The sequence below is a fragment of the Lathyrus oleraceus genome, chromosome 7 (genome assembly GCF_024323335.1).
Source record: "Lathyrus oleraceus cultivar Zhongwan6 chromosome 7, CAAS_Psat_ZW6_1.0, whole genome shotgun sequence".
Classification (NCBI taxonomy): domain Eukaryota; kingdom Viridiplantae; phylum Streptophyta; class Magnoliopsida; order Fabales; family Fabaceae; genus Lathyrus; species Lathyrus oleraceus.
Genome location: NC_066585.1, coordinates 258,789,650 through 258,861,738, shown reverse-complemented (window position 1 = coordinate 258,861,738; position 72,089 = coordinate 258,789,650). Strand labels below are relative to the sequence as shown.

Sequence of the window (72,089 nt, the reverse complement as noted above, 5' to 3'; positions counted from 1 at the left end):
TAATTCTGAACTAGCGCCTACTCGGCTACAGTTGCAGAATATGACTATGGGATCTAAAGAAAGTTTCAAAGAATATGCTCAAAAGTGGAGAGATTTGGCTGGCAGAGTCAAACCCCCTATGACTGATCGAGAATTAGTGGACATGTTCATGAGCACACTGACTGGCCCATTCTACAGCCATCTATTGAGGAGTTCCTCATTGGGTTTCACTGAACTTATATTGACAGGTGAACATGTTGAAAGCGGCATTCGAAGTGGAAAGATACAGGCGACTATCTTTGATCCTCCGGAGACTCCTAATGGCATCACTGCCCCTCTGCCTAATCATGACGAGACTGTCAATGCTGTGGAAGATACTGATAACGATTATGACTTGGATAGCTGGATTTTCCCAACAATTGGTGACAGACTCGACAATTGGCAGGCTGAAGACACTATCCCGATTTCCTTTAGTCAGGAGTAATTGTTATTGCTATTTTAGTGTTTTAAAGCATTGTGTCTATACCCGGGGCACAATAGCTAATTTTTCAAGGGTTTTGTCATTTTCATAAGCATATTCATATTCAATAAATCAATGGACTTTTTGCATTCAAATATTGCGCTCTTTATCTTTCCTGTCATTTTTAAAACAAGCTATGTTTTCTTGCACACACTCACGTAACAATTTGCCGATCCATATCCACTCTGGATCCTGTTGGTAATGACTCTGCTACTGTCCATTATGACTTTGAAAATCCGATCTACCAAGCCGAGGATGGAAGTGAGGAAGATTGTGAAGTCTCTGGAGAACTTGCCAGACTGGTACTACAAGAAGAAAAGACCATACAGCCGCATGAGGAATCAATTGAAATTGTAAATCTGGGTACTGAAATAGACAAGAAAGAAGTCAGAGGTTTCTTGGGACACTCGAATTACATTGCCCGATTCATTCCACACTTGACTGCTACCTGCAAACCCATCTTCAAATTACTAAAAAGGAAAAATCAAGAGATGGTATGGAATGATGAATAACAAAATCAGGAAATATCTCCAAGAACCTCCAGTTCCGATGCCACCAGTTGAAGGAAGACCTTTAATCACGTATTAGACCGTGTTAGAAAATTCAATAGGGTGTGCTGGGGCAACATGACGAGTCTGGTCGAAAAGAGCATGCCATATACTGCCTTAGCAAAAGGTACCGACTGTGAAACAAGATACTCACAGCTCGAGAAAGCTTGCTGCGCTTTGGCTTGGACTGCTCGCCGACTAAGACAGTCTATGTTGAATCATACCACTTTATTGACTTCTAAGATGGATTCTATCAAATATCTATTTGAGAAACCTGCTGTCTCCTGAAAGAGTTATCACTGACAATGGTACTAATCTGAACAACAAGATGATTACTGAACTCTGCACGCAGTTCAAAATAAAGCATCATAATTCTTCTCCGTACCGGCCAAAGATGAATGGCGCCGTGGAGGCTGCTAATGAGAACATTAAGAAGATCATACAAAAGATGACAGTAACGTACAAAGACTGGCACGAGATGTTACCATTTGCTCTCCATGGTTATCGCACTTCAGTACGCACTTCGACGGGGGCAACTCCTTTCTCTTTAGTCTACGGAACGGAGGCCGTTTTACCAGTGGAAGTTCAGATTCCCTCTCTAAGAATCATGAAAGAGGCGGGCTTAGATGAAGATGAATGGATTCAGACTCGACTCGATCAGATAAATTTGATTGATGAAAAGAGACTTGCGGCTGTTTGTCATGGGCAGATATATCAGAAGCGCATGACCCAGGCATTTAACAAAAGAGTCAAGAGACAGGTGTATCAAATTGGTGACTTGGTGATCAAGCGTATCATTCTACCCCAAGGTGATCCCAGAGGCAAATGGACTCCCACATACGAAGGGCCATTTGTAGTTAAGAAGGTATTCTCTGGTGGAGCCATGATACTTGCTACAATGGATGGCAGAGACTTCCCGCATCCCGTGAACGCGGACCTAGTTAAAAAATACTACGCATAAAAGAGACCCGCTAGGTCGACGTACCTAGGCAAAAGTAAGGGCATCCCGGCGAACCAAAAGGGTTCGGGCAAAAATTAGGGATAAACATATAAAATGTACACCCGGCAAGTCGAAAACCTGAAAAGGCGGCTTGGGCAAAAAAGGGTATCCTGGTGGACTGAAAACCTGAAAAGGCGGTCCAGGCAAAAATTAGGGATTAAAGCGCATGACTATGTCCCGTTCTCAGTCAACTTTCAACCAAGTTCCAGGGACTGAACGAGCCAATCACTTCTATCCGACAGCAGGGGATGAGATGCTTGAAGACATAATGGCAGTAGTAGACTTAAAATCAATAGGACTTTTTCTGCATAGCTGTCTCTTTGTTTTTGACAATTTCCTCTTACTAGGATTTCTGTCTCCTTGTACTCAAATTGCCTATTTATAGGCCCTCTTTCAAAATCAATACAATTTCATTTCCAAAAAGATGCTTTTGTTTTACCTTTTCTGTTTTGTTTGCGTAAACGTCCATTGATTTACTTTGAATTGATTTATGCACTTGAATATGATCAATGTTTACCAAAAATGCATGCCTAGAATAGTAATAGCAATTACTACACGACTTCAGGATCGAGGAGAAGGTCTAATCACGCTTCCCAATGAATCTGTTGCTAATTCGATTCCCCGGCTAAGCCAGTTATTCCCCAGAAGAAATGGGCATCACTAGACGAATTGGTCATCTCTTCTATCCCCAGCCAGGCTCTGTCGAATGTTTCTACCATCAGACAGAAATCAAATCCCCCAGCTGAGACAGGGTCATCAATACAAATATCTCCGACCCGAAGACTAAGATTTGTTTCCCCAGTAGAGTCCCCTGGAAGAACGTTTCAGACACATAGTGCATTCATTACATCATTTCACATCACATACCTACATACCATTTTCGTTCCGCATCATATACATTACATCATTTCATAACATATACATGTATACAATGCTCTCATTTATTCCCGACGCATAATTCACTCATTACATCATTTCACAGCATACGCATGCATACAACATTTGCATCTCATGCATCATGACATGGCATGAAGCTAACTTTATTTTTCAGGTCAATTATCCTCCTGACATAGTCAAAACAAAGGTCCATTCAGACGGACATCCTTATCAATTACATTCAGGATTCAACTACACCTCCCAGATATACGCCCGGACATTTATCGCCAATGCAACAAATATTATCAGATACAGCCTAACGTACGGTTCATTCTGATTCAGTCCAACATATGACTCTTTCAACTCAGATACGGTCTAACGTACGATCCATTCTGACTCTCAGCAACTCCAATACGGTCTAACGTACGACCCATTTGGACCTCTAGCTCAGATACGATCTAACGTACGATCCATTCTGATCTTCAACAACTCAAGTATGGTTTAATGTACGACCAAGTTAAACCTTCATCTTCTCAGGTGCTACCTTCGGACAGGTACATTCCTGAATGGTAGTCTAGTATACGGCTACTCCCTTTCTCAGGTGCTACCTTCGGACAGGTACATTCCTGAATGGTAGTCTAGTATACGGCTACTCCCTTTCTCAGGTGCTACCTTCGGACAGGTACATTCCTGAATGGTAGTCGAGTATACGGCTACTCCCTTTCTCAGGTGCTACCTTCGGACAGGTACATTCCTGAATGGTAGTCTAGTATACGGCTACTCCCTTTCTCAGGTGCTACCTTCGGACAGGTACATTCCTGAATGGTAGTCTAGTATACGGCTACTCCCTTTCTCAGGTGCTACCTTCGGACAGGTACCTTCCTGAATGGTAGTCTAGTATACGGCTACTCCCTTTCTCAGGTGCTACCTTCGGACAGGTACATTCCTGAATGGTAGTCGAGTATACGGCTACTCCCTTTCTCAGGTGCTACCTTCGGACAGGTACATTCCTGAATGGTAGTCTAGTATACGGCTACTCCCTTTCTCAGGTGCTACCTTCGGACAGGTACATTCCTGAATGTAGTCTAGTATACGGCTACTCCCTTTCTCAGGTGCTACCTTCGGACAGGTACATTCCTGAATGGTAGTCTAGTATACGGCTACTCCCTTTCTCAGGTGCTACCTTCGGACAGGTACATTCCTGAATGTAGTCTAGTATACGGCTACTCCCTTTCTCAGGTGCTACCTTCGGACAGGTACATTCCTGAATGTAGTCTAGTATACGGCTACTCCCTTTCTCAGGTGCTACCTTCGGACAGGTACATTCCTGAATGGTAGTCTAGTATACGGCTACTCCCTTTCTCAGGTGCTACCTTCGGACAGGTACATTCCTGAATGGTAGTCTAGTATACGGCTACTCCCTTTCTCAGGTGCTACCTTCGGACAGGTACATTCCTGAATGGTAGTCTAGTATACGGCTACTCCCTTTCTCAGGTGCTACCTTCGGACAGGTACATTCCTGAATGGTAGTCTAGTATACGGCTACTCCCTTTCTCAGGTGCTACCTTCGGACAGGTACATTCCTGAATGTAGTCTAGTATACGGCTACTCCCTTTCTCAGGTGCTACCTTCGGACAGGTACATTCCTGAATGTAGTCTAGTATACGGCTACTCCCTTTCTCAGGTGCTACCTTCGGACAGGTACATTCCTGAATGGTAGTCTAGTATACGGCTACTCCCTTTCTCAGGTGCTACCTTCGGACAGGTACATTCCTGAATGGTAGTCTAGTATACGGCTACTCCCTTTCTCAGGTGCTACCTTCGGACAGGTACATTCCTGAATGTAGTCTAGTACACGGCTACTCCCTTTCTCAGGTGCTACCTTCGGACAGGTACATTCCTGAATGTAGTCTAGTATACGGCTACTCCCTTTCTCAGGTGCTACCTTCGGACAGGTACATTCCTGAATGGTAGTCTAGTATACGGCTACTCCCTTTCTCAGGTGCTACCTTCGGACAGGTACATTCCTGAATGGTAGTCGAGTATACGGCTACTCCCTTTCTCAGGTGCTACCTTCGGACAGGTACATTCCTGAATGGTAGTCGAGTATACGGCTACTCCCTTTCTCAGGTGCTACCTTCGGACAGGTACATTCCTGAATGGTAGTCTAGTATACGGCTACTCCCTTTCTCAGGTGCTACCTTCGGACAGGTACATTCCTGAATGGTAGTCTAGTATACGGCTACTCCCTTTCTCAGGTGCTACCTTCGGACAGGTACATTCCTGAATGGTAGTCTAGTATACGGCTACTCCCTTTCTCAGGTGCTACCTTCGGACAGGTACATTCCTGAATGGTAGTCTAGTATACGGCTACTCCCTTTCTCAGGTGCTACCTTCGGACAGGTACATTCCTGAATGGTAGTCGAGTATACGGCTACTCCCTTTCTCAGGTGCTACCTTCGGACAGGTACATTCCTGAATGGTAGTCTAGTATACGGCTACTCCCTTTCTCAGGTGCTACCTTCGGACAGGTACATTCCTGAATGGTAGTCTAGTATACGGCTACTCCCTTTCTCAGGTGCTACCTTCGGACAGGTACATTCCTGAATGGTGGTCTGGCATACGACTACTCCCTTTTCAGCAGATTCAGCCTAACGGACGGCCCATTCTGCAACTCAGAGACGATCTAGCATACGATCCATTCTGATCTTTCATCCCCATCAAAGTCATCCGCCTAACAAACAACCCACTCTGGTATCCAGACACGGTCTAACATACGATCCATGCTGATCCCATATCCCCAGCAGTATATAGCATACTCTGACTCCCCAGCGAAGTCGACGGCATAATGGATGACTCACCATACGGTCGGAGGTATGACCCGATGTGGCACCCATGTCTCTAGATATCGTCTAACGTACGACACCATCTGGAAATCTCCTCGGCAAGTTTCTTGGATGGCATCTTTAAGCCCATCTCCGTCAAGACTGATGGACAAGCGCAAATTTTCGGGGCATTCTAGTGTTCAATAATCTTTCACCTCCAGACCACGAACGGCACATACCATTCTACTCTCTCGGTTCAAGAGTATTGAACAGGGGCAGCTGTCATACCCCAAAATTTGCCCATCGACACTACAAAGCATTTCCAAGACCCTCTGACTTGTTCTGCAAGGCACTGATATAAAATGGACAAAAGCCCACTCACAACAGGCCCAATCCACAAGTGGCCCAAAATAGCTTGCTCGCTAGGCGAGCAATTTCTTCGCCTAGCGAATATCTCAGCATGCCACTCGCCCAGCGAAGCGTTGGATCCAGGAAAAAGCCCAGACCTAGTTTGCTCGCTAGGCGAGAAATTCCTTCGCCTAGCGAAGCTTGCGAGAATTTGAATTTTTGGACCTCATTTTAAGCCCACTAGGTCACCACTACCACTACTATAAATACCTGCTCCTCTGCCACGAAAAAACACACACACAGACACACAGAACCCAGAGGCGGACGAAAAACGGAGAACCAACACGGAAAAGCAGAGAAAGACGGACGGAAACCCTAGCACGGGAACTTTGACGGCCACGTATCCGCACCGGAGTTACCACTGCCCAACGCAACCCGACACCAGCAAGGATCCGTCAATTCAGCATCATCCCTAGGTTGCTAACAGGTTTGTGTATCATTACCGTTTTATGTCTTCATTCCATAAGCTCTAAATGCATAACACCGCATGATATATTGAATTTTTGGATACGAGTTCATACTTTGCATGCAAGCTTAAATGTGTCTGAACATCATGAATCTTGGACCCTGTTATTGCTGTAATTGAATGTGATAAGATATGTAATATGCTGGAGTCATGCTGTTCTGAAATTCCAAACCCGTGGTCGCTCGCTAGCTCATCGCTAGGCGAGTCTGCAGCGAGCCTTCGCTGAGCCTTCGCTAGGCGAGGCAGCAGCGAACGGGACAGTGGCTGCTTTGTCCCTTTGCTGTTCCATTTTATGTGTATTTCATTATTGTTGCATCATTTGGCCTGAACTCTAACTGTTATTTTATGGCATTTTATGGTATTAATTAAATCATATTTTATCCTTATGCTCTAACCCGTGCGTTGAATGATGTAAAAGCTTCCATATCCCCAATGAAGTGGCCGGCTAGGTACCCTTACGTGCGAGAGACTTTCGTGGAGATGGAGTCCAAATTACTTCACTTTAATGTGAAGATTCATATTGATTACCAATTAATTTTAATGTGTCGATTTTTAATGTATTGATTGATTTTAATGTGTTGGTTTTAATTGGTTTTAATGTGGAAATTCGCCATAATTACCTAATGAACTTAAAACATGGACTTTAAATTAATGATATCGGACCTCTCTCTATTACCCCACGATTACAATATTACGGTCATGTCCCGCGAATATGGGGATATCCTTAGCAAAGACCCTTCGGTAAAATCATCATAGTCCCTCGGATGTTGCCTTCAAAAATACGATGCTGTTCCTCGATGACCCTTCGGTGTAGCCTACGGTTAAATGATGATAGTCCCTTCGAATGCTAAGGTATCCTCACAACTGTTGCCTTCAATGACCTATCGATGACCCTTCTACATCCCAAGGGAAAACTACTTACTTCTCAATAGTAAGGACAGTTTTACCCTCATAAGGATAGGAAACGCCCGGAAAGACCTCGGACAGGTATAACCTTAATTGCTCATTCATAACAAAAATGCTTTTCACACCTCACACCTTTCAAACATCTTTTAGAAAATCACCACTTAGCATACATCCGTACTAGGATCATTGCCAAGTTATATTTTTCTAAACTATTTTCGAAAAACTAAACGAGATAACCACTTTGTATACATTCATGCAAGAATCATTACAAAGTTAAATTCTCATTTTCAAAACATTTTTCACACATTTCTCAACCACCTTTTTCAAACTAGAAAACATAAATGATTGAGCAATTAAGAGCCCATGGATAACCATGGATACAAAGGGTGCTAATACCTTCCCTTTGTATAAAGTACCTCCCGAACCTAAGAACTTAAAATTTAGGTCTTTCCTGTTCTTTTCCGCCTTTCCTTATGGGATAAAAGAAAAGTCGGTGGCGACTCTTGCTAACCGCGACATTGCGATTACAAATCCAATAAAGTCCAGTTCACCGTATGACATTAATGCAGAAGGTATGGGAAATGTCAGAGTGACTCTGAACAATGGGAAAACAGCATTGATTCAGAACGTGTGGTATGTACCTGGCATCAGAAGCAATCTGATGAGTGTGGGACAATTAATTGAGAAAGGTTTCTCAGTTACCATGAAGGACAATCTTCTGAAGCTGTACGACTGTAATCAGAAGTTGATTATGGAGTCAGAACAGGGAAGGAATAGAACATTCAAGGTGAATGTCAGAACTGCAGACTCAGAATGTCTTAGTGCAACAAGTGCTGAGAAGGAGAGTGAGCTGTGGCACAGAAGATTTGGTCATTTGAATTTCAGAAGCTTAAAACATCTGAATTCAAAGAAGTTGGTACATGGAATTCCTGCAATTAAGAAGCCTGAAAAGTCATGCAAAGTTTGTATGGAAGGAAAACAACCACGATTGCCATTTGCGTCAGAAACTGCTCCAAGAGCAAAACATGCCTTGGGAGTTGTACATTCTGATGTGTGTGGTCCATTTCCAGTAGCATCGATGGGAGGGAATAAATACTTTGTGTTATTTGTTGATGAATTCACAAGAATGACATGGGTATCCCTTATTAAGTTTAAACACGAGGTGTTTGATGAATTCAAGAAGTTCAGAATGAAGGCTGAGAATCAGAGTGGTCAGAAGTTGAAGATTCTTAGAACTGACGGTGGAGGTGAGTATAACTCCAAAGAATTCCAGAAATTCTGTGAGGAGAATGGAATTGAGCATGAGGTTACTGCTCCTTATACCCCTCAACACAATGGTCTTGCTGAAAGAAGAAACCGCACTTTGCTTGATATGGTGAGAAGCATGCTAAAGGAGAAGAAACTTCCTCAGAAGCTCTGGGGAGAAGCTGTTGCCACCGCAACGTATGTACTCAACCGATGTCCTACGAAGAAGTTGAAGGAAATAGTTCCAATACAGAAGTGGACTGGAGATAAGCAAAGTGTTAGTCATCTGAAGGTGTTTGGTTCTGTTTGCTATAAACATGTTCCAGAAGCCAGAAGACAGAAGCTGGATGATAGAAGCAAAGTGATGATTCTGATAGGGTACCACAGTACAGGTGCATACAAGCTCTATTGTCCAGAAACCAATAAAATTGAATTCAGCAGAGATGTGATTGTGAAGGAATCAGAAGTTTGGAATTGGGATAAGTCTCAATCTGATTCTGATGTTAGAACTTCTGAAGAAAGGTCAGAGTTCAGAATTTCTGAGGTTGGAGTAAATTCTGACGTTGATTCTGACTCTGATAGTGATCCAGAATCTGATGTTCCAGACTCTAATGTTGCAGACTCTGATGTTGCAGACTCTGATGTTTCAGACTCTGATGATCCTGACTCTGATGACCCAGACTCTGATGGTAATCCAGATTCTGGTGGCAATTCAGACTTTGGAAATATGCCAGAACCTTCAGATGGTCAAAGTTCTGGAGGAAGTCAACCATCTGAAGGTAGAAACTCTGAAGTTGAAGACTCTGAACAAGTTCAGAGACCACAAAGAGTCAGAAACATCCCCAGAAGATATGCAGAATTTGACATGCTGCAAGACACTGAAGTAGACTCTGAAGGAGAAGTTATTCAGTGTGTCATGTTAGTAGACTCTGAACCCATAAGTACAAAAGAGGCTCTTAAGCAGAAGCTCTGGCTGAAGGCCATGAAAGAAGAACTTGATGCTATAGAGAGAAACAAGACTGGAAGTTCTGAACAAGAGATAGCCAAGTTCAAGAAAGTTCTGATGAATGAATTCGAAATGACTGATCTAGGCAAAATGACATACTTTCTAGGGATGGAGTTCAGATACTCTGAGAAAGGTATTATTTTGCATCAGCTCAAGTATGAATTAGAACTTCTGAAGAGATTTGATCTGAAGAATTGTAAGATTGCTGTTACTGCATGCCAAGCTGTGTGGATTCTGAATCTATTGCAGGATCTGAAGATTAAAGTAAACAAACCTCTGAAGCTGATGATTGACAACAAGTCTGCAAACAATCTTGCCAGAAACCCAGTGTTGCATGGGAGAAGCAAGCACATTGAGACCAAGTATCATTTTCTGAGACATCAAGTTCAGAGGGGAGTGTTAGAAGTTGTACACTGCAGCACTCAGAAGCAGTTGGCAGATGTTCTGACGAAAGCTATCAAGACTGATCAATTTCTCAGATTAAGGGATGGAATTGGTGTTACAAGTTTTGATGGAATATGAATTAAGGGATGGTATTAGATTTAATTATTAGATTTAATTCATATTTAAGTTTGTTAGATATTAGATTTAAATATTAGATTTGATTCATATTTAAGTTTGTTAGATATTAGATTTAAATATTAGATTTGATTCATATTTAAGTTTGTTAGAGGCTTATAAATAGGGTGTCAATCATTGTAACTTTTAATCCTTTTTGTAGCCATCATTCTCTGAATAAGAATATTTCCATTCATCATATATTCTACCTTTGCACCAACAATATGATGATGGATCATCATATATCTACAAATACAAACAATAAAATAAATTATATGAGAACATATTAAAACATGAAGTGATGTGATTTACATATTAAGCATTTAAATCTTTTGTTATTACCTCATGTAATCCTTGAAATATACTTGTATGGATAATGTCAAACACATTTTTTATTACATAATAACCACAAGCCCAACTATTGTCTTGTTGATATGCCTGCAAATTAAATAAATAAATAAAATATATAATCATATATATAATTCATATGAAATATCAATAAATTTAAGACAATTAACCTACCTTGATAGATATAAGATTATGTTTTTTTATTAATAATATAGTCTCTGAGGATGTTATAACCTCTCACAGCCCTAATTAAAAAAATATATTTAACAAAAATCTAATTATATTTAGTAAACATATAAAGCTAAACATTAGAGACATCTTAACAAAATTTTGAAAGAGACATTTTACCTTAAAAGCGTGTCATTAAAAGAATTGTTTGGTTGATTTCCAAGCAAACAAAACCAATAAACAATATTATTATCCGGACAAATTACAAATAATTGTTAGTGATTGTTGTGATTTTACAAACAGTTGTGTTAGAAGCACATATAAACAGAAATATAACATGCAAACAATTTGACAATCTAATTAGTAATATACACTTACACATTCAAACGTGGTCCTAAAAAACACTTTTTAGAATGATTATACATCTTATTTTGCATGAATAGCTTCATCACTATGACCTCCATATTTATTATTAAATATTCAAAAAGGATCAAAGAAACCAAATTTCTCACTAGAGAAATTGAAGATACACCAGCGATACATATATCTAAGTTGAAATAAATATAAATATAAATTTATCAATATAGAAAAATGTATTATATATATATATATATATATATATATATATATATATATATATATATATATATATATATATATATATATATATATATATATATATATATATATATATATATATATATATATATATATATATATATATATATATATACTTGCACCATTAGTTGCCCATAATCAAATCATTAAGGTCATTTATATCAACGTAAGGACAAAATATGCATGGAAAGCCATTAGTTGCCCATAATCAAATCATTAAGGTCATTTATATCAACATAAAAGTATGGTTCAAGTTTGTTGTGATCCAAATTTAATATATGAAATTCGAAATTAAAAAAAAAGTTTTAATTAAACCATAAAAAGATAATTTTAGATAAATTTATTAAAAATAAATGTAAAATAATATTTAAAAATTTAAATAACTTTTCTGCCTAATAAATAAGTTGAAAGTTTAGAAATTAACGAGTATAGAGTATAGATACAAATAAAAATGATAATTTATTAGTAGAAATTGAAGATAACAATAAAAATCTAAATGGTAGCTCATTGGTAAGAATTGTATTATTAATAAGAATTTTAAATAGTATTGATAGAATAATATTATCTTCTTATTGATTGAATAATAATTAAAGTTATTATATAACAATTAAAGTTGATTAAATTTTATTTATCAGCAACAATTTTTCAAAAAATAATTTTGCATCTTAAAAATTTATAACAAATTGATAATGATAACTTTTATAGAAAATTGATTAAATTTTTCATGTTAAAGTTGATTAAATTTTATAACAAATTGATAATGATAACGTTTTTGGTACGTTTGATAATTTTAATTTAATAAATAATTTTGCATGTAAAAAATTTATTTCAAACAAATTTATGGAACTTATTTCTATACCATTTTTGTAAAAATTTTATTAATAATTTTATTTCAAACAAATTAATGGAACTTATTTCTATAAAGTTTGTTTCAATCGTTTGATATGTTTTTTTATTATTAATAACTTCAATTTTTTTACAATAATATGACAAATTTATGAAACTTATTTCTATATAATTTTTGTAAACTTTTTGCATAACCATGTTTAAAAGCTCAACATGAACCAAACGAGGGATTTCGTAAACTTTTTATCTATACAATTTATTGCTACAAATATGAAATGATTGAAAAAAAGTTATATTTGACCGAATAAAAAAAAAAATTATTAAATATCATATGTCAATTCAAAAAGGAGGTATACCTCGCGTGTTAGTTTAAATTGATAATTCATTTCCCGGTTTCGTTAGAATACTACAGACGTTAGATATATGACAATCAAAATGAAGTTGCATTACAAAAACAAATCAAAATAAAATAATTATCACAATCCATGACAAATAGATTTCATATTAGTAACACATATTATGATGAAATCAATTATCAAATAACATATTCAATATCAAATAATAGAGTTATAATTTTGAATCAAAGTCATATGAAATTTTATTTTCAAAGAACACAAATTAAACAAAACTAACTAAATTAGAGTGAGGGTGTAAGAAAAATAATTATAAGTCAAGTGGAAGTGGAAGGGAACACCGATTCTAATTCGATTGAAACCTAAAAGAAAGGAACTACGTTTGTGATTATTCAAAATTGATTTAGAGAAAGTTTTTTATTCTGGATATTTTTTGAGAGAATTTTTCAAGTTTGATTGATTGAGAGAAGAATTGAGAGAAAAGATGCGATAGTCGTGAAATCCTAATATATTTTACAAGTGTAGGTTTTACGAGCGGATTTTTCAAAATTTTAGTGACAATTTTAATTATTTATTTATTGTGTATATAATTTTAATTATTTATTTATTATGTATATAAATTTTCCAAATCAAATTAAGTACGGACTTAAATTTTAGTATCACATTTAATATTTCTAAAAATAGGTATGAATTTATATATATATATATATATATATATGCGAGCTTTTTATCATCTTATTATTTTATACTTATTTTTCTTAAAAGCATGTATCTTACATTAAAATATTTATTTGTAATAAAAGTAACGTATAACGTATATTAGACACTAGATTTTTTTTAAATAGAGTATTAATGATTAACATTAAAATTAAAATTAAAATTAAAATTTTAATTATAAAATTGTCATTCTTTATAAACATTATATTTTTTTAATAAAAGAGATATTATATCAATAATTCTAATGTAATTTCTACAAATGAAATATGCACATTAAGAGTGTTCTTGTTAAGACATAGGGAATAGACGGTATGTTATGAACAAGGACCCATGTTTTATGGTTATCAAGGGATGAGGGAATTCTTTTGGCCTTGGGCTATAACCAAAACATTTGGTATTTATGGTCCGAATGTTGAATGAAAAAAAAATGAAATTTTCTTAAAATAATAATTAGAGAGTGCACTTATGCTTATAATTAATGTTTTAAAATTTGAACTATTTTTGTCGGTCGGACCGAAGACTGTGAACCAGAGAGTAATGTGGTTTGGTCTAGTCATTGAGTCATACTTACGATTGATCTGATGAAAATTCGTGTAATCCATTCACAGGTGAAATATCTGAGAGATTGATCTTTTTATATTTATTTTTTAATTTAATTACAATTTTGATTCTTCTATTTTTATTTTTCTTAAGTTTTAATGCCCTTATATTAAAATAAATTCTATTTTATTATCAAAAGTTTAAAAAAAAACGATATTTTCGCTTTTTATAAATTATGTTACAAAAGAAAAATAAAATTATATTTATAGATTAACAAATGTTTTGAAAAAAAAATTATGTAACAATAGAAAAATGAAATTATATTTCATTTTATTTTCGGTATGAATAATTATATTTCATATTATTTTTAGTATGAATAAAATGTTAATGTTATATAAGAAAGATGAAATTAAATTTTTATATTATTTTCAATATAAATCTTATTATTATTTTTAAGTAAAATTCATATTATTTTTATTTATAAATTTTTATTTTTTACTCTATCTTTTATTTTTAATTATTTATATAGAGTATAATATATAATATTTGTTTATATTCTATATTAGTTTATTAGTTTATGATAGTTTTATATCATATAATTAATATAATTTTTTTTGTTAATTTATAAGTATCAATAAACTGTTAGGTTTGGAAGTTAGAATTTTATTTAAAATTGTTATTCAACTTATTTATATTAATAAATTTATAGATTTTTTCATATATTTTATAATTATGAAATTTGAGTTTAATTGGAATACACTGACCGTCTAAAACCATTTTACACTGTTATCCAATTAAAACTATTTATTTTGGCATCTAAGCATGTAACTAAAAATAAAAATTAAAAATTAATTAAATCATAATAACAACAACTTCTTCACGTTTCTCTTTTTCTCTTTCTTCTTCCAAATTCCTCTCACCCTCTTTGTTTTCAATTTCAGTTGCATTCATTATTCTTCCTCACCTCCTTGCATTGCTTTTCATAGTCAAAAGCAACACCTTGTATGTACATTGAAAAGCAATATTGCAGGAAGTATAGAAATATATCAAAATTACTTATCCAAAAAATTAACTTCAATAACACCTCTTATTGTGCCAAATCATCCAAACAAATTACAAATAATTGTCAGTGATTGTTGTGATTTTACAAACAGTTATATTAGAAGCACATATATAAACAAAAATATAACATGCCAACAATTTGACAATTTAATTAGTAATATGCATTTACACATTCAAACGTGGTCCTAAAAACATTTTTTAGGCATCTTATTTAAGCATATAAGTTGTATATTCTTATTAGTTCAAATTTACGTTAATGATATTATATTTGGATTCATTGATGAATTTCTTTGCAAGAAGTTTTCTAGTATCATAGGGAGTTCAAAATGTCTCTAATGGGAGAGGTAACCTACTTCCTAGTATTGCAAAAAAATAAAGCAAAATATGGAAGCACATTCAAAAGTCAAACGAAATATTATTTGGAGTTTCTAAAGAAGTTTGATATGCAAAAATCAAGAAGCATCTCAACCCCCGTGACATAGAGATCGACAATATCAAATAGAGGTATAATAGAATCTTTAGTCTATTTAACCACGAGCATGCCATATATTATATTTAGTGTGTGTATGTGTGCTAGGTTTTAGGCGTCATCTAGGGAATTCCATTTTAAGATGGTAAAAACAGTTTTGAGGTATTGTAATGAAACCTCGCATCACAAACTTTGATTTTTCAATGGTGGCGAATGTTGCTTAGTAGATTTTTTCAATTCTGATTTTACTAGCTGTAAATCAGATAAGAAAAGCACTAGTAATACTGTTGAGGATGATTACGTAGTCGCTGATAATTATTGTGCAAAAGTCATATGGATAAAACATCAATTATTGGATTACGATTTAAATTCCACCTTTTTCCGGATCTTTTATGTCACATCTTCATCCCTATTAGTCCAAAACCTCTTATTGTCTTGAATTGCATTTGAATACGATGTTGATTCACAACAGAGTCAAATCCCCTAGAAACCTATTTTTCATTGAATCTGATTGAATAGGAGACGAGGACAATTTTGGAGATTTCAACATGTAGAATTTCATATATTTTCCTAAGAAATCATGTGCAAGAAAAATGACAATATTTTTATTATAAAAATGAGTTGTCATTTTTAAGAGATGTTTATTTAGAAAAACAATTTTGAAATAATTTTTAACTGTATCGATTTAATATAATTGTAAATTTCTTAAAATATAATATAGTAAGTTAGGGTGGAAATCGAACTCTCGAGTATATTATTTTACTCTTAAATTTTTTCATTCTTTTCACTAAATCATCTTTATATTATATTGAAAAAATAAATTATTAGTTGAAATCCAGTGTTTGTAATTAGGAATATTCAAAATAACTACCAAACTGAAATATATTGAAAATAACCAAATCTATTTAGAGTTTTCAAACCATAAATCTATAAGTGTATTAAAAGAGTTGATTTGAGGATGTATAAGACAGATTATCACACATGACTTTAAATTTATTAAGGTTTAATTATAATTAAATAAGTTCTCAAAATATATTTGTCAAGAGGTTAAATCATAAATATATATGACTTCTATTTATTTTATCATAATTAAAATATAGTATCTATAAAACCACTAACCATAGATATAACCATAACCACAAATATAAGTAACCTAACCTAACCATTCTATTTGTTATTCGCCATTCTATTGGTTATTCCTTACATGACACGGATATGCTAAATTTGTTAACAACATGATAAATATTTGTGATTTTTTTTAAATAATCAACATTTTCAAAAATAATTCCAAAATAACAAGTTTTTCAAAAAAAAAATCCAAAATAACCACATTTAAAAGAGAATGTGTCAGATGAACCGACACATCCGTTATGGATTAAGAGGAGACGCCTAAGGCATTGGCGCCTGCATTGGAAGACTCATGAGGAGGCGCCAATGCCCTTGGCGCCTGCATTGAGCCTCATGAGGAGGCGTCAATGCCTCTGGCACCTGTATGTGTTGCCATGCATGCAACCAATCACAACAAATATAGGTTGCAAACCTAGTAAGACTCCATCATCTATAAATAGGCTTCAAATCACAACATCAAATCATCTCCAACACTAATCATCTATACTTTTTCTTTACCACACTCTTTCTCTGTCACACTCAAGCTCTGCAACACTCAAGCTCCACAACATCAAATTATGTCTCTATTGACTATGGATGATGAACACAGAGGAACACTCGAGAATATCTCGACATTTGTATGTTATCACTCTCTTTTTACTTATTCCATTTTTAAGTCGTATACCTTTGTTATCTATGTTTGTATTATATATTACTTCTTTTTATTGTATTTCTTACTTATGTGTTATTAGGACCCAAAGCGTTTTCGATGCCGTTTACATGAATATGTACCCCACGATCCTTTGATAGAACCACATATTAGAGAATGTGGATTTGGAAATCTCCTCAACATTGTCTCGTACTCGGCGGACTGCAAGTTCATTTTTGCTTTGTTGGAGAGGTGGAGATTCGAGACCTACACATTTCACCTTCTTATCAGTGAGTGTACTGTCACACTTGAGGATGTATACATGTTGTTGGGTCTCTGTATAGATGGTAAGGCCGTGAATGGTAGAGTAAACCAGGACAACTCTATCTGCAACGAATTATTGGGTACCCCTTTGTGTGACGACCAAACTGAGGGAGAGTCATTCGGTCAAGCAAGGGGGCAAGTTATAAATTTAAAATACCTTAAACAATATTATGCGAGTATACTATTGTCCGAAGAATCAACCGAGTACGAGAAAATAATTAAAGCTTGATTTTATATTATGATTTTATTTAGTAATTTTTTATTTCCAGAAAGTACAGGTAATTCAGTAAATATTATGTATTTACCGTTGTTACGCAACATTAATAAGGTAAGCACATATAATTGGGTTCGGCTGTGTTGGCCCATCTATATAGTGCAATGTGTAAAACTGCAAAAAAGAATACTTGTGCGTTTTTTTCATGTGCGTATTTGCTACAAGCATGGGGTTGTTCAAGAATTCTGTCACTCGTCCCGATAAACGAGAACGCATTCATGTTCCCGTTTGCGACAAAGTAAGTGTAACACTTTACCATTTAATTAATTATATTTTATATTACAATTAATTGTAAATAATATTTTTCAATTTTTTTTATCTAAGGTGGTCAGTAAGGGGGATGAACTACAATAGGTGTCCAAAACACACTATAGTAGTCTATCGCAATCTATTGGACCACATTGGACCAGACGATGTAATACTCCTACACAACTATATTTTAATTTAAAAATACTTATCAAATTATTTATCATCTAATCGTTTCGTATTGTTTTACAATTTATTTGGAGGCCATATGTGGGTTTTGATCATGATGTGAACCATGACGATGTTGCAGTTTGGACAACAAAGACACCAATTATCCAGCTCACTATTGTGGAAATGCACCAGAGTGACCGGGTCAAACTGCAGTTCGGCATGCAACAACAGATTCCAGAACCTCCCACGTGTTTGGGGAATTATCATCAAAAAAGAGTTGATGCCCAATGAGATTATTCCGACTGGAGAGACTTTGTAAAAGAGATGTTTCGTCAATTGAGGAATCGAGGACAACACATCTTAAACGAACTAGTCATCCATGGTGCAAGACCAACTCAACAATATATGTCACGATTTAGATCGGTAACAACTCAACAATCTGTGTCTGAGCCGCGGTATTTGATGGATCCACGCCAACAAGCTTCGTCATCATACGCCCAACAACAAGTCCCCGCCCAACACCAATGTCAAACCACCCAAACCCAACAACCAACCTCACAACATCAACTTACCACATACACATAACAACCAAACACCCAACTTCGCAACCCATTCATACCATCCACCCAACAACCAAACACCCAACATCGCAATCCATTCATGCCACTCGCCCAACCACAAAACCAAGAATCAAACCCTACCCACCAACAACCATACGCTTCAACCACAATCGTGTATAGCCCAGATGATTCATATGGGTCACTTCATCGTAGCCCCCCACCAATGACCACTCAAACACACAATCATTGTTTAACTATAGTACGCCCCAGGAACCATTGCTTCCTTTCCAAAATGATTTAATGTCCCAATTTTGTCAACTATACCGTCCACAATCCACCCAACCCCGTCAACTTAACTACGATAACATGTGCACCAAACTCCATTACGGAAGCGTTGTTGACCAGAGTCCCACCGGATATTGGGAATAAATGATGACACATATGTCCAATACCGCTGGAACTTCCGTCGGACCTTCACACCAGTCATCATTCGATCAGGTCAGCACACAAAGACCCCAAACACCTCAGGAAAATCGTGGGAGACCTCGGAGACAAACTAACGCACCTAGATGTGGAACAAGGGGGCGTTTTGATCGGGTCAGTCATTAAATTTTGTCAATCCCATGTAATATTTATTATATCATGAATAAAAAAAACTTACATTATTTTTTATTATTTGATAAATAAAAAAATTAAAATAAAATAAAATAAAAATAAAATAAAATTACAACGGTGTATTGGCGCATACACCACATGCATCATGCAGGCACCAAAGGCGTTGACGCCTCCTTATGAGGTCCAATATAGGCGCCAAGGGCATTGACACCTCCTCATGAGGCTTCCAATCCAAGCGTAAATGCCTTAGGCGCCTCCTCTTATCTATACCGGATGCGCCGGTTCATCTGACGCATCCTCTTTTAAATGTGGTTATTTTGAAAATGTTTTTGAAAATTTTATTATTTTAAAACTATTTTTGAAAATATTGATTATTTAAAAAAAACAATATTTGTTGTTGAAAATTATGTCAACTAGGTGTAATAATTTTGACAATAACTATGTAAAACTAACAATTGAATTGAATATTTATATGATAAAGTCAGAAGATAATTAACAAACAACGTAAAGTATACTACTAATAATTAATATCAATGTGAATACTTAGTCAAAAAATAAATATCAATGTGAACACAAAAATTTAAAAAGGTTCGCATTTATCGTATGTTGTCTTCTTAACTAAACTTCTAAGGTAAATACTTTCCTTTATGTTTCTTTTATCAACTACTCTTCTAATAGTAGTAATCAATGGTTTTAAATTGTAATAGACTCAACCTTGTAAGCAAGATTTTCTTGTGCTAATAAGTTGAACAACCATTAGTTTGAGAAGCAGTGACCAACCCTAGCTTTTACTAATCTAATAAACAAAAATATTTTGATTTAACGAAATAAGTCCTTATGTGGCAAACCTATGCATAAATATATATTAAACAGTTAAATACCAAATCTAAAGGAAATCAAATTCCACAAGTAATTGTTGTTGGGAAGTTTTCCTATTACACGAAAGCCTTTTAGAAAAATGGATTGTTACTGGTTAGTTAGTTAATTAAAATGAAAAAATATATTTATTTTATTATTAAACATGAAAAACCAAAACAAGTTGGCTTGTAAATGTTGATCATGAGGTAATGTTGAAAGAAAATCTCCGGCAAGGTTTACCATACTTTTAACCCCCAAATTGACTATTGCATCAATGATGTCACTAAATTATCAAGTTTTGAGACATCATAATAAATCACTATTTAATGGGTCTAGAAGAAAAAGAAGGCAGTGTTCTTTAGAGAAGTGCTTCAACCCTCTATGAAATCTATTTTTTATACAATGAAATGCCAAATAATTAGGAGTTGGGCATTAAACTGTGTTTATTGTCCATGTAAAATATATACATCTAGTTGATTTGAGTCAGGTATTGATTAAAATAGATAGAAATTTGATTAAAAAAATCAAAATCATATATGATATTCGTCAAAAATGTAAATTATTGAGCATGGTTCATGGACATAAAAGAGGAGAGGGGAGCTTAGCTAGCATATAGATGACCTCCGAAATACTGTTAGGCATGTTCTTATAATCTATTATAAATCTATTATTGAACTTTGTAGATAAAAATATACGTTGAAAATGAAATTTTCATTGATTTTAAATGAAAAAATGTGAGAGAGTGACTAAAACTGTTTGAATTTAAAATAGGGGGACAAAATTGTTTGAATTTAAAATAGAGGGACTAATTTTATGAATCGGAGAAAATAGGGGAACCAAAACTGTAATTTAACTTATTATATATAAAAATTCTAACATTGAAACTATAATTCATTCAACCACTAATACAAAACTATAATCGCTTTGTAATTGCAAATGTATACACTTTTTCAAAAACAAGGTTTCTATTTTCTATTTTCTCTTATGTTATTAGTTGTTGTTCCAACCGTTGTATCATATGACAATTAACTATTGTGGAAAACTTGAAGTTGTGAGGCTTAATGAAACGAGAAATTTCAAATTATTGCTACGGAGTGTTAATGATATGCTAGCTTAGCAAAGTTCACATAAGACATTTTGTGAAGTGAAATCGACAAATAAGGTGAACGTCCATTAGTCAGAGTTGTAAGAGAAATATTGTTCATTTTGATTGGCTGCATTTTGTAAAATATTATGGAGTGTACAAGATATTTTTGTGAAGAAAGGGACACGTGTGGGACACGATGTTCTATCATGTGTGCAACATCGGACTCTTGTTAGCAAGTCATGATTGTTGTTGTTTTGAGCGTAATTTCTAATTGGTTTTCAATTAGATTTGTTACTGTCTTTTAACAATGCATTAATTAGATTTATTTGACAGATTAAAATGATCAAATCAAATGGGTTATAGATTTAAATTTGAATTCAAACAAATCAAATCTTTTTGGAGGTTTTTGAAAAACAAATAAAAACTGAATCCTCTACAAATCTGAACGTGATTAAATCTGCTCCCCACATTACTACATAAAACCCCTCTCACAACCGTTGGTAAAGGGATACCATCACGGTTGACAAATCGTTGTAAGGTTGGGTATGATTGTAAGTGTTTAATTTACAACAACGACTTATTATCCGTTTTAGTAAATAGGTATAACACGCTACATATAACAATGATTGTTATAAAAAACCATTGTAAAATAATTTATACGTCCTTGGTTCGATACTCAGCAACGTCATTTTTTATGTTTATTATTCTGGATAGTGTTATGCTTATAACAACGATTTTATTAAACAATGGTTGTGAAATTTTAGTTTTTTTAATATATATATATATATATATATATATATATATATATATATATATATATATATATATATATATATATATATATATATATATATATATATATATATATATATATATATATATATATATATATATATATATATTTCATTTTACTGAATTCCCAATTTTTTAATCTGAATTTTTCTGAATTGTATCATACTAGAAACAACAACATATTCATTTGTGAATTGATTAGACCAAAAATTATATTACATCAAAGAAAAAGTTTCATTAAGAAACAAAAAATTCATATTACATCAAAACCAAAATGGCACAAAACAACATACAATTTACACATCATTACATCAAATAATAGTATCTTGGTGTCTTGACTTTAAACACCTATAATTTCATATAATAATACTTGTTAGTAAATAACCTTAGAAATGATAACTTACAATAAATTATGAATGAAGAATAAAAAATACTTGTTAATTTTCCGATTTGCCTTCTTGATGGTCATTTCGAATAGCATGCACACCATCTCTATAAATTTCTTCATATGAAGCAGGTACTTGTGTTGTATAAAAAGGAATGGAAGAAATATCAAAAAATTTATCGCTATAAGAAATGTATTTTCCTTGGAGAACAATTAAAAATCTAGTCGATAAGTCCAAAGGGTCTGTCACATAAAAAACTTATTTTGCTTGAGAAGCCATGATGAATTGTTCGGTCATGTAAGTTGTCTTGCCAAGGTCAACCCACGTGAATCCTAACTCATCAGATTGCACACCATTGCTATTGGAAACCCACATGCATTTAAATAAGGATAGTTTGAAAATAACATAATCAATCTCCAAAATCTCTTCAATGACACAAAGAATGTGTTGCGTGCCAAAATATGATTCTTATATTTCAAACTAGAGAAATACATGGATTCGGCCTCAACCATAATTTTAATATTTTGCATTGTACTACAATCATATATTTCTTTTGTATAAAAGGAAAAATTAGAAATAACGTATGCAGTCCAAGTTATCAAATTAATTTTGGTATGTGCGACAACCATTTAATTATCTCGGATGCATTATCATCATTAAAAATCCTCTTATTAAACCAACTTATGAATTTCTTGTTATGCTCTGTCAACAACCATTTTTTATTTCTTCGGGGATATTTTTTCTTTATAATTGTTTTGTGAATATCTACGTAAGGTTCAACTTCACTAATATTATTCAATATATATAAGTGTGCTTCAAGAACTACATCTCGAGCCATTGACTTAACATTTAAACCTTGAGTACCTCTACCTATGAACTTGTCAGCATGACGAGACTTTGGAATTCCTATAGACTCTGTTTTTGTCAAATAGTTTGAACAAATCTTAACAGATTCTTCTACGATGTACCTTTCAATGATCGGGGATTTCGGTTGGTGATGATTATTTGTATACCCTTTAAAGATCTTCATGTATCTCTCTATTGGATACATCCACCTTAAATAAACCGGACCGCAAAATTTGATTTCTTTAACTGGATGGAAAAGTAAGTTAACCATAATGTCAAAAAATGATGGAGGAAAATACATCTCCAATTGACACAAGATTATTTCAATCTCATCTTTTAATTCATCTAATTTTTTGAAATCAAGAACTTTATTACATATAGGATTCAAGAGTAAGCACAATCTGGTTCTAGTTACTTTTACATTTTTTTGGAAGGATGCCATGAATAACCACTAGTAGAAGTTGTTGCATCAAGACATGACAATCATGAGATTTTAATCCAATTAACTTGAGATCTTTCATTGATACAAGTTTCTTGATGTTTGATGATTAACCTTGGGAAACTTTGATATCGTGCAAACACTCGTAAAAACTTTTCTTTTCCTTTTCAGATAGAGTGTGACATGTCGGAGGCAAATAAGTTTATTTTCCTCTATCTTCTAGAGCCAAATGTTGTCGTATACCCATATGTACCATATCTAAACAATAATTCTTATTATCTTTAATCTTTCCTAGAATGTTTAGAAGTGTTCCTATTAAACTATCACACATATTTTTCTACACATGCATCACATCAAGACAATGTATTACATCGAGGCTAGACCAATATGGAAGATCAAAGAACATCGATCTCTTTTTAAAATTTTTCTCTCAACGAGACCTTTTTTATTATTTCCAAAGACAACATTAAGGTATTCTCGTCGTTGATAAACTTTATCTCTAGTTAAAAGTTTAGGAGAAATTTAAAACTCTTGCTCTCCGCTAAAAGTCTTATGTAATCTACGATAAGGATGATTCGATTTTAGAAATTTATGATGCCCAAGGTAAACACTATTTTTTCCAAACTCAAGCTGGTGAAAACAAGTATTATATTCACATATAGGACATTCTTTATGTTCTTTGACACTGTATCCAACCAAATTACCATATGAGGGAAATTCGTTGATTATGAAAAATAATATTGCACGCATCTTAAACTTTTCATCAGAATATGCATCATCAACGTCAACACCTTCATCCCACAAGAGTCTTAAATATTCAATTAATGGACTTAGATAAACATCTATGTCATTTCCAGGTTGTCTTGATCCAAAAATTATCATACTTAACAACATATACTTGTGTTTCATGCTCAACCATGGAGATAGGTTGTAAATTGTGAGAAGAACAGGCCACAAAGAATGGTTAGTGCTCATATTATCAAAGGGGTTCATTCCATTCATGGAAAGCCCAAGCCTAAGGTTTCTTGGCTCAAGGCCAAAATCTGGAAAAAATGAATCAATTTTCTTCCATTGCAAAGAATCAGCTACATGACGAATGTTTCCATCGCATTTTCTTTCATTTGCATGTCATCTAATTTTCTTTGTGTCATTCATATTAGTAGAAAGTCTCTTGAACCTTGAAATTATTGGTAAGTACCATAATACTGTAGCAGGAGGATGTTTCTTACTAACATTGTCATAAGCCATTGTTGTCCTTCAACTTGTAGCATGACTCACGATGTTCCAAACATTGATCCAAATTTTCATACTCTTTCCTGTATAATATACAGTCATTAGAGAATTCATGTATTTTGATGTACTTCAAACCCATTATACACAATATCTTATTGGCCTCATAATAACGGTCCAACAAATTGTTATCTTTTTGTAGCATTTATTTCAACAAATCAAGAAATTTTGTGAAACTTTTATCCGGCCACCCACTTTTTTCCTTCAGTTTAAACAATTTTAAAAAAATAGACAATTGTGTAATTTGTGCAGTCCTTATGTAAAGGTGCATCTTTATCACTATATAAATTATCATAAATATGGGCTTTTATATAAGACGATTCTCCAATATCACAGATCATATCTTCTAGTCGATCATCCATATCTTCATCATTTTCATCCATTTGTGATGTCACATATTGATTTGTATCCATTTCTCCATGTCACGTCTATGTTGTATAATTTTGACACATTTCATCACAACATAGGTGATGTAATATTTCTTTCTTTGATTGGTTTTTTATATTCCCGGAATTAAGACAAGGACAACAAAAGACACCATAATTTATGTGAAGTTTTTGTTCGGCGAATTCAAGGAATTTAAGGAGTCCTTTCTCATACACCAGACCTAGTATATCAACTTTTATCCAACTACGATCCATAACAAGTTCTGAAATTTATATCAAAAGACTAATGTGAATGACACACTAATGCTACACACACAACATACTAATATGGTTATATGCAATATGCATATCCATCACAACAATATAACACCAAAACTTAAAGCATATTCATAACCATGTTTATTTCTTCATTTACAATAGAGTTATAACACCAAAAAAATAAATATAAAAATCACAAAATCATCACAATGAAAAACATCACAACACCAGAACAGGACACATGACAACAACACATAGCTTTGAAACAATGAACACATCACAAAATCTAAATAAACCCAAAACACAAAGTAATCCAATTGCAACAAAACAAAAATACACACCTGTTAAGTGTCAATCTTGATTTATTTTGTGCATAAAAACTTGTTATTTTTCGGTTGAATTTTGCGGTTTCTATCATTTTTAACCCGAGTTTGCATAGAATGTCATAATACTTGCATGTGGCTTTGGTATCCTTTTATGGTGTGCTATTATGTAGGAAATTTTTCAAGAAACCAAAGAAAAAAGGAACAAAACCAAGAAAGTGGAACAAAGCCGAAGATGTGGAAAATCAACATGTTCGCCCAGCGAGAGGTAGCGAGCAGAAGGCGAGCTCGCCCAGCAGGCTCTGGCAAAGCCGGGGCAAGGAAAATAGATCAAAATCCAGGGGGAAAACTCGTCATGGTCTCTGTTGAAAGCATATTTCGTGTCGGGTTTTTGTTATCGTATCCACAGGGATTGTAAGATATCACCGCCGTTCGATGGTTGTATTAATCGTAGCTCAATGTAACAATAGGGTTTTGGTTTTAATCAAGTTATCTTGCATAAAAAGTAATAAATTGCGGTAAAAGTTATGGTTTGATTAAATGAGAAATATTGTCAAAGTTAGGTTTCAATGATCACTTTGCATGTATTTGCTCGGTCAACAATCTTATAAACTCCTTTAGATGATAAATAATTTCACAAAGTCCTATCAATATGTTTCTCTCGAACACACATTGTGAGTTTTGCCATTTTGATCCATTGTTTCTCTCGAACACAATCTATCAAAATGACAACTTTTTGGTTCAACCTTATGGTGAACAAAATCATTCATTACTATCTCTAGCTAACAAACAAGTTTGGATGAAAACCTAGGTCAAGAGTCGGTAAACATCTCTCGATCATAAACCAACACAAAGAGTTTTAAATAGAAACAAAGTTTTCATCATATATTTACCATTAAAGAGTTTACATATGAGGATCCTTACATTTACACACAAAGCTAGTAATCACCTACATCTAACCTTGACAAATGGATGACTTAGCTACTCATTTTCATGGTAGCTTGGTCGGCAAGTAAGGAAAGAAGGTTGATCAACATCCAAGTCGGATAATCGAAGTTGGATGGGAATCCACCTTCTTTTTGTAGAAGATGGTTCTAAGATGAAGAGAAATGAAAATTAGGGCATAAAAGATCCCCTCTAACAATGCTGTAAAATATCTCTCCAAAGTACAAAAGTGGAAAAAGTTGGTAAAAATGAGGTATGGTGCTCAAAAGAGGCACCTGCTACTTATAGACCACTGCTGGGCTGTCATGCTCGCTAGGCGAGCAGAATGGCTCGCCTAGCGAGGGTCTAATATGGGCACATAAGGCACCTGCGCCCAGAGAAACCGGGTCTGCTGAACTGTCATGTTCGCCTAGCGAACATACCTTCGCCTAGCGAAGGACACGCTTCAACCTTCGCCCCAGCGAGGTTGAGAGGTTTTGCTACTGGAATGCTCGCTGGGGACTCGCTAGAGCTTCGCCTAGCGAGTGAGTGCTGGCTGCGCTTTTCACCAAAACAGAACGAACTCGCTACCACCTTCGCTGTCAGCTCGCCTGGCGAATTTATTGACAATTTACTGGAGCTTTTCGCTTGGCGCTCGCCTAGCGAACCATTGCTTCGCCACAGCCCTCGCCTAGCGAGCAGGCTGATGAATGCTTGTTTGCTTTGGTTCCTTTGCCAACTTTCTTGTGTCTTCATTTTCAATTATTTCATGCCTTCTTTCTGCACAATAACACACAAATCAAAGGCACCAAGCTTGTTTATCAATGTAATGCATTTCATCAAAAACCAAGGTGATTTTGACAATTTTAGCAGGGAAATAGAGTGAAAGATGCCCACATATGATAGCTAAATTAAGCACTTTTGGGCATCTAACAACTCTCCCCAACTAGATTCTTGCTTGTCCTCAAGCAAAGTATGCCTCTTGAAGGACAAGAGGATTTGCTTTAAGAAAATGGTTTCTCCGAAGTTGGATAAACGGCTCAAACACAAGCGAAATCAGCAAATACAAGTTTCCAACGGTTTGAATAAAATAATACACAAGAACTAAAACTTAAATAGCAATGCAAAATATTTATCTATCTACAACAGTACTATTCTGAATGAATCATCCTATCTCTCCTCTTCGAATAAGGAATGAAGATTTTACGCGTTTGCAACCGCAGGATTAATCTCACTCACTAACAAACAATGAAGAAATCAAATAGATTCATACAATGTCTAACAATTATAAATGGTACTGTGGAAGCATAAAGATCACTAAGGGCTTTTCGGTTGAAGCTTGGTTAGGTTAACAAACAAGGGTCATTTCTAAGGCCATTGAAACGAAAGTGCCGATGCAAAAGAGACATTCACAGTATTATTCACACTACTCGACTTTGTTTCATTTGTTTCTTATTTGAAACCTTCACAACACATATTCCACAACTCAATTTTTATTTTTTTCTTCCAAGCAAGCATTCATTTTCATTCTTTTTATTTTTGTTCTTTTCTTTCACATCATATATACAAAATAGATGTTTCTTTTCTATATTTTCTATACATATATTTTTCTATGCTTGCTCGGTTTTTCTTTTCTTTTTCAAGAGTTGTGGTACTTACCGATTCTTTTTCGTTCTCCCCAACTTATTTCTTACTCACCCTAAGTGAATGCTCTTAACTTTTTACGGCAAAAGAACAATAATCAAGATTTTCCGGGTTGTAAAAAAAAGATTTTTGAGATCTCGCTTTATTTCAAGCCGAGATTCAACTGTTTAAGCTCAAAGGGGTTAACAAATACTCTCTCTGCTCACAGGTAAGTTGTTTTTGGATGTAGTTGTGCTCAAAAGAAAACAAGTGCCTTGATCATTTCTAATTGCTTCCACAATTTCACAATAATAAAAGACAAAGCATGAATCTCATGAATCAACAAAACTTATTAGAATCCAGCATTTAAGTGTACAATGGAGGTTTCCTCACAATTTGTGGTTTTAAGTTCTAGATGAAACATTCATTCAATTATGTTGCAAAAAGACAATATTCAATTTACCAAAAAGAGTAAAGTTCCTAATGCATTCTAAAATTCTAGCCGAAGGTAACCATGTACCTTAGCTTCATTCACTTGTTTATTCTTATCATTGCCATCCAAGCTCGGATGCACCTTCATTGGGTACTTCTTGAGGAGCAACCAATCTAGAAGGGTTTGCCACTCAATCAACCAAAAATTTATTAAACACGCAAAATTAAAAACATAAATAATTAACATTAACTGAAAATATAAATTTGTTCATGGGGGACAAAACACCCCAATAGTACAACACCAAAATCAAGATACAAAATCCGAAAATACAAATAGAAATGACATAAAAGCTGAAAAAATACAAAAACTTAACCCACTAAGGGCTCAGGACTCCTCCTCGCTACCGGCATCAGAACCGGTAGCCTCATCATCATCAGCATCAGCGCCCACCCCCTCACTATACACTGGCGTGTCCACAGGTCAGTTGGCGTGAAGCAGAAACTGCTCACGCGTCATCAAAGCATGGGCACCACTTCCCTGCAGCTGCAATCGCTGCATAGAGTCGTGCATATCCAACATGGCTCTCTGGGATGCCGCCATCCATTCCAAACTGTAATTGCACACAGCTTGGACGTACGGATCAAGTCTAGGAGTAGAAGTACCAGGACCATCAGAAGCCCGAGTACTTCCTGAGGCTGCACTGCCACTGGTAGTCTTTGCTCTACAATATTTGGCCACATACCGATCATCGATAGGTGACGGGATCCTTACCTGACCCCGAGACGGAAGTCTCACCCTTGCCTGAACGCATAAACTCGTGATCAAACACGGGAAAGCTAGGGGACAATTAACACGAGCCCCCGACTTAAGCCCGCTCTCAACCACGGACTTCAGCTCATTTGCGATGATCCTCGCCACATCGATCTCGACATTGGTGAGGATGGAATGGACCAAATGTGCCACTGGGATCGGCACAGTAGAGGTGTGGGATTTAGGCTGGATGTTGGTCAAAACCAAGAGCAGTATCAGCTGAGCCATGGGAGTCATGTCCTCCCGGTGATACCTCATTGGAACCCCAGATGGGTTCGGCTCAACAGATTTCCCAGGTAAAAGCAGGGCGGCAGTAATGGCAGGAACATCTCGGTGAAGCCTTAGGTCGGTGTGGTATTGGTCTCTCTGGTCAGCTCCCAGCTGGAGCGGTTCCCCAAGGATTCGGTTGATAGCATCCCGGTCAAATGGAATTGGACGCCCGACCACTTTAGATACCCAAGTAAAGGGCTCGTCGTCGTCGGGCAGTGCGTTAGCATAAAATTCACGCACTGTCGCTATGTCGTAATGCTCTAAGGGACTAATCAACCTATCCCATTTCTTCACGTCAATCAACCCGGCGAAATTTCTGTAAGTGCCCTGTGGGTTGATCAGAAATCGCTTCTCTGGAAGTATCTTCCGCTTCTCCAGAGCGATGTATCTGGCGGCCTGCTTTGGGCCGACAAACTTGTCTTGGTCAAACTGGATAGGCACTGTCCGAGAAGTAGTCGCTCCCTTTCTTTTCTTACCCGCTCCAGACCTTGACTCCATTCTGCAAAATATGAGAGGAAACAACGCACACCAAACAAACAGATTAGACATCAAAGCATAATTTAAAAGACTGCCATGCTCGCTGCTGCTTCGCCTAGCAAAGTGGCAGCGAACGCTCGCCCCAGGCTCGCCTAGCGAGTGTTAGCGAACCTTACGGGTTTTGGGGTTTTTCAGCATGTTCAGAGATTTTCCCCCAAAACCCTTACTCAAAGGGTTCCAACATCAGAACCTAATGGTTTGTCAAGCAAATAATCGTTCTATGCTATTGGGGATTACCTAATTGCATGCAAAACCTAAAATAAAAATAAATCCCCAATTCGAAAACCTAAATTTCCAAAAATTGCAAACTCCAAAATACCACATGCAAACTCAATGTTTCCCATACCACACTCATCCTATTTGCCATTCAAATTGAAATTTAGAGTTCAAACAAAAAGAAAAATGTAGTAGGGCAAACCTTAGTTACACGGATTCGGAAATGTGAAGAGCGTAGAGTTTGCAAATGATCGAATAGAGCAAGTGTTGGTGATAGAGATGCAGATGAGAGAGTTTGAGAAGCTTAGCACAAATTCCTCAGCAGAGCCGTTCAGAATTTTTTTTTATAAGTGTGGGGCAAAATGGCCCTGCTGAGATTTAAATAGAAAACTGTCCTGCAGCGCTCGCTGCTGTCTCGCCTAGCGAGCATCTAGCGAACCTGCTCGCTACTGCCTCGCCTAGCGAGCTGCAAGCGAGCATGACAGCAAGTGTTTTTTTTTTCTTTTCAAATGCAGCACTTGCAAGTTCATCCAGAACAGTTTTATCACAAGGTAACCCAACACAACACAACACAAAAACAGTAAATACTTACAATGTTGGGGTGCCTCCCAACAAGCGCTTGTTTAACGTCGGCTAAGCTCGACGGTGCGATGCTCACAGAGGAGCATCGAGCGGTAGAGCACAACTCTCGCGATCCACATGACCGCCGAGATACACTTTCAATCGTTGGCCATTCACGGTCCAACTATCTTTCTTGTCTATGTCTTCAATGACAATGGCCCCGTACTCCTTCACCTCTTTCACCCGAAATGGCCCGGACCATTTTGATTTTAACTTCCCGGGAAACAATTTCAACCGAGAGTTGAACAATAGGACCAATTGTCTGGGCACAAATTCTTTGTTACGGAGCTTCTTGTCGTGATACTTCTTTGCCTTTTCCTTGTACAACCAACTTGAGTGGTATGCGGCATTGCGCATCTCCTCCAACTCCAGTAGTTGCACTTTCCTTTTGTTACCGGCCAACTCATGTTCAAAATTTAAAAACTTTAGGGCCCACAAGGCCTTGTGCTCCAATTCAACCGGCAAATGGCAAGTTTTACCAAATACCAATTGAAAGGGAGTTAGGCCAATTGGAGCTTTAAAGGCCGTACGGTAGGCCCATAATGCTTCGTCCAATTTTTGGGACCACTCCTTTTTTGAATTAGACACGGTTTTTTCGAGGATTCTCTTAATCTCTCGATTAGAGACCTCAGCTTGCCCGTTAGCCTGAGGGTGATACGGAGTTGTCACCCTATGCGATACACCGTAATGTTTTAAAATAGTTTCCAAAGGTGCATTACAAAAGTGTGACCCTCCGTCACTTATCAACACTCGGGGGGTTCCGAAACGCGAGAATATGTTTTTCTTCAAAAAATTTATCACTGTTTTGGCATCCGCCCGAGGTGAGGCAATCGCCTCAACCCACTTAGAGACATAATCGACAGCGACAAGCATGTACTCATTCCCATAAGAGGGTGGGAAAGGTCCTACAAAATCTATGCCCCAACAATCAAATACTTCCACTTCTTGGATATTTTGGAGAGGCATCTCATCTCTCTTACCTATCCCACCGCTTCTTTGGCAACTGTCACAACTTTGCGCATGGGTATGCGCGTCTTTGAAAATAGTTGGCCAATAAAATCCCGATTGAAGAATTTTAGTGGCCGTTCTAACCCCATTATAATGTCCGCCATAAGGCGAGTTGTGACAATGCCAAAGGATGCTCTGGGCTTCATCACCAGTTACGCATCTCCTTAACAGGTTATCGCTACCCAACTTAAACAAGTATGGGTCATCCCAAACATAATACTTCGCATCCGAAAGGAACTTCCTTTTTTGGTTCGAAGTTAGGTCGGCAGGCACAAAACCACTAGCCTTGTGGTTCGCAAAGTCTGCAAACCACGGCCTAACTTGAACCTTAAACAGTTTTTCATCAGGAAATTCTTCCCGGATTTCTTTTTCCGACGCGGTAACCTCCACGTTCACTAATCGGGATAAATGATCCGCTACCAAGTTTTCCGACCCCTTCTTGTCTTTGATTTCCACATCGAATTCTTGTAACAAGAGGATCCAACGGATGAGCCTTTGCTTCGAATCCGGTTTGGTTAGCAGATATTTAATCGCCGCGTGGTCGGTATACACAACGACTTTAGACCCTATAAGATAAGACCTAAACTTTTCTAGCGCATACACTATTGCAAGTAGTTCTTTTTCCGTTGTGGCATAATTTATTTGAGCCTCGTTAAGAACCTTACTCGCATAATGTATCGCATGGAAAGTTTTGTCTTTTCTTTGGCCAAGTACCGCTCCAACAGCATAGTCACTCGCGTCACACATTAGTTCAAAATTTTCATTCCAATCGGGAGCGACTATTATTGGAGCGGTAACCAATTTTTCTTTTAAAACCTCAAAAGCTTGCAAACAATCTTCGGTGAAGAGAAATACCTGGTCCTTGGCGAGCAAATTGCTCAAAGGCTTAGCCACCTTTGAGAAGTCCTTGATAAAGCGCCGGTAGAACCCCGCGTGCCCCAAAAAGCTACGGATGCCCTTCACATTCACCGGAGGGGGTAATTTTTCAATTACTTCAACCTTAGCTCTATCCACTTCAAGCCCCCTTCTAGAGACTTTGTGGCCTAGCACGATCCCCTCGGTCACCATGAAGTGACACTTCTCCCAATTAAGCACCAAATTGGTCTTCACACACCTTTCCAACACCGTCTTCAAATTTGCCAAGCATAGACTAAACGTCCCACCAAATACCGAGAAGTCATCCATGAAGACTTCCATTGTTTTCTCTATCAGATCGGCAAAAATGGCTTGGACACATCGTTGGAAGGTCGCCGGTGCATTGCACAGCCCAAAGGGCATTTTTCGGTATGCGAACACTCCAAACAGACACGTGAAAGCCGTCTTCTCATGATCAACCGGGTCAACCGCAATTTGGTTGTACCCGGAGTAGCCGTCCAAAAAACAATAGTATTGTTGGCCCGATAGTCTTTCAAGCATTTGATCCATAAATGGGAGTGGGAAATGGTCCTTACGAGTCGCGGTATTCAACCGTCTATAATCTATACACATTCTCCACCCCGTTGCAACTTTGGTAGGGATCAATTCGTCCTTGTCATTTCGGATTACGGTCATTCCACCCTTCTTCGGAACCACGTGCACGGGACTAACCCACGGACTATCCGAGATCGGGTAAATCATTCCCGCATCCAATAGCTTCACAACTTCCTTTCTTACAACCTCCTTCATCGTAGGATTTAAGCGGTGTTGTGGTTGAGCTACCGGCTTAAAATCCTCCTCCATCAAAATCTTGTGCATACAATAGGATGGACTAATTCCTTTTAGATCGGAAAGAGTCCAACCCATAGCTTCTTGATTGGTTTTTAGCACAATGATTAGACGGGCTTCTTCTTCTTTTGTCAAAAGGTTGCTTATGATGACCGGCTTTGCCTCGGTCTTATCTAGAAACACATACTTCAAAGTCAAAGGTAACACTTTTAATTCAATTGGCGCTTTTTCGTCAATGACCTCCTTCTTCAAGTTTTCTTCCTCTACTTCCCATGGTTGTAGGTCGTCTAAACTATCAAGTTCCTTTAAGCATTCCTCAAGAGCTAGCTCTTCTTCAACAGTGAAAACCTCCAATGAGTCGTCAAGAGCTAACTCCATAGGAGATATCTCATGAATATGCTTTGAAACCTCCATAATAGCGTCTTCAATCACATCGATGCGAAAGCTATCATTTCTATCTTTTGAATGCTTCATCGCCTCGAATAGATCAAATGTGACTTCCTCATTTTGAACTCGCACCTTCATTAACCCGTCATCAACATCTATCATCATTCTCGCGGTCTTCATGAATGGTCGGCCCAAGATGAGCGGAGCATCATCATCTTCCTCCATATCAATAACAATAAAATCGACCGGGAAAAAGAATTTGTCGACCTTCACCAAAACATCTTGGGCTACGCCATGAGGATGGGTTGTCGATTTATCCGCCAATTGCAACGTCATTCGGATGGACTTAATCTCAATGTTGCCAAGCCTCTTGATAATTGACAAAGGTATAAGATTAATGCTCGACCCCAAGTCAATAAGTCCCTTCCCGACATACACGTCACCAATTTTAACCGGCAATGTAACTCTTCCCGGATCAACCTCTTTCTTAGGAAGCGTCCTTTGAATAATGGCACTACAGCTCGCATCAAGGACGATGGTCTCCGGTTCCGTATACCTCCGCTTTTTGGTTAGTATGTCCTTCATGAATTTGGCATACTTGGGCATTTGTTCCAAGGCTTCGGCAAACGGAATGTTGATTTGCAACTGTTTAAAAATATCCATGAACCGGGCGTAATGCCGTTCATTCTCCCTTTTGGAAGGAGCATGAGGATAAGGAAGGTTTTGGATAGGCGTAGCGCTTACTACCTCCTTTCCCTTTGCAATTCTAGCACTCTTCCATCTAGGCTTTTTCACTACCTCCCTCATTAACTCATCACTTGTGTTTTTCCCCATCTCCACACCTGTTTCTTTTTCAACTTCACCATTATTTTGATTCTTTTCAACTTCTTCACCATCACTCCACACTCCTACTTCACCATCAACATTTTCCTCCACTATTTCCTCCTCAATTTCTTTCTCTTTCTCTCTTTGACCACTCTCAACTCTTTTTTCATTCTCACTACCCAACTCCCTCCCACTTCTCGTCATAATCGCCTTACAATGCTCCTTAGGATTTGTTTGCGTGTTTGCCGAAAAGGAAGGACCGGTTTGTTGTTCCGCGAGTTGCTTGGCAAGTTGCCCAACTTGAGTTTCTAGATTTTTTATGGCCGCGTCATTGCTCTTTTGATTGGCCATTGACATTTGCATGAATTGCGTCAATGTTTCTTCCAATTTAGAATTGACGACCGGCGGTTGTGGAGATTGATACGGATTTTGTGGAGGGTTTTGACGGCTAGAAGAACCACCTCCATAACCTTGGTTATGGTAATAGTTACTCCTAGGTTGGAACCCTTGGTTCCCTTGGAATTGTTGTTGTTGATTTTGAGGGTGCGGTTGATAAGGTTGTTGTTGTTGTTGTTGTCTCGGTTGATAGTCCCGTTGATTGGCCATGTAGTTTACTTCGTCAAAACCGGGAGGTGGACAAAATCCGGTGTCATGTTCACCTTTACAAAGTTCACAACAAGCTATTTGTTTAGCTTTTGACGGTTCTCTTAACTCTTTGATTTGTTGCGTTAAGAGTTCCACTTGTTGTGAGATGAGCTTGTTTTGGGCAAGGATGGCATCATTCGTCCCTAGCTCAAGCACTCCCGCCTTCTTCAAAGAATTTCCACGACTTTGACTCTGCAGATCATTTAAAGCCATTCGATTGATAATGTTTGTGGCTTCTTCGGCACTTTTTGACATCAACGAGCCACCCGAGGTGGCATCCAACAACGTATTGCAGTTTGGTTGAAGTCCATTTCTGAAGATATGGATTTGAGTCAATTCATCAAATCCATGCCCTTTACATTTCCTAAGCATGGACTTGAATCTCTCCCACGCTTCATTTAATGATTCACTGGTTCCTTGTGAAAACACCGAGATGGCCGTCTTGGATTCCATGAATCGGTTATGGGAGAAAAATCTTTCGATGAATTTCTCCTCTAACACGTTCCAGTCTGTCATTACGGCTGGTGTTTGATCTAGGTACCAATCCTTTGCTTTACCGAGCAAAGCGTGGGGAAATAATCGTCTGAACAACGGAAGCTCCTGAGCCTGATCCACTCCGGCAGCCAATGCTATCTCATAAAATTTTGTGAGAAAAGCAAATGGGTCTTCATGGTCCATTCCGATGAATGGACTTCCATATAATAGATTTAGAGTTCCCGTTTTCATCTCAGCTTGCCTTCCGGTGTGGTTGGCAAACTGAGCGGTGTTCCTTGGACTGTTGATGCATGGAGTAGAAATAGGTGGTGGTGGTTGTGGCTCCATGTTTGGTATGAATGGTGGTGGATTTGTGGTTGAAGAACTTTCTCCTTGCTCTTGGCGTTGTCTAGCCTGTTGCCTCCTACGTCTCGTTTTGCTATTGAGCCTCCTTGCAGTTCTCTCGATCTCAGGATCAAAAAGAAGTTCGTCCACAGGGATTTGCCCTCGCATAAAACGTAAGCTGCACACTAAACCAAACAAATTACAAGTACAAGTCAAAAATTCACAAGCTAAAACTTAAACAACCATTGCGATGCTCGCAATATCAATTTACAATCCCCGGCAACGGCGCCATTTTGTTGAAAGCATATTTCGTGTCGGGTTTTTGTTATCGTATCCACAGGGATTGTAAGATATCACCGTCGTTCGATGGTTGTATTAATCGTAGCTCAATGTAACAATAGGGTTTTGGTTTTAATCAAGTTATCTTGCATAAAAAGTAATAAATTGCGGTAAAAGTTATGGTTTGATTAAATGAGAAATATTGTCAAAGTTAGGTTTCAATGATCACTTTGCATGTATTTGCTCGGTCAACAATCTTATAAACTCCTTTAGATGATAAATAATTTCACAAAGTCCTATCAATATGTTTCTCTCGAACACACATTGTGAGTTTTGCCATTTTGATCCATTGTTTCTCTCGAACACAATCTATCAAAATGACAACTTTTTGGTTCAACCTTATGGTGAACAAAATCATTCATTACTATCTCTAGCTAACAAACAAGTTTGGATGAAAACCTAGGTCAAGAGTCGGTAAACATCTCTCGATCATAAACCAACACAAAGAGTTTTAAATAGAAACAAAGTTTTCATCATATATTTACCATTAAAGAGTTTACATATGAGGATCCTTACATTTACACACAAAGCTAGTAATCACCTACATCTAACCTTGACAAATGGATGACTTAGCTACTCATTTTCATGGTAGCTTGGTCGGCAAGTAAGGAAAGAAGGTTGATCAACATCCAAGTCGGATAATCGAAGTTGGATGGGAATCCACCTTCTTTTTGTAGAAGATGGTTCTAAGATGAAGAGAAATGAAAATTAGGGCATAAAAGATCCCCTCTAACAATGCTGTAAAATATCTCTCCAAAGTACAAAAGTGGAAAAAGTTGGTAAAAATGAGGTATGGTGCTCAAAAGAGGCACCTGCTACTTATAGACCACTGCTGGGCTGTCATGCTCGCTAGGCGAGCAGAATGGCTCGCCTAGCGAGGGTCTAATATGGGCACATAAGGCACCTGCGCCCAGAGAAACCGGGTCTGCTGAACTGTCATGTTCGCCTAGCGAACATACCTTCGCCTAGCGAAGGACACGCTTCAACCTTCGCCCCAGCGAGGTTGAGAGGTTTTGCTACTGGAATGCTCGCTGGGGACTCGCTAGAGCTTCGCCTAGCGAGTGAGTGCTGGCTGCGCTTTTCACCAAAACAGAACGAACTCGCTACCACCTTCGCTGTCAGCTCGCCTGGCGAATTTATTGACAATTTACTGGAGCTTTTCGCTTGGCGCTCGCCTAGCGAACCATTGCTTCGCCACAGCCCTCGCCTAGCGAGCAGGCTGATGAATGCTTGTTTGCTTTGGTTCCTTTGCCAACTTTCTTGTGTCTTCAATTTCAATTATTTCATGCCTTCTTTCTGCACAATAACACACAAATCAAAGGCACCAAGCTTGTTTATCAATGTAATGCATTTCATCAAAAACCAAGGTGATTTTGACAATTTTAGCAGGGAAATAGAGTGAAAGATGCCCACATATGATAGCTAAATTAAGCACTTTTGGGCATCTAACAGTCTCCTGGCGAGGGTTTACGCAATTGAGTTCGTCGGGAGAGGTAATGGTTATCGGGCGAGATATGATATTTTACTAAGGGAGGTTTGATGCTTAGCAGGCAGTTGGAAGTACCAAAAAATGAAATTCGTCGGGAGAAGCCTAGCTCGTCGAGAGAGACATGACAAATTGAAAAATATATTTACAGGATCCTATGTTGATTTGGTGCTCTCTCTATGATATTCTCACATGTTCTTCAACACTAAAAATCCTAAAAACTGAGATTTGAAGCAAAAGAAGCCATAAGCATTTAATCGGAGTTGGATTCGCATCCATTGTTGATTATTAAACTTGGATGCTCATTCGTCTCTCTTTATTTCTTATGAAGCAAGTTATAATGATGTGTAACTAAACACTTTGTATCAAGATTAGATGTAATTAATCTAAACTAGTATGTATTTCTTTTGATCCTTTGCATGTGAACAAACTTTATGATCAATGTAGATGATAATCTTTGTTTCTATTTTTTATGTGCGATTTGAATCATTATTGAGAAACATCTTTTAAGTCTTGACCTAAGTTTATCATCTATCAAAGACCAAAGTCTAGACATGGATTTGGATTTTATATTCACTTTGTATCATCTCTTTAATCTTATTTGTATTATTTAATAGGTCGAGACGTCGTCGACTAAAAAATATGATACAAATTGCAATACCGGTTAGACATAAGCGGTATAGATGAGTGATACGTGGTTATGTTTATTATAAATGAATTTTACATGCTAGATTAATCGAATACATATGAAATAGATTGATGAAATCTAGTCTTGATATGCCTTTTAAATGTTAACTTTCTAAATCACTTACCATTGTTACATATTTTCATGCAAACGATACTCTTCATGATTGAAAACCTTTTGAAACTCTTACATAAGGAATTGTTAAACTGTAGAAAGGAGGTAATGTCGCACTAATCCTTGTGGAGACGATAAAACAAATACTCACTGAAAAACACTTTCAACAAAAATGGCGTCGTTACCAGGGATTAATGTTTAGATATTGCAAGCATTGCAATAGTTTATCTTGTTTTAATTCATTTTGTTTTGTCATATTTTATCTCATTCCTTTTGAATTGATCTATTTATTCTTGCACAACATTGATCCAGAATTTATCAGTCAGGGCCTCCTTCACATTTTTAGGTTCAAATTTTGAGATAAAACAAGAATTCGATATCATATCTCTGGATCTAGTGGTGATCCCTTTATCAAGATTTCCAATAATAAGTTCCTTTGGATAATTTTTCTGAATTCTAATAGAGGGACCTTTGTTGGCTTGAGGATTATTTGGTTCAGTACTTGCTGGCTCAATGTTGGACTCAATGTCTGCCTCATCTTCTGGAGCATCAGTCTGCTAAGATGATGTTACAAAATCTCCGTCGACATCAATCTCTTTCTCAATGATTGAATCATCAACCACAAGATTAATGGATTCTATGATGACTTTGTTTTTGGATTTAAATACCCTTTTTAAGCTCTTCTATTTGTGGATTAACCAAGAAATATCCCTTCATCGCTTTTGGGATCCATCTTTCTCATTTGCTCTCGATCAGCCAAGATGTAACATTTGCTCCCAAAAAAATGAAAATATTTAACAGTAGGTTTCCTCCCTTTCCATAATTTATAGAGTGTAAATGATGTACCAGCTCTCAGAGTGACATGCTTGTGAATATATCATGCAGTTTTCATGGCTTCAGCCCAAAAATGATAAGGAATATTTCTTGCATGTAGCATGACTCTAGATGATTCATGTAAAGTTCTATTCTTGTGTTATACAACTCCATTTTGCTGAGGAGTGATGGGTGATAAGAATTCATGACAAATACCTTTAGAAGAGCAAAATTCAGGAATTTTGGCATTTTCAAATTCCTTGCCATGGTCACTTCTGATTCTAACAATCATATTTTCCTTCTCTCTTTGAAGGCGTTAACAAAGGTCTTTGAAAACCTCAAGAGTATTTTATTTTTCTTTGATAAAGTTCACCTAAGTAAATCTTGAAAAATCATTAATAACCATATAGACATATCTCTTTCCACCAAGACTTTCAACTTGCATCAGCCCCATTAAGTCTATATGAATAAGTTCTAGTACTTTGGAAGTAGTCTAACGTTTCACCTTCGAGTGTGACATCTTGGTTTGCTTCCCAATTTTACACTCACCACAAACTTTACCCTCCTCAATTTTGAACTTTGGTATACCTCTAATAGCTTCTTCAGACATAATCTTCTTCATACCTTTGAGATTCATATGTCCAAGCATCTGGTTCCACAATTTGACTTCATCTTCCTTGGACATTAAACATGTGGAAGAATAAGTAGTTTATTATGATACCCGCAAATGACAATTGTCTTTAGACCTAACTCCCCTCATCAGAACATCATTCTTCTCATTGGTAACCAAACAATCTGACTTGGGGAAATTGACTTTTAAACCTTGACCACATAACTAACTAATACTGATCAGATTTGCAGTCAATTCTTTTACAAGAAGAACATCATCTAGTCTAGGAAGTCCAGTACACACTAACTTTCCTACTCCCTCAATTTCACCTTTAGATCCATCACCAAATGTGAGAAAACTGGTGGAATAAGACTTAATGTCCACTAAATACTTCTTGACCCCTGTCATATGTCTATAACGTCCATGATCAAAGTACCATTCTTCTCTAGATGAAGCTCTAAAATAAGTATGGGCTATGATACTAGTATCAACAACGTTAGGTTTCCACTCCTTTCTAGTTTTAATCATCACATGATTAGCCATAGGTTGTGTTAGATGTTTTGGATAACATAAAGTCTGTAACAAAAAGGCTTTATATGACCATACTTACCATAATAATGACATTTACAAGTCAAGAACTTGGCTTTAGTTTGAGTTTCCTGATGTTTGGCAGGATGTTGTAACATTTGGTTGGACATTGTGGGCTCATACTTCCTTTCAGAAGAAATAAATTGTTACATGGGTTTTGCCTTGTTTATTTAGAGATTGGTAATTAAAACCTATACCTTTTAAGTTTCCAGCTCCTTTCCTAACTTGAAGAATTTCATCTAGCATATCAGGCCCATTGTTCAACATTCTTATGGATTTGGTCATGTTTTCATGTTTAGAAGTCAATAGGGTTACTTCATTTTGAAGACCAGATATAGTAGATAAAAATTTCTCTTTTTCAGCATGCAGTTGAGCTATGATTCTTTTCTGCTTTTCTCCTATGTTGCAAGCCTCTTCACTTATGGCACACAACTCTTTATAGGAAACATCCAATACTTCATAAGATATATCCTCATCACATGAATCTTCATCATATTCATATCTACCATTGAAGGATATAACATGCTTAGTAATTTCATCATCAGGTTCACCTTCAGAACCATCATCATCAGACCAAGAAACAGACAAGCCCTTCTTTTGTTTCTTGAGGTACGTGGGACATTCTAATCTAATGTGACCAAAACCCTCACATCCATGACACTGAATACCTTTTCCTTTATTTGGTTTCTCCTCTGTTCTTTCTTTTCTCTGAAAATCAATGTTCTTACTGATGTCAAATGACATGTTCTTGACATTTGGTCTTAGCTTCTTATCCATTCTCTTCAACACCTTATTGAATTGCCTCCCAAGAACCACAATAGCATTAGAAAACCCTTCATAATTCTCCATGCCACATTGAACCTCTTCATCATTAGTGTTGGAGATAAAAGTTATGCTCTTGTTCTTCTTTTCAGGTCTATCATTGATAGCTAATTCAAAAGTTTGAAGTGACCTAGCAAGCTCATCCACTTTCATGTTGCAAATGTCTTAGGTTTCTTCAATAGTTGTGACCTTCATGTCAATCTTCTAAGGCAGCGACCTGAGGGTTTTTCTAACTATCTTCTCATTTGACATCTTCTCTCCCAAGGCACTATATGTATTAGCAATGTCAAGAATATTCATGTGAAAGTTATGAGTGCACTCATCATCTTTCATCCTGAGACTTTCAAATTCTGTGGTGAGAAGTTGAAGTCTTGACATTTTTAATTTCGATATGCCTTCATGAGTGGTTCTCAGGATTTCCCATGCATCTTTGGCCATGGTACATGTATTTATTAACCTGGATATATTTTTGTCAATCCCATTGAACAAGGCGTTCAAAGTTTTGGAGTTTCCAAGAGCAAGTTCATCTTCTTCCTTAGACCAGTCCTCTTCTGGCTTCAATTCAGTTATGTCCTTCCCATCTTTGTCCTTCACCACAAGGTGTTCCTAACCTTTGATAACTACTTTCCAGGTTTTTCTATCCATAGATTTTAGAAAATCCACCATATGCGCCTTCTAGTAATCATAGTAGGTGCCATTTAAAATAGGTGATTTGTTAACAAATCCTCCTTCCTTCCATAGTACCATAAAATATCTTCCCTGGAGCTCTCACCCAACACAGAACAAGGTGCATGTTCTAATGCCAATTAAAATTTTGGCACGTAGAGAACATATGTCGTATATGATGTCAGAACACCGTAACAACACAAGTAATAATAAACAATTGAAAGTAAAGTGTAGGAAGTAAATAACACAAGGTAGTTATTAACCTAGTTCAGTGCAACGTCACCTACATCTGGGAGCAACCAAGTCAAGAAAGAAATCCACTATAATAGTATTAGTTTGAAGTCTAATATAAACAACCTCTGATTTACAGCCTTCGCACATAATCACTACCCTTGATATTTCTATCTAAGACTCTCCTAGAAATGAAACTCCTCTCACCTCCTCTCAAAACACACAATACATAGTAATAAGATGACAATCAAAGAGGAGACACGCTCCAATAAACAAAATTCACTCTTGCTTAAAAACTTACGAGTGATTCACAAATACAACTCAACTATCAGCCCAGTTTTAGCATCATGGTGATATGAGCGAGGCTCACAAACAACAACGAACTGACTAAACCCTAATTCACACTATCATACAAGCGGTTGTACTCTTAGGTTTAGCGACTTCCTATATAAAGCCTGAGAACTGCATGGGCTTGAAGAACAATTCGGGCCAGTTGATCCACAATATTCCGGAAGAGAATATATTGTTTCCTTAAATGTTTTGACATCCATTCTAGGAAACACGACAAAGCTTAAAATGTCCTTTGTTGTATTTAGAAACACACGATTCTTGGATCGAAGTAAACGTGAATCATATCTTCATAGAATCTTCAGAGATCTCACGTTTGAAACAAATCTTCCAAGAATGCGAAACAAGGCACGCTACGATGTCATACCAACATGTCAAGACATTTTGCTTAACATATTTTTAGAACACTTGTTTTAACAAAATACGGTTAATCACAACACAACCAACCTAATACCACCCTTAATTTTTTTTAGGACAAATTAAATTTTTAGCTCTACATCCTCAATTATATCTATGACATTCTACTCTTTTTTAGGACTTTTACAACATAAATCTAAACGGGATGTGTATGGCTATTTGCCACCCTATTAAATACCCATCCCATTTTCTTTTCTTTTTGGCTATGATGAATAACAAATCACTAGTTTTATGATTTTATATTTGTATTTATTGAATTGCTAAAGAAAAGTGTTGACCATTCAATGAAGGAAGTGACATGAGCCATGATGATTCTATATACCAAATGGGATGCATATACCGGTATATATGATTGATTAGTTGCTTCCTCTCATTATAATATTGATTGTTTCCCTAGAGGGAGTGGGTTCAAAGCTCTAAAATCTGACACAAATTATAAAACCATTTGTTTGGTAGAAGGAAGATGAACTGTTGTCGTGGAAAGATCTCTTCTTTGTATCTAAATTATTTTTTCATTGTATATATTAAAAAGATAATAATGCCAAAATTTCTGTTGCATCAACATTTCGATGATTCATATATTAAGAATGGAATTTCGAATAAAAGCTACAAATTACAATGGAAAGATCTCTACCTTAAAGAAGTGTAATGAGTTTACGAGTAATACGATTGGAGACGCTATAAGACATTCATAAAGTTATTCTTACTCTTACCTAATATTAGAAAATTTGATCGTTTCTTCGATTAATTTAATCGATACTAAGATATTGAGTAGACATTCGAAAAAGATTCTTATAATTTCTTGTACATAATATATACAATCCTTTTCAATTAGAGATTGACCATGAATTGCGTGTCATCGTGATTTTTGAAAGGTAGTGGTACAATGAACAACATACATACTTAGTAAGACTTTTGTTTTACGAAAAGTATACCACATTTAGATTTTATAACAAACATAATATTTTTGATGTTTGGAATTATTGGGTTTAAAACTTGATAAAAATGGGACAATTTAGTTCTCAATTAAAAAAAACTTGGCATTCGATTTTAAAATCAACTAACTCAATGAGACTAATCTTACTGGTTATTATCGGGATCTATTTAAAGTCAGAGCGAAATCTTATATAGTCTGATTCAATACAAAAATTGTTAGCATATAATAGAATTTGAATCTAAAATTTTGAGTGGGATACTGTCTTAAGTAGGGGTGAGAATAGACTGAACCGAGTTAAGCTTTGTCAAATATAAATGTGACATGCTAAAAAGTTTGAAGCCGAAGTCTGGTTTGTGGTCTATTATAGGCTTATTTTTTTGTCCGAGTCTGACTTTTTTCGAATGTCTGATTAGCCTATTAACAAGTTTAAAAAACATATATCATTTGAATATATGCAAATAAGCAATTCAATTTTTAAATATATTAGAGAATCAAAAGTACAATTAGACTAAATCTTTCTTTACATCTACTTATTTGAACTTACATAGTAGTATAAATTTTGTGAGATTATTTGTTTGTGAGAACTTATGAAAACAACTTATGACATTATGTATAAGATTTTTTCAACTTATTTTCACAAGTTTTTTAAGATAATTAAACTTTACTTTTGTATTTTAATATAAAATACAAAATACAATATAAAAAATAATAAATTTATTTATATTTATTAAAATATGTCGAACTGATAGGTTCAAAAGTTTTTTTTATGGTACGTGGTCTAGTCTATTTAACTAAATAGACTTATAAAAAAATTTAAGTCCTTTCTACTTAAAAATAAATCTGGTATGACATTGGTCTGTGTAGGCTATGCCGTAGGCCCCTTTTAGTTTGTCTGTCATATTCACTCATACTCTTAAGACAAGGGTCTTCATCAACCGATTAATTTTTATGAAATTAAATTACAAAATACTCAAATAAATATTTGTCGGGTAGAAAATATATTGATTCAAATTCAAATTCAAGATTCTACGTAAAATAATTTTATAATCAAATCTATAAAATGTAACGAGAATGACAAAATTTTCTATTTCATTTATTAATATGTTATTTCATTTATTAAAAAAATTATTTCATAAACTTGAGAACAAAATTGTTCAACCTCTACAACATTAAAGACTAAATAAATACTCAAATGTTGTGTCATGTGAATACAAATCATTTATTTGGCAGGAAATTATTGATATCCCTGCACAATATTAGGACATGTGACACTTCAAAACATATTCTAAATGTGATCTACAAGTAAATAATATGTGTGGGGATTTTAATATGGCAATTCTTGAATGTGGGGGATAAGCCAGTAATCATCATGGTATAAAGAATTAATCATTATGTATCGAAGAGGATTACTAGTCAGAAAGAGATCATGAATAAGTATACTTGTGACATTTGTCCTAGAATATATTTGATGATTGAAAAGAACAAGAAACTTGCAAAAAATCAGACTCGTACATAGCATGGTGATGACCATTTAGCCATATGGTGTGACTAATCACAATGAAACATATTTTTTCATTCCCAAATAAGAAACATGTGCATGTAGGAAATGGAATTTAACTGGAATCCCATGTCGTCATGTCAAAACATGTATATGAAAAAACAAGAAATAACCAGAAGAATATGTGTAGTGTTATATTTGACAAAGTCCTAAGTTTAGGCGTCATCGCTCGACAATAGGATGACCAGACGATATTCGAAGGAGTCTCCCATAAGACTCAGTAAACGTGGTTGTCAAGTAAAGAGAAAGTCTTCTTTAACTCCAAAAAGATATGCAGTCAAAAACCTCCTCTAATATGGGGGGAGCAGTTGAGACCATGTCCATGAGGTAAAAACCTATGCCCAGGACGTCACTATAAATATACCTTCTCCCGAGGGAAAAGGGGGCAGACTCGCATTCACATATATTTTCCACTACTGATAGAGCATCACATTCCCGGTAGCCCTAATACCTTATCAACCTAATTGTTCGCCTGCAATCTAGCATTGTCGACCACCATACAGGGCTTCTAACCTCACGTGAGTTCATCCCTCAGATAACCTCAACAAACACCATGTGTGGCATCTAGCCTCCATGGAAATGCCCTCACTTACCAACTCGTAATATATCTACTAAGACCTCTGAGTCTCCATGCCCTTGCAGGGTAAAACTAATTGGGGTCACGTCCTCTTAATCATTGTCACCCTTTTCGCTATCAGCCTTCACTTTATACCTTAACCGCCTTCAACTATGGTTAATAGAAGGGATTCATCACCAACCCCAGAAGGTACCAGTAGTAGCATTGATGTCGACGCCCTGGCAGAGATGTGTATCCCAATAGACGAATTATACCGCCATAACCAAGCGTTTGAAGATGACGTACATAACATCAGACAACGCTAGTAAGAGGGAAATCCTCATGAAGAGGCGGAATTGTTGGATCCCTAGCCACTATTACATGAAATATGGGGAGGCCATGTCCCTGACGGGCTCAAGCCTCCGTCCTTGGCCAAGTTCGATGAACGTTGTGACCCCTGCGGGCATGTCACCTCCATCAACACGCAGAAGGCCATCATAGGAGCCTCGGATCCCTAAAATGCAAGTTATTGTCATGAACTCTCGGGGAGGCTACAATCCGGTAGTACATGGGCTTCCCTCGTGCCTCTATCACAAGCTACCAAGAGCTAGTAAGGAATTTTGTGCACCAATTCACCGACATTCGCCACAGGAAGATGTCCACCACAAAAGATTTGGCGCTAGTGCACCAAGGCGGCGAAAATCTTCACACCCTCGAACACCAACTGAGAACAGATCTAGCATAAATTTTTTCACCTACGCAACATTCCAACACCACCTGCTCCTAAGGGTGAGATGATGGCATCCGAACCAGAAAGGTGGTGCAAGTTCCACATAGTCAAATGCCACCATACTGAGGACTACTACCAACTTAAGAAGGAGATCGAAAACCTAATACAAAAGGGTCAACTCAAGAAATATGTGAAAGGTGAATCCTCCAGCTAGTCAGAGAGACATGGTTCTTGTGGACGATAAGGTACCAGAAGCTTGAGGCCTAACAAAGCTAAAGAAGCATCACAGGGCGAAGGCAACAAGGCGACACTCAAAACCATAGCTAGAGGGTTCACCAAAGGCGGCGAAACAAGCTCCACCTGTAAAAGGTATGCCCGCCAAATACTGAATATGGAAGGTATCCCTGAGGATGAGAGCGGAGGATCGCCTGAAGTCGTGATCACTTTCTTAGAGAAAGACGCGTCTGAAATCCACCCTCACAATGACGGCCCCATGGTCATTGCAGTCAAATGTGAGGAATGGGAGATAAAAAGGGTCCTGGTAGACCAAGGAAGCTTCACCGACATTCTTTATTGGGACGTTTTCGAGAGATTACGCCTCGACCCTGAAGACCTGAAACCCTTCAAAAGGTCGTTGGTCGGATTATCGGAAGAGTGATTTCAGGTGAGGGGGTATCTAACTCTGAGGATCACGTTCCAAAAACAGGACCAGGAAAAGGAAATCAAGGTTAGGTACCTAGTCTTTGATGTTTCATCTTCTTATAATATGATTATTGGGCGACCAATTGTGAACTAGTTGAAAGTCGTTATGTCCACTTTATATTTATGCATGAAGTACCTGCTCCCCGAAGGGCGAGTGAAGGTTGTCTAAGGACACCAGAAAATCCCCAGGAAGTTTTATTCTGAAAGCCTTAAGATAAGGAGGGCATGCTCTCTAAGCGTGAGAGTAAAGAAGGCTAGCTCTGGAATAACTCCACCCGAAGAGATGGGAAAGAGCGAAGAAGCCATCCAGCATACCTCAGAAGATAAGAAATTCTTAAGGCAACAAAGAACGCCTCCTTTTTATCGTGAATTATTGATGTAGTTATTCTTTTATTATTATTACTTGTTTCGAACAATATTTTAGGCGAGTATTGAAACTTTGCCAGTTGTAAGGACAAGCTATTTTTCCGTGATGCATTATTTTCCCTCTGCTCTTTCAATAGGACTGGGGTTTTTAACGAGGCACCTCGTTTTATTTTATTCATATTTGTTGGTTATCCCATATCTTTGCAGGAACTTCAGATTCATAAAGAAATTCTATTACAGAGGGCCGCCCATAGTGGCAATATTTTACGCTGGATTCCCATGTGGAATCCTTGCCGCTTATAAGTGGAAATATTTTACGCTGGATTCCCATGAGGGATCCTTGCCTCTCATAGTGGTAATAACTTTAGCTGGATTCCTATAAGGAATCCTTGTCTCTCGCAAGTGGCAATAAATTGAGTTCGATTCCCACGAGGGATCCTTGTCGTCCATGGTAGTAACATTTTGCGTTGTATTCCCATGAGGGGTCCTTGTCGCCCATATTAGAAAGTTTCATGTTGGATTACAATGAGGTATCCTTTTCACCCATAATGGAAACATTTTGTGATGGATTCCCATGATGGATTCTATCCTCCCATAATGGCAATGTTTTACACTGGATTCCCACGAGGGATCCTTTCTTCCCATAGCGGTAACACCTTGCGTCGGTTTTCCACAAGGGATTCCTATCGCCCATAATGATAAACTTATACCAGGGATCCCCATGAGAGATCCTTATCACCTTCAAGGGGAAATGATGAAACCCGTGAAGAGAAAAGCTTTTATAACCCTAAAAGCGAGTAAATATAAAAAACACTTAAACATTATAAAATGTCCTCGAAGGTACATCATGTTATTACATAATTACAAAAGCCCACAAAGGGGAAAACAATATTACAAAAGGAAAAAAAGGGGGAGGGGAAAAATATTCTTCATCCAACAACTCCCCATCCAGGACAACCTTTAAAGGGTCTGTGAGGCTTAAGTTCATATGGGGGTACAGGAGAGACACATGTCTTCTTGCCTCTTCAAGATGAAGCACGTAAGTCGAAATTATGTCATCTATAAGTCGTGAGATCTGCTCCTCTATACCTTTGAGAGCACCCTGAGCCTCCTCAAGCTACTTATTCAAATCCTTCACCTCTTCCTGTTTAACTCGTACCCGCGAGGCCTCTCCTTCAGCGAGAGCCTTCAAATCATCCATCCTCTCCTTCATCCTCCCAACTCTTCCCTACCTTCCCAGGTGCACTTATCTAGGTTTATTGCAGTGGATTGTGTCCTACATAATATATTAGAGAGCTTATCCCTTAACGCTCGCCCAACCATGAAACACCTCATAAGTTAGACATTCAACAACGAGAATAGTTGGGCAGGGAACATAGTAGAGAGCGTCTGATAATGACTCAGGAAAATCCTCAGAAAGGAAAAGAAATGGTTGGAGAAGGCCACGACGTCTAAAGAAGGGTCACTCCACTAGGGATGGCAGTTTGACCCATCCCTAATGGGTACCTGTAAATTTACCCACAATGGGTAGGGTAAAAACCCACAAAAATGGTACGAGCATGGGCTCGAGTAATTACCCATAAAAAAAGTGGGTATGGGTGCGGGTATTGGCACCTTGGTACTCACCCCGCCCCATACCCGCACATTATATATTTATGTATTTTTATTTTTATTTATATATTTTAGTTTATATTATTATATAAAAATGTATGTCTATTAAATATAAAATGTATATCAATGTTAATCCATTACATATTTAATATAAGTGTTCGTTTATTTCAACAATAAATTGTTTGAAATTTTTTTAATGTTTTTAAAAACTTAAAATTATATGATATCTTATAACATATATATTTATTTTTAATAGGAATGTGGGTCGCGGGTCACGGGTAGGGGTATGGGTACTTATATATCCATATGGCACGGGTACGGGTGCTAACTTTGGCACCAAAGCGGGTATAGAATCGGGCACGGGGATTTTTTCAAATCGCGGGTATGGGGATGGGTACTATAGTAACCTACCCAAACCCTGCGCATTGCCATCCCTACACTCCATAGAGAAGACTCAGATGGAACTTGAATGACCTTTGATCCTTCCGTCCTGGGCCATGCCCATGAAGTTCCACCTGATGCTTGTACGTCAACCACGATCCGAGAAAAGGACTTCATCACTTACTGTTGGGACGCATGCATCTTTACTAGGCGCCTCCTTTTTTCCTAAAGTGAGGCCACCGCCATCTTGCCTATAGGTAACAAACGGTTAGGGTATGCCAACATAATAAAAAGAAAAAATATTAGGTGAGAAGAAATCTCCCCTTAATGAAGTATGCCCCGACTCCATTGCCATCCTCACGATCCTAGTCGATGAGGATCTTGGACTCGAGGGGAAGAAAATATTCCAAGGCCATGATCACTTCCTGGTCAAGGGGGGAAAGGTCACGAGAGTTCACCCTTGTTGTGGGTTTAGGGTTAGGAGTCTAAGATAGGGGAAAAAAGGGCTCGCCCCCCGCTCCTATAATGATGGGATATGTATTGCTCTTCCCTTTACCCAAACAAACATATCCTTCCAGTATTTGTAAGTCCTGGAGAAAGGCCTCAGAAATTGCACTCCCAAAAATGGGCGCATTGTCACCCAACCACTATTAGGGAGGAATGTTATCCCAAATAAATAGAGAAATACTCTAACAAAAGGATGCACTCCCAGTTTGAGGCAAACAATCTGAAAGGCTCGGAGTATACCCCAAGCATTAGGAGTAACTTGGGAATGGGCCAAATTCAAGGTAGTTAAGAACTCTTCCTCGAAATAAAAAAATGGCACCAACACCCCTAGTTCATAGATGACGGGAAAGTCAAAGTAGAAGAAAAGAGTGGATGGATCATCGTAAGTTTCCATGTCCTCCCTTTCCTCATGCGAGCAATGTTCCATGATCACATCTTTCTCTTTTCCGATACTAGAAAACCTTATGTTGTGGCGGAACTTATTGAACATATCCTCTGTAGAGTACAAAAAAGTGATCTCCCTGACATGAACGAACTTAGTATTCCTTGCCATAACTAAAAAAAGAAAGAGATAAAAGGTTTCCAGGATAAAGAGGTCACTCAAAAGTGTTTCTATAAGGAAGAGATAAATAAGGGAAAAATAAATCCCCTCATTAAATATATATGAGGCCCAAAAGAAACGGTCTCACACGTTTACCCGGGGGAATATCATCAAAAGCGGGAAAGTTCCCACGCCCAGATGCCACGTGGAAAAACAAAAGGTTATATACATTTTCCTGAGAAACACCATCATAAGAAGCATAAAATCCACCAACGACTCTTTCTCTTGAACCCTCAACTGAGCCATGATAACTGACACTTGGATATCCCAAAACATCATATCAAAGATGGCACATTCTCCTAAGCTAATTAAAGTACTTGCTGATGAAACTTGGTCATTGCATGTTCTCTATTTAAGAAAACAAAGAAAAACAAGTCGAAGATGATAAAATTTTATGAATAATGGCCAAAGAACTAAGCAAAAATGACCAAGTATGAAGAATTGTGAAAATGAAGAAAAACCAAGTAAGCCACTAGAATAATCATACGCTATATCGCGCGCTATCGCTTGCATGATAGAAAAGGAGACAATTAGTATCGCGCATCATCGCACGCGTGGAAGAGCAGCCACCACAGTATCGCGCACGCGATGCAAGCTATTGCGCACGTGATGGTCCCTTTTTTGGGGAAATTTCTGACGTGTTCTGGTACAATTTGATGGCTATAAAAAAGGCAGACTTGGTACTTTTTTAGGGGTTCTGCAATTGGAGACTACAAAATACGATTTAGAACACCGGAAGTGAGTTTGGGAGTGCATTCGAAGCCATTGGAGGCTAGATCTTCAAGGAATTCTTATGCAATCTTATTCTTATCAATTGGTATTGTAATTTTATCAGTATGAGTAGATACACACTTTTAGTTTAGGTTTTCTAGATGAACCTGTTTTGAACCTATTGGGACATATGTTTAATTTGATGTTGCATGAATTATTTTAGTTATATTTCTATTTAATTGCTTCTTTAACTTAAACTGCATTAGTTGAGATACTATGTTAATGTGATTATGGACGTATATGGAATACTGAACCTTAGCATATGTGTCTGATTTAGGGAAATTATCGTATTTACGCTGGTTGAATAGGGATAGGAGACCTCGAGTAATAGCCTTAGAGTTAACGTATTGTATCATCGCCTGATTTCACTTACGCCAGTTGAATAGGGCTAAGAGACCTCTTATAGGAATCAGTGAGATATACACCAAGAGATTGGGTATAGTGGTCTTGTTAACTCGTCGTGGAAATATAACGACGCTTGATTTATGTAATGCATTAGATATCAATAGGGGAGAAATAGGGCATTCTAGGCAAAACTTGACCACTTTCTCTAAATTGTCAAAATAGTTCTTTTATTTTCAACTACAATATTGAAAATCCCCCAATTGTTACTTTTTATACTTGCACAACTATTGCTTTCTTAAATAGCAGTCCATGTGGATTCGATACTCTTTTTATTACAACAACACTATCGGTACACTTGCCGATAAGTCATCAAGTTGTTGGCGTCGTTGTTGGAGACTGTTGATAATATCAACAATGCAACGCCCATTCAATGTTTTGCTTATTAAGTTTTAGTTTTTACTTTTTTTTTCTTGTAATTGTTTAATACAGTGCTACTGAGGTATTTCTTGTTTGTGTATGCTCAGCTCAGGATCAGAATTGACACCGCTTGATCCCGAAGTTGAAAGGACTGCATGTGCCATTAGGAGAGCGGATATATAAGCGACTTTAACTCAAATGATGTTAGTAGAACATAATTCACTGATTTCTTTGGACTCCGAAGTGGAAATTATCATGATAGACGTACTGCCACCACCCACTATAGGGGATTACTGCAGACCTACCGATGCAACACAGGTTTCTCTAGGTTTTGTCTTAGCAAATCCAGTAAATTTTAACATAAAATATTATGTGCTTTTAGATCTGAGAGAAAAGTAATTTGACGGAAATGTAACATGTAACCCATGGGAAAATCTAGTGTGGTTCTATGAGACAACATCGATGTGTCAACCAGAAGGTAGTACAGATGATCAGGTCAAACTGAAATTATTTAGCTTCTCATTGGTGGGGAGAGCTAAGGATTGACTATTGAGTCTTCCAAATGGAGTAATAAGAACTTGGAAAGAATTGGAAGACAAATTTATGGAAAGATTCTTCACTACAACATAATTCATAGAGAGAAAGGCTGAAATTACACACTTCGAGTAGTAAGAAACCGAATCTCTCTATGATTCTTGGGAGAGGTTTAAATTATTGTTACACAGATGTCCTAATCATAATATGAGCAGCATAAAACAAATGTATAGTTTTGTCAAAGGTTTACAAATTCAAGCATAAATGCTTTTAGATGCATCCACCGGAGGTACAATCGGGACACTGACCGAACCACAATTAAAAGAGATGATAGAGAAAATGAACCTAAAATAATACAATTTTGAAAATAAAAGAGACGTTAAAAATGTAGAAACAAAGAGCAAATCTCATAGTGAGTTGACGTTAGAAGGTTACGAAGAGCTTCTTAAAAATTTAGAACTGGTGAATCAAAAGTTGAATGTAACACGTATAACCCATGAGTCTTCAAAGAGATATTATCCTTACTTTGTGCTAATTGTGGTGAAGAACATTTTGTACGTAATTGTGTCATAGAATAACTTATAGGAGAAGTAAAAGCTATAACCATAAATCCTAATAAGGGATCACCACAAATGGAAGCGGAAGTCAAAATCCCCTGATTGGAAGATACACTGACTAAATTTATGTTGGTAACATAAAATGAATTCTGATAGGTTAATAGATTATAAAGCTTGTTGAACAAAAAGCACGAGGAGTCAATGAAAAGACTGGAAGCGAAAATTCCGAGTTTATCTCAGCAAATCACATCACTAGCCAAGGAAATAGGAGATTGTGAATCCGTAGAATTGAGAAATCCCATAGTTCCCTTTTTTCCCAATGTGAAAAACCAAAAATAATTATGGAACAAAGCAGTGAGAAGGATGAGGAAACAAAAACAAAACCCACAGAGGAGGAAGTTTCACGTGAAACCATTGTGAGGGGAGACACATTAGATAAATTCATTGATAAAGACTCACGTTTTAGGAGAACCAAACAACAAATCATCAATGAAACAACCCCAACATACCATATTACATCAAACCACCTTACCCTTTCATTAAGAAGAAACCAAAGATAGAAATGGAAGTGGGACAGTATAAAAGGTTCATGGATATGCTCACAACGTTACAAGTGAATATTCTGTTTTGTGATGCTCTATAACAAATGTCTGTGTATGCCAAATTCATGAAAGAGATTATAAATGGTAAACACAAATTTAAGAATGATGAAAATGTTGCTTTATATGAAGAATGCAGCGCAATCATCCAACACAAACTGCCACCCAAACTAACAGATCCAGGTAGATTTACTATTCATTGCTCTATAGGTTCATTAAAAATTGGCCAGACACTATGTGACTTAGGGATGAGAATCAACTTGGTTCCATTGTCCATGATGAAGAAATTAAATTATGGAGAGCCAAAACCTACAAAAATGACTTTGAGTCTGGCCGACAGATCAGACACATACCCATATGGAGTACTAGATGACATATTGGTAAGGGTTTATGATTTAATTTTTCCTGCAGATTTTGTCACATTGGATATTTCTGAAGATGTCGAAACACCATTATTGTTAGGTAGACCCTTACTTGCTATGGGAAGAACTTTGATTGATGTAGTAAGAGAAGAACTTATTCTCAGGTTTAATGAAGAGCATGTAGTCTTTAATGTGTTTGAAGCCATGAAACACACTCATGAAGATTTGCAATGTTACCAAATTGATTTAATTGGTGAATTGATAGACAATCTCTCGAAAGGAGAGATTTCTTCCTCTCCAATTGAGAATGTATTAGTATAATCTATTGAAAAAATAAGTGAAGACGAAGATAATGTCGAGGTAGATGAGTTGGTGCTACAATTGCAAGCAGCACAACTAGAGTGTGCTAATAAAAGATCCGAAGAATTAGGAGGCAGTAGTGAGGAGAAACCAATATATCCTGAATTAAAAGAGCTTCATGAACATTTAAAATATGTATTTTTAAGTCATGGAAATAGGCACCCAACAATAATCAGTAACAAATTATCAAAGATCAAAGAAGAAAAGTTGTTACGAGTGCTAAGAGAAAATAAAGAAGCACTGGGATTGAAGGTATCATACCTGAAAGGGAATAGTCCAACATATTGCATGCATAAAATCAAGCTAGAGGAATAATTCAAGTCGGTTGTGCAACCTCAACGACGATTAAATCCAGCAATGAAAGAGGTGGTAAGAAAAGAAGTCCTTAAATTACTTGAAGCATGCATGATTTATCCTATTTATGATAGTTATTGGGTAACCCATTCCATGTGGTTCCAAAAATAGGAGGTACCATTGTTATACGTAATGAAAAAAATGAATTAATCATAACACATATTGTTACAGGATGGAAAGTGTATATTGATTATCGCAGGTTAAACCTTGCTACACTTAAGGATCATTTTCCCTTGCCATTCATGGATCAAATGCTTTAAAGACTAGAAGGAAAAGCTTATTACTGTTTTCTAGATGGATACTCTGGGTCTAATAAAATTGATGTAGATCCAGCTGATCAGGAGAAAATAGCATTCACATGCCCACTCGGAGTCTTTGCATATCTAAGGATGCCTTTCAGATTATGTAATGCTCTGACAATGTTCCAAAGGTGCATGCTTTCTATTTTCTCTGACATGATTGAAAACTCAATAGAGGTATTTATGGATGACTTTTCTATATTCGATACTTCATTTGACTGTTGTCTTGATTGATTAAATATTGTCCTAAAAAGATGTATCGAGACAAAGCTAGTTTTGAATTGGGAAAAATGCCATTTATGGTGAATATTGTTGCAAGAATTTGATCTGGAAATTAAAGATAAGAAAGGGGAATGTTGTTGCAGATCACCTCTCCAAGTTAGAGAGTGTTGAAGTGACTAGAAATAAACAAAGTATTAAAAAGACATTTCCTGACGAGCAGTTAATGGCAATCAGTGAAAGACCTTGTTTGCAGATATGACAATTATAAGGCTACAAAGGTTGTACCATAAGAATAAACTTGGCAGCCAGGGAAATACTTCTATAAAGAAGAAAAAATTTATTTGTGGGATGATCCATACTTGTTTAAAAGAAGTCCTGATGGTTTACTTTGCAGATCTGTTACAGGTAAAGAAGCATACAACATTATTTGGCATTGCATAACTCGACATATGGAGGACACCATAGTGGCGAATAACTGCAACTGCATAGTGGGTTTTGGTGGCCAACTTTATTTAACAACTGTAACTTATATGTATCTATATACCCCGAGTGCAACATAACTGGTAACATCTCAAAATGAGACGAAATGCCTTTGAAGATTATGCTTGAGGTTGAACCATTTGATTGTTGGGAAATCGATTTCATGGGTCCATTTCCCCAATCAAATTTGTATGTTTATATTCTTGTATGTGTTTATTATGTTACTAAGTGGGTTGATGCAATTGCTTGCAGTGCAAATGACGCCCGCACTGTTACCGACTTTTTGAAAAACCCAATCAAATTTGTATGTTTATATTATTGTATATGTTGATTATGTTACTAAGTGGGTTGATGCAATTGCTTGCAGTGCTAATGATGCTCGCATTATTACTGACTTTTCGAAAACGAATATTTTTGCCATGTTTGGTGTACCCAGAGTGTTTATCAGTGATGGAGGGACACATTTTTGTAAGAAATATTTGGAAAGATTGCTAAAAAAATATAATGTTAAACATAAAGTGTCAACTCCGTATCACCCTCAGACCTGTGGCCAATTCGAAGGGTTGAACCGACAACTGAAACAAATTCTAGAGAAAATAGTTGCAACATCACAAAAAGATTGGTTGAAAAATTGGATGATGATCTTTGGGCATATAAAACAACCTTCAATACACATTTAGGTTTCTCTCTGTATCAACTTGTTTATGATAAGGCATGTCATCTCCCTGTAGAGCTGGATCATAAAGTTTATTAAATGGTAAAATTCCCGAACTTTGACAAAAAGTTGGCTGGGAGGAAGAGATTACTGAAATTAGATGAATTGGAGAAGATGTGATTATCTGCTTATGAGAATGCGTTAATTTACAAGGAAGGGACGAAAATATATCATGATAAGAAGTTCGTAAGACAAAATTTTCAAGTAGGATAACAAGTCTTACTGTTTAATTCACGACTGCAACTTTTTTCTAGAAAACTGAAATCAAAGTGGTCATGATTGTTTGTACTCACAGAAGTTTGTCAAAGTCGTGCCATTGAAATTCAAGATCCATTTGATATGAGGAGATTTAAAGTAAATGGAAAAAGGTCAAAGCATTATTATGTATGGGTAATTCCATATGAAAAAGTTTTCCTAATATTTTCAGAACCTTGAATCCAACAGTCAAGTTAATGACACAAAAAGACGCTTCATGGGAGGCAACCCATCTTTTCTAACAAGTTTCTTTGTTTTGCATAATTTAATTTATGTTGGTAGTTAGATTCAATAAGAGGAATTAGCCACTCTTGCATGTTTCTCAAACATTATCTATGTTGTCTTTAATTAATGAGTTTGCTACTGTTGTTTCTTTCAAATTTACAAAAATTGCAACTTTAGCATTGAATAGATGAACTAAATGTACCATCAGATGAAACTTGATCATCAGGAAAGTGACTTATGAATTGAAAGCAAAGGATAAAAAAGGTATCAACAGACTTGTACTCAACCTTCAAATACCTCAACTAGTAAGGTTTGAGCCAAATAACTTCCATTGTTTACTATTCCTTTCATTAAGTGTATCCATGCATTATTTCTTTATCAGGTTTGAACTATTTTCTATTCAATTTGTCTTGTATGATTTACACACACAGAGGAAGTTGTTTGCTATGAATTATGAGCCTTTTTTAAAAACCACCATGTAGTAATAGGTAAAGTCCTTTGCTAACCACTTTGAGCTTAGACCTTCTTTCGGTGACTTAGCCTTATTTATTAACCATATGACTTGAAATATTACATCTTTCCACCCTTTCTTTGGGGTTACATCAAAAAATTTAGTTCTAAAGTTGTATGAAAAAGAATAAGTTCGTGGTTGCTCTTGGAAGTGAGCAAGGTTTAAGTTTGGGGTTGGGGTACTAGAGAAAAGCATTCAAAAAGTTCAATTTTTTAGCGAAAATAAGAAGTTAAAAATAAATTATTTAAAATAAAAGAGAAAAAGAATGCAAACTGAATATTGAGGACCACAATAGCGATATCTCTAGTACCATAAATCAGGAAAAGAGTTGGTATGATAACAATAAGAGAACTAGGTACCTAACTCCAAAGGTTTAAACCTACTTTCCCCAAAAAATGGCCTACCCGAACATAAGCCACATTACAACTAAAAAATCCCCCAAATGTGTGTGTGTGTGTGTGTGTGTGTATGTGTGTGTGTGTGTGTGTGTTTTGATTTCTTTGAAGAATTATAATAGAACATTATCAAACTTAATATAAATTGTTGTGCATGTTGATTGAGAGACTATCCTATCAATTGAGTGAGTCATGGTGAGGTGAGATACATGTTGGGTACTTGCCAAAGATTGAGGATGTTTTTTTTAATTTTCCAGATTGCAGTTGGAATCTAGAATGGTGGTCAGGTAAAATAAATTTCATATGGTGATGTTCACTTATTATTGTTGCAACTTGTTTTTCTGTTTGGAATTTATAGTGCATGCAAGTTACTTGAGGACAAACAACAATTCAAGCTTGGGGTTGGGATGACACTCGGTCATTGCATGTTTTCTATCAAAGAAACAAAGAAAAACTAGTCGAAGATGATCAAATTTTATGAATAATTGCCAAAGAACAGAGCAAAAAAGACCAAGTATGAAGAATTGGGGAGTTAGAGAAATTTGGCTGAAAAGGGAGAAAAAGCAAGCAAGCCACTAGAATAATCACGCCTTGCATCATGCGCTATCGAGTTTCGTCACGCACGCGGAAGAGTAACCAACGCAGCATCGCACGCAATGGGCCCTTTTTCTGGGCAACTTTTGACGTATTCTTGTATGATTTGATGGCTATAAAAAGGCAAACTTGGTACTTTTTTAGGGGTTCTGTGATTAAAGACTACGAATTATAACACCGAAAGTGAGTTTTAGAGCGCATTTGAAGCAATTAGAGGCCAAATCTTCAAGGAATTCTTATGCAATCTTATTCTTTTCAATTGGTATTGTAATTTTATCAGTATGAGTAGCTAAATACTTTTAGGTTAGGTTTTGTCCAATGAACCTGTTTCGAACCTGTTGGGACATATGTTTAATTTGATGTTGCATGAATTATCTTAGTTATATTTCTATTTAATTGCTTCTTTTACTTAAAGCACATTATTTGAGATACTTAGTTAATGTGATTATGGACATATATGGAATATTGACCCTTAGCCTATGCGTCTGATCTAGGGAAATTATCGTACTTACGCCCGTGGAATAGGGATAGGAGACCTCGAGTAGTGGCCTTAGAGTTAACATAATTTATTATCGCATGATTTTACTTACACTAGTTGAATGGGGATATGAGACCTCTAGTAGGAATCAGTGAGCTATACACCAAGGGATTGGGTATAGTGGTCTTGTTAACTCGCTATGGAAATATAACAACGCTTGATTTATGTAATGCATTAGACATCAACATGGGAGAAATACGGGATTCTAGGAAAAACTTGATCACTTTCTCTAAATTGTCAGAACACTTTTTTTATTTTCAAATGCAACCTTGAAAACTCCTCAATTGTTACCTTTTATACTTGTACAACTATTGCTTTGTTAAATAACAATCCATATGGATTCGATACTCTTTTTATTACTATGACACTTCGGTACACTTGCTGAGAAGTCATCACTCACCTAATAATACGAGTGCCCTTCACCGAGGTACACACCCGTCTATTAAAATGTTTTTTACTGAGGGATTCTCTCGGCACGTGCGGAAGTCTCACAATTAAGAGACTATCAAACGGGGCTAGGGGCACATTCAATGGAATTTTAAAACACTTATCCCTTTAAGAGAAAGTCATCATGCTTGAGGGACTGTATAATGTTATATTTGGTTAAGTATTAACTTGAGGAGCCCTCGCCCGATAGTAGGCCGCTCGTACGACATTTGAAGGAGACACCCATAAAACTTAGTAAATGTGGGAGTCAGGTAAAGAGAAAATCCCCACTAACTACGAAAATATAGGAAATCAACAACCTCCTTTAACATGAGGGAGCGGTTGAGACCACGCCCATGAGGTAGAAAACCTAGGCCCACAAGGCTTCCATAAATATACCTTCTCCAAAAGGGAAAAGGGGACAAACTCTCATTCACATATATTACCCACTATTGATAGATCATCACTCTCCTGGTAGCCCTAATACCTTATCAACCCAATTGTCCACCTGCACTCTAGAAGTGACAACCACCATACATGACCTCTCACCTTACATGAGTTGGTCCCTTGAATAACCTCAACAAACATCATACAGGGTGTCTCGCCTCAGTAGGCAAGCCTTCACTTACCAAATTATAATATACCTATTAAGGCCTTATATGGGGGACACACAGACCCTGTAATTTTTTACCAGTATAATATGTATCTGATTATTCCAGGTTTGTGTCATCAATATGCCAACTACATTATTTATCTCTAAAATTGTTGTGTATTATATGCATAATATGTGAGTTGTTTTTATGGGCAAGAAATCTAGCACTTGCTCACATATAGTATACCTTATTAATGGGCCATAATTGTGTCCTTAGATGTCTAAGTAGTAATTAATCCACCAGTGATGAGAAAGGCAGTTGGTCTTCCCAAAAAGATGTGAAACAAGGTCAATAATGAGCCTAGAAGTTCACATGTGCTTCCTAGAAAGCTTACAATAGTTACTTGCCATAAGTGTGGAGCCATGAGACATAATAAACTAAATTATAAGGGAAAGAGAGTCACTGACAAGGCCATTCTAAAAGGAGGTAATAAGAAGAAGGCAAAGATTGTAAATACTACAAAGGGTGGAAATATGAAGACATGTGCAATAGACATTAGAAGCTCATTACAGACACCTCAACCTACCCACCCATATCAAGAATAGTTTCATTTAGCATGTGATATGAAAAAGTTGTTAATTTGTTGTTTTTTATAGTGATATTTATGACAACATTGTTATTTTCTTGTCAAAAACAAAGATGCCAAGTTCTTGTCATTTTGATGTTATGGACAAGTTCTCCTTTAGATGTAATGAACAAGTAAATCATTTCAATGTTATAATTATCATGTTATATGACTTTTTTACTACAAAATAATGACATTGGTTGTATTTTGTGATTTTACAAATGACTTGTATTCATGTCCTAAACAAGTCCAAATGCCATGTAATATTGGCTTGAGTTGGTAAATATGGCACACATAAAAATGGACTGAAAATTGGTTATGTTTTACTATTTTACAATGGCTTGTATTCATGTCCTAAACTAGTCAAACTAATGGCTTGTATTCATGTTCTAAACTAGTCAAACTAATGACTTGTAATATTAGACCAAGTTGGTAAACATGGCACACACAAAATGGGCTTGTAACTTTGGTTCTTTTTTACTTTTTTACAATGGCGTGTAAATTTGTACATGCAATAATGGCATACAGAAATGGAACACACAAATAATGCTCTATAACAATGGTATGTGACAATCAAAATAATGGCTTGTAATAATGGCCTTATACTAGTAACTAATGGCATAAAAAATGGTCTTATACTAGTTCATCAAAAAATTGTTTGTAATCATGTCTTATACTAGATCGTAAATATGGGTTGTAATCATATTTGTATTTTCCAAAAAGTGAAGGTTATGTGTGTTCCCCTACAAGGATAGGGAGACTAAGAGGCCCTAATAGGTATATTACAGTTTGGGGGCGGAGGCGGTGAGGGCTAGCCCACAATGGCGAGTAGCCTTGTACGATGATTTTTAAGGTCGTTTAAGGGGTTGGCTTACGTGAGGTGAGTGGCCATGTTGGTGGCCAGTGCTGCTGGGTTGTAGGTGTGCAGTGAGGTTGACAGAGTTAGGGCTACTCAGACCGTAGTCCATTTTGAGTTGTCATAGATGTGTATGACATGAGGATCCCCTTAAGGGGTGATGTATTTATGGAAGCTCCGATACCTAAGGTTTTCTTGGGAAATGTCACTGCTCCCTAGTCAAAATATGGATAATTGAATCCTTATTCTCAAGGGAGACGTGAGTTAGTAACGACTATGACTTTCTCTTTATCCCAAACATGTCTTATCCCACGTTTTCTCTCCAGATGCGGGGAAAACTTAAAGGGAGAGGTGGTACCTCCCTTTGGGCGACCTCGTATCGTCTCCTTTTTCTAGGGTGGTCCCAAATTGTTGCCATAGGAAAGGTTATTTGCAAGTGTAATACTACACAGTCCCTCAGGAACAAGTCTTTTGGAAGAGAGCGAAATGTTTTTTACTTGCGTATAATGAGAGTATCGTGAGGATTGATGTTGTCCCTAATGAGGTTTCAGTTAACCTTTAGGAATCCATACTTTTATAGGTTTACTAATATGCAGCTTAGTCGATGAGGCGTTAAGTCCTTCATATGAGGCGCTCTTAGTGAATTTTTAAAGAACCTAAATTCCTCAAATGTTGTACCACATAGCCTGGCTGGCGAGACACTGAGTCTTTCAGGCAGGGTGTTTAGCCTTTAAGGTGGGACTTCCATCGAGCCCTCCAGCAAGACCTGTCACCAAGTCTCTAAGGCTTGATATAGGTCGCACCCCTTAGGTGTAATTTTCAGAAGCAGTATCGCTTGAGGAGATATTGAATCCCTCAGGTGAGAGTTTTATTAATTTTGGGGATTCTAAGTCCCTTATATGTTGTGTCATGTAGCCCAACTGTCGAGATGTTGGGTCCCTCAGTTGGGGTGTTTAGACTTTTAGGAGGCACTTCCATTGAGCCCACTAGCAAGACTTGACACTAATGACTTCTTGGAAAGTGTACCGATAATGTCGAAGCAATGAAAAGATTGAGTTCACAGGGACTGCTTTCAAGCAAAACAAAATGTGTGCAATGTACAAAAACTAGTAAGGGGGGGGGGGGGGGGTCGAGTTTCAGCGTGAAAAGTAAATAAAAAAGTAAACAATATCATGAAAGAGGACAAGTTGTATTGTAGAATCCCCTATTCCCATATTATTGATGTTTGATGCCCTGTATGAATAATCTAGTCACTATAATCCTACAACGAGTTAACAAAACCTTTATAGCCGATCCCTAATGAAATAATTCACTAACTACTACTCTGAGCTTTCTATCCTAGTTCGCCAGCGTAAGCAGGGTTAGGCGGTGCCTAGAATGTTAATTCTTTATGCCACTACTCAGAGTCTCCTATTCTTATTTAATCAATATAAGTATAATAATTGTACTAGGTCCAACACATAGACTAATGGTCAGTATTCCCTATGTGCCCAAAATCATATTAAAAGAGTATCTCACATAAAATGCATTACGAACAATAAGGAATTGAATAAGATTATAGATCAATAGGTTCATACAATGGGAAAATCGACATAGAATCCAACAATATAGAAATAGGTTCATCATAACACAACCTAACCAATAGGAGTTTAGTTACTCATAGTGTAATTGAAAACACCACAATTGATAGATAAAGCTAACATGTGAAATCCCTTGAAGTAATAGCCTAAAATGGTTTCAAATGCTTTAAAAAATATCCACCTTTGCTCTTAAAATCGTGCCTTGATCTCCCAATTTCATAACCCCTATGAAAGTGCAGAAATTCCTCTTTTAAAGGCGTTAGAATGAACTAGAACGCATTAGAAAAATCCCAGAAAAATGACCATCGTGCGCATGATACCTTGCATCGCACGCACGATACAACTTTAATGACCCTATCGCACGCACAATGGTGCACGATGGTGCATGATGGTGCATGTGATTATTTCCAAAACTACGTCCTTTTTTGCTCCCTTTTCACTCAAATTTTCACTAATTCCACAATTTTCACACTTAGTTATTTTTCCCTCATTCTTTGGTCACTCTTCTTTATTTTAGCTCGACTTTCACTTGTTTTACTCCTATTATTTAACTAAATATATGCAATGATAGACTGTCACCATAACCCCAAACTAGAATCGTTGTTTGTCCTCAAGTAACTCGCCCGCAACTACATGCTTTAATAGAAAACAAGTCGCACAATAACAATCGAACATCACCAAATTAAATATTTATTTTACCTTACCATTATTCTTGCTTCCAACTTCTATCCGGTAAACTCGGAAAACTTCCTTAACATTGACGAGTACTCAACATGTCTCTCAGCTCACTATAACTCACTCAATGTATAGGGTGATCTCTTAATCAACATGCAAAATCAATTATACTTAGCTTGATCATGTTCTAATAGAGTTCATCACATAAATCACGACACACACATTATAGAATTTTTCAGGTTGTAACTTGGCTTATGTTAGGGTATGATATTTTAAGGAAAGTAGGTTTAAACCTTTGACTTAGGTGCCTAGTTCTCCTCCTATCATCATACCTCTTTGTTCCTTTTTTATGGTACTAGAGAGTTCTAGTTCTTCTTATAATATCATTCTTTTCTTTTTTCATTCTTTTTTTTGAAGAAGTGTCTTTTACCACTTCTTTTTCATAAGTTTTTTTTTTAAATTTCGGACCATATTCTCTAGTACCCCAACCCCAAACTTAAAACTTTGCTCGCTTCCAACAACAACCCCAAACTTATTATTTTTCATAGCTTTAGGAACTATACTTCTACCTAACTCCATAGAGAGGGCGGAAAGAAAAGATCTTTCATATGGCTAAGAATTTTAGGTTATGCCACCGAAAGAAAGGCTTAGGCTCAAAGTGGTTATCAATGGATATACCTATTACTACAAGGTGGTTTAAAAAGGCTCAAAGTTATAAACAAAAAAATTGCCTCAGTATGTGTTGGTCAAACCAGATAACTTAATTGGAAATAGATCAAACCATATAAAAGAATAATGTATGGAGACACTCATAAAGAAAGAAAAGTGAACAATGGAAATATTTGGCTGAAACTTTACTAGATGAGGTGTTTGTAGGCTGTGTACAAGTTTGTTGATTATTTTCTCATCCTTCACCTTCAAGTTGCTAGTTGTTATTGTAAAAATCAAGTTTCTTTTGGATCATTTGTTCAATGCTAAAGTGATAAACTTACAAATCTAAAGAAAAAAACAAAACAACGCTTCTTTTTCATCACTAGTTGACGTCTTATGCTTAAAACATGTCAGGCGCAAGGGATACCCTCACGCCAGTGAAAACTTATTTTTTTAATTCTTTTATGAACTTCACTACCTTTATCTTCAAACTTATAACATGTCTCTAGATCCTCCACATATGGTGTCCATCGATATTCATTAAACACCACCCTCTCCTTATTTAACTTCAAAATCAATTCACCTGTCTCCACATCTATTTTTGCCTTCCCGGTTGCCGAGAATGGGCGCCTGAGAATCAATGACCCTTATGAATCATTTTTCATATCAATCACTACAAAGTATGTAGGAAAGGCCAAACCATCGACATGAACTAGAACATCTTGTACAATACCAAGCGGACGTGTCACAGATGAATTGGCTAAAGTGAGTGTCATATTGCTCGATATGATCTCTCATATCTTCAATTCCTTAAATTTGCTCAGCAACATGACATTAATGCTCAATCTTAAGTCACATAAACCATGTGGGATTTTTAACCCACCAATGGTGCAAGTGATGTTGAACTCCCCTAGATCCTTCATCTTTAGTGGAACTACCGACGATTCTGTCGTGTCCTCTTTCTCTGTCATGTCGACCTATTCTTGAGTCAACTTCTACTTTCCACCTTTCAGCAATACCTGCACAAACTTAGCAAACTTGGGAATTAATTCTAAAATCTGATGAAAAGAGATACTAACCTGAAGTTGTGTTAATACTTCTTTAAATCTTTTCAAACTATCCTCTTTTTAAATTCCACATTCCTTTTTTCTTAATTTCATCCTCTTGAACTCTTTCAGCTTCACCCATTTTAGTAACTACCCCAATATTTGTTTTCACAACCTTGCATGTTTCATTCTTAGGATTATCAATGGTGTTACCAGTGAATCCTCCACTTGAGCTTGGAAAATTAGTTATTTGTCTGGATAATTGACCAATCAGTATCTCCAAATTCTTGATTGATGCATCATGATTTCTACTCATAATTTCATGGTTCTTATTTACCTGATCAAAGCTACTTTGCATGACTTTAATGAAATTCTGCAAGGTCTCTTCCAACTGTGATGGCTTCCTTTGGAACAGAGCTTGTTGTTTTTGTTGCATCCCTTGGTTAGAATTTAAATTTTGATTATTATTCCAATGGAAATTTGGGTGATCTTTCCAACCCAGATTGTATGTGTTTGAATACAGGTTGTTCTTTTGAAAGTTAGAAAATTGGACCTCCTCACTTGTCCCTTTCGATGAGCACCTTCCACTCATATGTTCTCCTCCATAAAAATCGCAACTAAGTGCTTGTACCTGGCTCACATTAGTTTTAACTAAGTTGCTTTCAGCTAGCTTTTTATTTAATAATTAAATTTGAGCTAAAAGAGTAGTATGGGTATCAATATCTAGTATACCTTTAGGTGCGCCCACAATTTCAAGCTTGTCCGATCTTTCACTTTTCGAATGGTAATCATTCATATACATCTTCTCAATGAGGTCTTTTACTTGTGGTTCAATCATTTGGTGGTTAGTACCTCTCGCAAAAGCATTCAATAACATGTGAGTTTGACTTTTGAGACCTTTAATGAAGTTTTGCATATGCTCCATATTATTCATGTTGTTATTCGGGCATCTACTTAACAAAAGTTTGAATCTTTCCCAAGATTCATAAAGCGACTCAGTTTCCTGCTGCTCAAAATTCACAAACTTTGCTCGACGCTTGATAAACTGATTAGTAGTAAAATATCTTTCCAATAATTTATCCTCTAATTCCTTCCAGGTCCAGATTATTCCATTGGGAAGGCAAAGTAACCAATATTTCTCCCTTCCAACTAGTGAGAACCCAAACAACCTTAATTTAACCTAGTCTTCACTGACATCAGATGGTTTGCACATTTAGACGATTTTATAGAAGCATGCAAGATGTGCCCATGGGTCTCTAATCGCATTCTCGTCGAACAAATTTTCTCTCAAACCTGAAAGTACATAATTTTTAATATCAAAGTTAGCAGGGTATGTCGGTACAAACCCTTTTGAAACGTGTCATTCATCGGTTTATTTACAGCAATCTCTCATAGTTAGGGGTTGTGCATCTCCCATGATGACTTCTTCTTCAGAGTTAGAAGAACTTTGATAATTGCTCTTCTTCTGGTATTCCTCCGTCTAGAACTTCTTCTTTAACTGCTTCCTGAGAGTGCATGTGGTTCTTTCAACTTCTGGATTTAATGATATTAATGATAATCTTGAACTGCGCATACATAAATAGAAAATACCTTAGTAGCACTATGATAAACAATAAAGTAAAACAAAAATTAAAAAGATTAAAAATAAATAAATGCATAAATGTCGCCTTGTAAAAAAATCAACAGTTCCCGGTAATGGCGTCAAAAACTTGATGACTTCTCGGCAAGTGTACCAATAATATCAAAGTAATAAAAAGATTAAATCCACAAGGACTTCCTTCAAGCAAGACAAAATGTGTGCAATGTATAAAAACTAGTAAAAAGGGGGGTTTTCGAGTTTTAGTGCGAAATGTAAATAAACGAGTAAACAGTATCACGAAAATGTTAAGGTTATTTTTATAATCCCTTATTCCTCTATTGTTGATATTTGATGCACTATATGAATAATCTAATCACTATAATCCCACGGCAAATAAACAAAATTGTTATAGCAGATCCCTCACAAAATAACTCACTAACCACTACTCAGAGCTTTCTATCCCTGGTCTACCAGCGTAAGCAGAGTTAGGCAATGTCTAGAATGTTAGTTCTCTATGCCACTACTCGGGGTCTCCTATTCCTATTCAACCAGCATAAGTACAACGATTTCCCTATGTCCAACACATAAACTAATGGACAATATTCCATATGTGCCCAAAATCAGATTAAAAGACTATCTCTCATAAAATGCATTATGAAGAAAAAGCAATTATATAAGATTATAGATCAATAGGTTCATACAATGGTCAAATCAGCATAGAATCCAACAATATAGAAATATGTTCATCATAACACAACCTAACCTAGAGGAGTTTAGCTACTCATAATGCAATTAAAAATACCATAATTGATAGATAAAGCTAACATGTGAACCCTTGAAGTAATGGCCTCCAATGGCTTCAAATGCTCTAAAAATATCCATTTCTGCTCTCAAAATCGTGCCTTGATCTCTCAATTTTATAACCATCGTGAAAGTGAAAAAAATCCTCTTTTAAAGGCGCTTAATGGATCAGAACGCGTCAGAAAAAGACAAGAAAAGTGACCATCACGCGCATGATACCTTGCATCGCGCGTGTGATGCTGCACGATGGTACATGTGATTATTTCTGAAGTTGCATCCTTTTTTTGCTCCCTTTTCACTTAAATTTTTCACTAAGTCCACAATTTTCACACTTACCTATTTTTTCCTCATTCTTTGAGTATTCTTCTTCATTTTTGCTTGACTTTCACTTGTACTGCTCCAATTCTTCAACTAAATATATGCAATGATGGACTGTTATCAGACACCAAGTCTTTGGGGCTTGCTATAGGTCGCACACCCTAGGTGTGATTTTTGGAAGCGATCTCGCCCTAGGAGATACTGACTCTCTCAGGAGAGAGTTTTATCTTGGCTAACTTGATATAGCCCAGGAGGGCGGTAAGGGTCCTCCTATTGAGGTTCAGTTGTGTGATTTCCTCGAGGGGGGAAAGGATCCTTCGGTGAAGGTCCAACATAAAATTGCCTCGAGGGGCTGCAAGAATCCTTCGGTGAAGGTCTAACATATAATTTCCATAAGAGGCAGCAAGGATCCTTCGGTGAAGGTCCATCATATAATTTCCTCGAGGGGTGACAAGGATTCTTCCGTGAAGGTCCAGTATATAATTGCCTCGAGGGGCAGCAAATATCCTTCTGTGAAGGTCCATCATATAATTGCCTCGATGGGCAACAAGGATCCTTCCATTAAGGTACAACATATTATTTCCTAAAGGGGCGACAAGGATCTCATCTTGGGGGTTCCAACATAATAATTACCTCTATGGGCGGCAAGGATCCCATCTTGGGGGATCCAACATAATAATTTCCTCTATGGGCGGCAAGGATCCCATATTGGGGGATCCAGCATAATAATTTCATCTAAGGGTGGCAAAGATACAATCTTAGAGGATCCAACATAATAATTGCCTCTATGGGCGGCAAAGATACCATCTTGGGGGATCCAACATAATAATTTCCTCTAAGGGCGGCAAGGATCCCATCTTAAGGGATCCAATATAATAATTGCCTCTAGGGGAAAGGATCCTATCTTGGGGGATCCAGCATAATAATTGGTTGTCTCTAATGGCCCTGGATTTCCTGCATAGGTGTTGAAAAGTATATCTTCGACAAATATTTTTATATCGTATCCACAGAGATTGGTTGTTATTACCGTCGTTCTATAATCCAAATTGTTATAAGTTTAGAAAGTAACAAAGTTGTTTTGTTTGGAAATTTATCTTGTGAGTAAGTGTCACTAAAAACAGTAAAATGGTTTTAATCAAATGTAAAAGCTTGGCAAGATTGGAGTTCACTATTCTAAATGCTTATGATTCCTTATGATAACTATATAGATTTAAGATTATTGATGATGTTCAAGTATCCTCTCAAAGTCATTTATGTCTAAATGATATTGTGATAATCACTATATTGATCCTTAGACGATCTCTCCACCTAACTATCAATATAGCAATCTTTAATGTTTGATACCAAAGAAGAGTAATGAATAAATCTATCTCTACAACTTATTCACTACTTGAAAATCTGTTTTATGTCAAGACTCAAATAATCTCTTTCAACAACTACTCAAATCTGGTTTTCAACTTAGGGCAAAAACAGTATTCAATACATCAACAATCTTTATCATATATAAAAATCAAATGGAATACATAAACAAATGAGAATAGCTACTACCTCCAATCTTGATAAAATGGAGTTTAGCTCCTCATCATCATTGTTACAAGCAGAATAATAATGGAATAAAAACTCTGTTTTTCTCTCTTACAAAATATCTCAATAGCTCCAATGTGTAGAAAAGATGGAATGAATGCCCTAGAATAATGTATTTTTCTTTACAAAAGGGTTGACATTTCCTTAATTGATCATTCTCATCCAAAGCAGAAAAGCTATTCCAAGGCAGACACCAAAATGGCAAAAAGCTTTTTCCTGAAAGACAACACTTTTGGCCCTTAATCAGCTTGCTGGATTCGCAGCCTTCGCGGCGCGAACTGATGCTTATCCAGCTTCCTTGTTTTGCAAGCTTCATCCAAGATGTGGTGTTGCATTCCAAAAGCTCTTTCATCTAAAAGTTCTACAAAACTAAAAAATCTGTGAAATAACTATTCAAAACAAAATAAATTAAATCTAATTGCATTTATACAAATTAATAAGAACAAAAGTGTGTAATTACATCAAAGTTTGGTAAAAGGGACCAATAAAATGATATAAAAAGTAGTACTAATTGGTCCCTAACAACTCTCCCCAACTTAGCATTTTGTTTGTCCCTAAACAAAAGTTTCCACCCTCACAACCAAGGCAATGACACAAAAGATTGGAACAAGGATTTACCAAGGACATTCAAATGGTTCAAAAGTGTTTGGCAATTTTCTCAATCCACCTATCTCAATTCTAGACAAAACATGAATAAGGAAAATGGTTGAGTGCAAAAATCATTCCAATGAATTCAAAGCCATATATGTCAAAATTGAATCAAACTTACACACACATCATAATAATGATGAATAACATGAAGGGTTACTTTCACTCATCCAAGCAATTAAATCAACAACAACTCAAATCATGCGGTTATCACA

At 36.6% G+C, this 72,089-nt stretch overlaps 1 protein-coding gene and 1 pseudogene across 1 annotated transcript; one reads left to right on the top strand and one right to left on the bottom strand.

Annotated features, from left to right (window-relative positions):
- Positions 1 to 41,163: 41,163 nt before the first annotated feature.
- Positions 41,164 to 43,796, bottom strand: LOC127103301 (uncharacterized; annotated as a pseudogene).
- An 11,433-nt stretch (positions 43,797 to 55,229) lies between these two features.
- Positions 55,230 to 55,865, top strand: LOC127103300 (uncharacterized). The gene has a single exon (XM_051040569.1). It carries the CDS (start codon positions 55,230 to 55,232, stop codon positions 55,863 to 55,865), a length of 636 nt encoding a protein of 211 aa, XP_050896526.1.
- The last annotated feature ends 16,224 nt before the right edge of the window (positions 55,866 to 72,089 follow it).

Bases quoted from the DNA above. Each gene is read 5' to 3' on its own strand.
- LOC127103300 (XM_051040569.1), top strand. From the start codon at position 55,230: ATGTCTGTGTATGCCAAATTCATGAAAGAGATTATAAATGGTAAACAC.